This window comes from Spea bombifrons, chromosome 7, assembly GCF_027358695.1.
Source record: "Spea bombifrons isolate aSpeBom1 chromosome 7, aSpeBom1.2.pri, whole genome shotgun sequence".
In the NCBI taxonomy this organism is placed as follows: Eukaryota; Metazoa; Chordata; class Amphibia; order Anura; family Pelobatidae; genus Spea; species Spea bombifrons.
Window position 1 is genome coordinate 44997975 of NC_071093.1, and position 72089 is coordinate 45070063.

Consider the following 72089-nt stretch of genomic DNA (forward strand, 5'->3'; position numbering starts at 1 on the left):
AGCAGCCCCCTGGCTCCGAGACGATGTGCCGGTCGGCTACTTGGTGGCTTTTAATGCGAGTGAACGGAATCCTGAGCTGTAATTACCGCCGCTCCGCGCTGCCCGTAAAACAGGAAAAAGCGCGTAATTACACGCGGCGAGCAACGATTAGTGGCGGGGACTCCGCGTTACACCCCCAAACTTTTATTCCTCGCATTGTAAACCGGAGCCGTTATTAACAATTACACGGAAAACCGATATATAATTCCCCAGCGTCCTCATTTTGCCTTAAAGTGGGTGGCTGCTGGGGAGGAAATAGAAGCGAGTCTGGCGCTATATTAAAATGTACTCCCTAAACATATGTAGGTGCTTCTTCATCACGATGGAATCAATCGATACCTCCCGGTATTTAAATGGCCAGGGAGGGGCACTTTTGTTTAGAGGGTGTGGTTGAGGGCAGAGCTTTGTGCCCTATTGCCGGGTATTTGTATAACTGAGCGGGGCATTTAGAAGAAGAATAATGGGGTTTATTTCCCCCGTTTAATTTATAAAGCCGTTTCCTGCTGTTTCTATACACATTATCGGGGCTTTTAGGGCTGTAGAACCCTGCGATCCCCTCATACCCAGCAAACATTCTGACCTCCTAGAAAAGAGGGGCATCAGGGGAGGAGAGAGGGGCAACAGTGGAAGAAAGAGGGGCATCAGGGGAGGAAAAAGGGACAGCTTTGATATTTTCCAAACTAACATTAGAAATATATGTGTAGCTCGACAATAAATCTGTCATAATGAGATCTGGCCAATAGGTGTCAGTACTGATCAGTGTAATAATAAAGGCGTTAATTGTTCAAATCTATGCATTAAATAAACATTAAGATTTTTTTATTTCTACCTAAAACAAAGCTACATTTTTATGATTTTGATACGCCATGCAGTTTTTGATATTCACTAAAGCCACTCTCAAATATCTGACTACTACCTGTCCTGGACTTGGAGTTTAACAGAGTTACAAACAAACAAAATATTATAACATTCTTAGCAGATCATCATCATAATCATCACCATCACTAATATTAATACCAATAATAGTCAATTAAGTGTCAAATATATGTTTTTGTTATGGTTAAAGTTGTGATTTCTATCAATTACATGATCCTCATGGGTGGGGAATCATGAAAGCTCCACGTAAGCCCTGCCCACTTTGATCAAACCCCTCCCCTCCCAAAATTTTACTCGAACTGCATCTCATTCAAATGTGTCTTAAACAAAGTCATATGTGCATGTGATATTTATTTAACCCCTGCCTTGCTTACGATGTCATCATTGAAGGGTGAAGAGGGTGTTTAGACAGCCTGTCTGTAGGGGGTTATTTTTTTTGTTACTAATATTGAAATATCAGTTTTGTCCTGGATTAAGCCGCTTGTTTTCATTAAGGTTTTATTCATCGGAAAATGTTATTTTTGTTGCATTGCTCTGGTTTTAATTTTCAGAGACGACGTTTGCATTTGTTCCTAATATTATTAACTTTTGGAAAATACTTTATATGGGTTCAGAATATTAACCTCTATGATAATCGTCTTCCTACTTCGGAACTCTCCGTCTCTTACAGATATCGGACCCTTGGGTTGAATAAAAGGTGCAGAAATGACCCCATTATAGGCTGGTGCTGGGTACGGTCACATTTTTGGTGTTTTTGTGCATGCGTGTTATTGATTTTTGATTAGTATAACAGTTTTGTTTTTAATAGAAATGCTGCAGTTGAGCTGGGTAACCGAAGACTCAAATTATACGGGGTGGCCGTGGCTTTTGCTCCTGGTGGACTTCCGACTGATGATGAGTTACATTTTCTGGATTCTGTAGAAGGAAGAAAATATAGAAATATCCAAATGTACAGCATAAGATACATTCAAAATTCAATAATTTGCTTTCCATTAAAAAAAAAGCATTTGCCTGTCTAAGATACACTTTGTGACCAAGGTCATTCTAAAATTATATAATTTATTGATTAAAAAAATACATTTTGTCTGCTCCATCCCTGGCCAGTTTTTATTTCATGTTGCAGTTACACAGGTTTGCCACTAGGAGGCAGCACGGATTTAAACGGTGCAGACAGAAAGCTCGGCATCATTAGTCCTCAGGAACTCAGAGAGCCCCAGCTGCAGAGAGCTGCCTCCCCTCCACACTCACAATGACCATCAGCAGCCTCCAGCAGGGCAACAACTGCAAAGTCCAGATGTCCTGCCTGCTCAAGGTGAGTCTGTCTGCCCCTCTCCCCACCTGCAACATATGAACAGCCCCAGACAGCCACAACTTGCACAGAGAATGCCAGTTATGGGTGTCTGGGGCTGATAATATATTGCACACTAGGGGAGATATACAGGGAACTGTCCAGCATTAGGCTGGGGTTTAACCCCTTCAATGGCATGCACTTATATTTTTCAAATATATTTATTATTATTCTAATTATTATTAATATTATTATTATTATCATATTCCTATATATATATATATATATATATATATATATGTGTGTGTGTGTGTGTGTGTGTGTGTGTTGTATACACACATACACACCTGTATGTATGTATGTATATGTATATATATATATTTTGAAACTTACCCAGTTAGTGTTACATCAGGACACTGGTCTGGTTTAAATATTTTTCCCAGAGAAATCCCCAAATAAATCACAAAATATTTACAGGAAATAGAATCCAGGAATGAAGGAGAGAGGAGACTAGGAGGGGGAAATGCATGTCTTTAAATTCCATTTAACCTCTTAATGTACTTTGAAAAAAAAACCTGAAATTTAATGATGTTAAATCATTCCGGGACTGGAAATGTTAAATGTAATTTAACAAACTCATCTTTCTCTGGGTATTTTGGAAATGATCCATGAATGCAAAGTGTTAATGGAGAATAGCAGGTTCATTTAATTTTTTTTTATTTAAAAAAGCCCAAAACAAAACAGTCTAGGGCTTAAAGGGTTAATTGATTCAATCTGTTCTTCCTTCCTATAAGTGTATCGATCCCGAAGAATGTATTTCCTGCCTTTTTTTATTACAAAAACAAAGCATAAAGAATGTCAGTTTAACCTGTAACAATGTAACACACACACACACACACACATATACACACATATACACATATACACACACATACACACATATACACACACACACATACAAACATATACACACACACATCTACACACACACATACACACATATACACACATATACACATACACACACATATACACACATATACACATACACACACATACACACATATACACACACACATATACACACACACACACACACATATACACACATATACACATACACACACATACACACATATACACACACACACATACACACATATACACATACACACATATGCACACACACATACACACACATATACACACACATACACATACACACACACACACATACAACCACAATCAGAAGTGCATGGAAGGCAGGGGTGATGAGGTCATTGCAAATACATTTTTGAAAACCTGTGGTTGATGCCCTTTAACCAACAGGAGTGTAAGGTACAGGTGACATCATCGAGTGCTGGCACGCAATGGGTTAAAGTTGCTATTGAAACATATTTTTTTTTATCTATTTGCTCGTCGTGTTTTTTATAACCTTTCCCTCTAAAGCCTTTCCCCGGGTTCCTTATTCCTGGTTACTTTCCATTCTATATAACGGGAAGGTCCGGCATGCGCTCCTCCGAGACCCGGGGGAAGCTGTCGGCGGCAGTGTATTGGCTCTATCGGTGCCTGGGTCCTCATCCGGTTGGCCTGCCAAGCTAGATCCAATATTGTCATATAAACTGGGGGCATTCCTCATATTCCCATCAGTGCCAGAGTGCCGATGATGAGGCGGCACTGGCACTTTAAAGCCGTCGGCCGCCTGTGGCTGAATATGTGTGGCCGCATGCTGCCCTTTTATGCAGCAGATGGGGTGAGTATGGGTCGCTGGCGGCCACCGTCCCACCGGGCATTTGCCAGGCGCGCCTGATGGCCGGTCTAGGTCTGATGCCCATTAGCCGTGACATCTGCGGGCGATTGGATCCTCCGCTCAGATCTCAGGTCATTGTAGCCCTTCCATGAGGGTTACTATTAAAACACAGCAGTTTCCTTGTCTAGAATGTCTGTAAAACGCGTTGGGTAAACGGTCACAAAAAGTCACAAAAGATTTCTTTGCCGAGTCCCTATCGGCCCGAAGATCCGATCGATTCCGTTATAATTTATTACGCGCGGAACCCTCGCTCTTAGAACATTCCATTTTTTGTTAATAATAATAATTCCTCGTTTGGCTTTTATGTCTTCATTTCCTTTTTATCTCGATTTCTTCGTTTTCTTCTGAATTATTATCGTTTGTATGTCGAGTGAAATCTGACACCGCAGAACGACTCGTAAAATCCTCCGTCTGTCTTAAGATCTGAATGCCGTCAGTATAAAAAAAAACCCACAAAAAATCTGTTGAATATTCTGAGAGCTCTGTTCTATGGAGCTGACGCTCTAACGCATATAAACATAAGCCGATTCGTTGTCTCTGATGTGTTTCTCCTGCTGTAACGACTCAAACCTTAATCAGTCGTTGGTCTCGTCTTAGATTCAGGAGCCGTATGTCTATCCCATGCATGTTTAAAACCCTCACTGTATTACCCTCTACCACCTCTGCTGGGAGGCTGTTCCACGTATCTACTGCCCTCTCTTTGGAGTGGCTGATGGTTCAGGTGGTCACCCCTACTTGAGCTTAAAGGCTTAACAAGAACTGCAGTAACAGATATTTGATGATACGGCTTCTTTGCCCTCCACTCGGGAGACTCCTTTCCAGTAAATGGAGAAGCCCATTAGAGCGATGGCTTCCCGGCCGGCAGAGACGCAGCTCATGTTTCAGATTGAAGCGCGAGGTCTGTGGTTAGGTTGATCCGTCCCTCAGAGCCATCCAACGATACAAGATACCACGAAAGCCTCCAATTGCACATCTCAGTTGTATTTACAGGCCTGCGTCCCAGGCGGGGGATGCCCTGCAATACGGGGGGGGGGGTTATTTCAACGATAGAACCAACCTCTATGTGAGCAAAACGCATTGCCCTTCCAGTCTGAATAATGATGGCGCCCCGCTGTAAAGACTCAAAGCTTAATCAGTCGTTGGTCTCGTCTTAGATTCAGGAGCCGTATGTCTATCCCATGCATGTTTAATACCCTCAGTGTATTACCCTCTACCACCTCTGCTGGGAGGCTGTTCCACTTATCTACCATCCTCTCTGTTCTTGTTTCTCACACAGATGGAGCGTCTGATCGTCGCCATGCAGGATCCTGACGTCGGCATCAAAATGAGAAACCAGAGGCTCCTGATTACTGTTATTCCCCACGCGATGACCGGTAAGTCGCACCCTAACCGGCATTTCCCGCGTTCATTACTGACGCCGGCCGGGAAATAGGAAGACCAAGGCCCCATGGAGACCCGGTCTGTAATGGCCCAGGGGTTTGAACTCATGGGTTGTAAACCTTGTTGGTGCCGACTGTGGCGTATTCTGGACTAGGGTAACTAGGGGGGCAGAAACCCCTCGGCCGCATGACGGAGAACCTGGTCGCCCCATTGGGCCACCAGCCAATGGAGATCACAGATCTTCCAAAGAACCCAAACTGATTTGTCTAATTTTTGAGAAGGCAACAACCTCCTCGCTCAGAGCGGCCGGCAGCGCCTGCCCCGGCGATGTCCTCTCCGACAGTCACTCGCTGCTGCAGTGAGTGAGGTCATTTTCACCTATAAGGGGATCGAGTGGAGTGTCAAATCGAGGGCGCTTCAGCCCCTGGTCTCACCTGATTGGCCGAGAAGCGGACTGACATCATCAGCGAGGGTCTGCAGTCCAGTTGTCGGTCGGACAGCTAGAGTAGAGACATGGAGCTGCGTCTCAGTTGAAATAACCTCGATCTCTGACGATTCCAACCGGAAACCTAAAAGAACTTTCAGAGAAGCCGAAGCTCTAAATGTTTACCGGCAGGAAACGTTTCTCCGTTTAGAATGAACTTAACGTCTTGGAGACCCAGGGGCGTCCAACCTGCGGCCCTCCAGCTGCTGCAGGACTACATCTCCCATCCTCCTCGGCCAGCCCCTTCGCTGAAAGAGCATCATGGGAGATGTAGTCCTGCAGCAGCTGGAGGGCCGCAGGTTGGACACCCCCGCCATATGTACTAAGTGACTTAACTGAAAAAAAATGGCGGGCGCTCATAGAAACACTTATTGGCCGCCGTCTCTTTAAGTAATAATTTCTATTTTATTGGTTAAAAAAAATACATTTTTACTTTAGATTTTTTTGGTTCTTCAAGAAAATAAATGAATGAATTAATAATATTTTTTATTTTTTTTAAAACACTGTATTTTTAATACACAAATGAATCTGTGGTTTATAAAATATTTATTCTTACTGCGTAACCGATGACAAAATAACCAAGAAATAAAAGTAATTGTTACAATAAAAAAACCTTGATTTTTTTTTTTTTTCCCGCAGATTTATTTTTATGCGGAATTTTTGGGAGTTCACGCCGGCTTTACCTGTCTGGTGGGAAAGTTTTTTTTTTCCCCTAAAAAAAAATAAAATAACTGAAACTTTATAAAAGTATATTTAAGATTTTTTTCCGTAAATGAGTATAAATTTTTTTAGAAAAAAAATTAGAATTTAAAAATAAACACCGAAATGGGAAGTTTCTGAGCAATGCCAACGATTTTTTTTTAGCTTTATGATCCGAATAACGAAAACACGAGTGTCTAATTTTAGAAGGCGCTTTTTTTTTGTAGTTTTTATTTTTTTAATTATTTCTGCAGATTCTTTGTCGGGAATCTAAACTCTTTTCATGCAAGTAAACAAAGTAAATAATTCATGGACTTTAATTTTCAGGATTCAAAGCGGTTTAATCCGTGCGCTGCCAGCGGCGCCTAACCGTGCGATAAATAGCGGTTGCCTTTAGCAACAGATGCTTGCCTGTCCTAATTCTACTTTCTGCGAATGTTTGAGCGCTGGTTTAGAATGTTCTTAATAACAATGCATTCTGCTACATTTTTGGGGCTAAACGGCCTCGTTTCACCGCTTTTGTTCTGAGATCAGTCTTTGGGTTGTGAAGATATTAGGTCATCATCACAATAATATCTAGATTTAGGGTTTTCCATCTTCTGACTCGGTCAGTCACCATCCTATAAAGCAGACCACCAGAAATCTAGAGCTTCGGACCCCTATTCTTTATGTGGGATAAATGGGGTGCAGGAGACAGAGAGGAGGCTGGGCCTTCAGGAAGAAGCTGCAGCTGTGATGCTTGGTTCTTGATTGGGCACTAGGGTATGATGTCATTAGTCTTATTGGGCTTCCTTTTCACCCCAGTTCTGTTTATAAAGTTTTCAGGCAGCTGCATATCAGCCGTTTGTATGATTCTCGCTCTGTTATCTGATCCCCGATCTACTAAACCCCCCGACTCCTTATCATACTGCCTGTGGGAAACAATAGAATGCCTCCGTCTTAATCACCCAATCAGACTCTCTGACTGATGAAAGTCTATGGCGGAACGGACTTCATTAGCATCGCCATAAAGCATCAGCTCAGTGTGGTGTTTGAGCCGGGAAACTGCAGCCATCCGGACCCAGGTCAGATTATTCACTAACACTCTGCACACAGCTGAGTGCCGGCGCTCGCTCCCTGCCGGGTTCCCAGCTGAAGGTGGAAATAAATCCTAAGCGTAACGTTTCATCGTTTTCTTTTCCATTATGCCTGCAGTAATCTCCTTCATTAAGATAATTAAGCCCCTGGGTCCTGGGAGGCTCGTGGGACCCTGTAATGTGTGTTTCAGATCCTCTTAAAGCCTGTTGTTGCCCTGCTGACGAAACCTTTAATTAATCCCGAGCAGGGGACTACAATTCCCAGCATCCTGACTGAGACGCAGCCATGCGCTGTACATCTAAAAGGGGGCGCGTATATGGGGACCCCGCGACCTGACTGCGTTAATACCCCAATCATTTTATAAAGTGGAGTGTGAAAATGCAGCTAGATCATATGGAGAACCTTGCTCCAAGAGCTTACAATCTATTGTTATTTCAGCCTGTTTACGCCCTGCGTTTGTCTTCTTTTTGGTCCAGGGAACGATGTGGTGGAATGGTTGATCCAGAAGCTCTCCATCAGTGAAGAAGGTGAGATGATCCAGTCCTTATTCCACCCCAAGGGTCTGTGTAATGGCGGCTCTGAGCAGCTGGTGGGGGGGATAGGGCTTTATTTACTAAACTGTGAGTTGGGTGAAGAAGACATAGCCATCTCTAATGCCATGGGCCGATGTGGCTCTGTGTGGGGCAAATGGCACTCCTGAACTCCCCCTGTATGAATTATACATTGTGCAGGGCCAGCTCAGCCCTTTTTAGTACCAGGATCCGCTCTGCCTGATGTATAACGGAGTCCGTGAGATGTTTTATCTCACGCAATCCACAATCTAGCGAGTAGCCCCCTACACGTTTTTATAAGCGGGGAAGACTAATGTTTCCGGAGATCCTCACAATCTCCATCATACCTTCCGTAAGGCTGCCGTCTAAACCGCTTTATTTTTTTTTACAAGCACAATAGAGATTTTTTCCCCAAAAAAAATCTTTTTAGAATGTATCAGTCTCATCGACACAATCTGCCAGCTGTTTCTGCTCTAGTGAAGTTTCCTCTCTGTATTTTTTTCCCTAAACTCGGGACAGTTGGTATGTATAGCATATATGTTTTCGTACAGGAATCTATTTTTTTTTTTTGAGGGATCGATTATTCAGGAGGTTCGAATGAATCCTTTAGGATTTTGAGATGAAACCGCATCAAAGTCTCGCCGATTGCGGCCCATTAGGGTCTCCCGAGTCAGACCCCATCAGATCAGAGCCGGATCTTCGAGACTCCGCTACCAGCTCAATCATCGTGAATCCGTCCTCCGAATGCCAAAGAAACTCACATAACCTCTCGTTATTCCGATGAATTTCCGTGGAGTAATCTTTGCATTTTCTATCTTTTAAAAAAAAAAAAAAAAAATTAACCCATGACATTCCGCTTGAAAAAAAAATGTATCTATTTTTTTTTTTTTTTTTTATCACTGCTGGCCCTAAAAACCTTAAATCTTACCAGGAATGATGATTCTTGTGGGGGTGCTTTTTTTAAAAAAATGTTTTTAAATATTTTTATGAAAATCATTCATTTCTGTTGTTTTTTTGGTTTTTTTTACTTAATATTCAGAAATGAAATAGCTTTTTTTGATAGCGTGGCGGGGTTTGTGTCGCGTTATTACCCACGATGCGAGTTCAGGTGTTTCGATAATAAGGGCATCGCTGCTGTGCAGGAAAATTGGATTCCCCCGTGGGGATCTTTATAGAAACTTCTTCTTCTCTTCTGTTTCGCGTCCCTCTCCGCTCCCCCCCATCCATTACATTAATCGCTTAGCTCTTTTTTTTTCTCTGGTTAGCGAATCCCTTTAGGGACGCGATTCATTTGCTAATTCACAGCAGGTGCAAACTCATTTGGAAAATGTTTGCCTTTTATCTTATATGAAGGCGTATATTTTGAAAGCATTCCATAGTGATACTGTGTATCCAAGATAGGGGTTGGAAGAATATTGGGCATGGAATGGATACGGGGACAGATATATGTCGTGGTAACCGGCTGCACCCGTCTCACTTGCTCACCTTATAGAAGCGGCCGTCTGCAGGTCAGTGTTCTACATTTTCAAGCGGATCTCCCACCATTTTTTTTAATTCATAGAATGGCTCAGTCTTAATCACCCAGCCAGACACTCTGATTAATGAAAGTCTATGGAGGAACGGACTTCATTAGCATCGCCATAAAGCATCAGATCAGTGCGGTGTTTGAGCTGGGAAAGTCACCCAAAATATCACATGACTGACAGCAACGGCGGCTCCAGGTCTGCAGATAAAGGGAGTTTATTGGAGAAAAATCTGATAAAAACATTACTGTATACATTATCTGGGGGGGGGTTATATTACTGTATACAGTGCTGGGGGTTATATTACTGTATACAGCGCTGGGGGATTATATTACTGTATACAGCGCTGGGGGTTATATTACTCTATACAGTGCTGGGGGTTATATTACTGTATACAGCGCTGGGGGGTTATATTACTGTATACAGCGCTGGGGGTTATATTACTGTATACAGCGCTGGGGGTTATATTATTGTATACAGCGCTGGGGGGTTATATTACTGTATACAGCGCTGGGGGTTATATTACTGTATACAGCGCTGGGGGGTTATATTACTGTATACAGCGCTGGGGGTTATATTACTGTATACAGCGCTGGGGGTTATATTATTGTATACAGCGCTGGGGGGTTATATTACTGTATACAGCGCTGGGGGTTATATTACTGTATACAGCGCTGGGGGGTTATATTACTGTATACAGCGCTGGGGGTTATATTACTGTATACAGCGCTGGGGGTTATATTACTGTATACAGTGCTGGGGGGTTATATTACTGTATACAGTGCTGGGGGTTATATTACTGTATACAGCGCTGGGGGTTATATTACTGTATACAGCGCTGGGGGTTATATTACTGTATACAGCGCTGGGGGTTATATTACTGTATACAGCGCTGGGGGTTATATTACTGTATACAGCGCTGGGGGTTATATTACTGTATACATTATCAGGGGGGGTTATTACTGTATACATTATCAGGGGGGGTTATTACTGTATACATTATCGGGGGGGTATATTACTGTATACATTATCGGGGGGGTATATTACTGTATACATTATCGGGGGGGTATATTACTATATACATTATCAGGGGGGGGGTATATTTCTGTATACATATACATCTCAGTCTGACACAGTTCCCGTGCACTCTATCAAACCAAGCGGAAAGGTTATTTCTTGATATATTTTTTCTGTAATTTAACGAGTTCCGATACATTTATTTCCTGCTGTATCGGATGACAGATCTTTCTTTACAGGCATGAATTAGGATGTTCTAATATGATGTCATTTCTCTGCATAGTAATCGCTCAGTAGGAGCCTTGTCTGTGGGCCTCTTCTTCCCGTTGACATCATTGTTAGTGAGATAACCTATAACAGAAAGGGTTATTGGTTCGTGTCTCGGTTGGGGCGGCCCCGCCCCTATATGAAGTCACTTCCCCCGAAGGGGCCGCTTCCCCCGGGAGGTTCTCAGGTAACGCTTCATTCCACAATCTTTGCGCTATGACATCATTGGTACCAATGGTTTCTCAATGAGACTCATTTATTAACCCTTTAATAGCCAATCGTGAAGCTTCTATGAAGCGACTCGCCAAAATGTGTTACCCAAATGTCTCAAGTACAAAAAATCATGGGGTCTTTATACCAAGAAATCACTGAGCCGCTCATCACCGTGACGAGGATCCGTCCCCTCCTCAACGTCTTCTAAATCAGCCTGAATCATGTAAAATTCCGATGCCTCAATCAGCGTGAATACTGAAGAGCGCTGTGACAGAAAAAATGAATTTATACATTAGGATAAAAAAAAAAAAAGATTTGTTTTTGGAAGCTGAAATGCTTCCCTCGGCAAAAAGTGCGTCTAATGGAGCGCTACGGCAGATTAGGGATCGTTACTTCATCAGCGGCCTTTAATTATGCATGAAACGAGCGGGAATCGACTTCTGTTTTACGGAAGCGAGAAAGTAAAATACAGAAGTCAAATAATGACATAAAAGAGTTTAAAAAAAATATAAAAAAAATTACTTGAAATAACTCGTAATCACTAAAAAAGGGAGAGAATGGGGGTTTTATACGATTTAGAAAATATGCTATAAGAATATAGTCTGGATGGGGAGAGAGGGGAGAGGGGATGAGATGGAAACATTTAAAACCATCAAGTTCCACGTTCTTTTATGCTGTTACAATGTTTAGCTAATAATCCATAGAAATGCCCTTTAATAACGCATTATAATCATCATAATTTTAATTATTATATATAAGCGTCGAACCTTTTAAATAAATGTTGACGTCACGTATAGAATTTTTTGATGGTTGAATATTTTGTGAGGCTGGTATCCCAGTCTGTTGTTTTATGTCGTTCTCAGCTTTCGTCTATTTTCGTATATTTATAGTTAATTCTGTTTCCTCTCCTAGAGTCCCTGCACCTCGGGAATTTGCTTGTTAAGTACGGTTATATCTACCCCCTGAAGGATCCACGGAATCTCGTTCTTAAAGCGGATGATTCCCCTTACAGATTTCAGGTAATGCCGGGCCCTGGGGAGTATGGAGTTAGATTCACTTGGGAAACGTCTACCTGAGAGAGGGGGAGAGAGTGGGAGAGAGGGAGAGAGGGAGGGAGAGAGAGAGAGAGAGAGAGAGAGAGAGAGGGAGAGAGAGGGGGAGAGAGTAGGAGAGAGGGAGGGAGAGAGAGAGAGGGAGAGAGAGAGAGGGAGAGAGGCAAAGAGTGAAAAAAATATTCTTAGAGAACCAATTTTCTGATGACCGAATCATACACACAGAATCACCCCAGCTGTGGCAGCATATTTTAAGGACCTGTTGTCGCCTATTCTTTTCAAAATAAATTATTAAAGAAGAGGAGCCCCTACTGGGGCTCCAAGGTTCTGCAGGCGCCAGACATATTTTGTGGCAATAGCTGAAGGAAGCCGAAGGCTTTTGCTTCACTAGGTGCTCCAGCCATATGTTTTCACTCTATGTGGGGTAACACATTCATGATCCAACTCTTGACCAAGCCAAGACATAGCTGATGGAACGTTGGAGACTCGTGACCCAACTCCTAACCAAGACACAGCTAGACGGAACATTGAGACTTGTGACCCAACTCTTGGCCAAGACACAGCTAGGCAGAAGGTTGAAGACTCGTGACCCAACTCTTGGCCAAGCCAAGACACAGCTAAACGGAATGTTGGAGAAATGTTGACGTGGTGGGCAAATTCATGGACCATCTTCCATGAGATTGTGCTGCCCCACCACATAATGTCACTGTGTCTACAACCTGTCTAGCTTTGTCTTGGTTTTCCTGATGCCGCATCTGGCTCTGTCCACATCAACAGCCCACTTTGCGTTCATGTAGCTGGACGGGGGGATTTTAAGGGCAACAACGCTTAGATGGACCTCTCAGATCTCAATAGTTCGTTTCATTCTTAAGCTATCACAAATCCAAAAAGACTTCTTCATGACAATATTTGTGATCTCTGCCCGAGACCTCCGAATAAAGAAACAATCCTAAAGAACTATTGTTTATTTTAATGGATTGAGACAGTATGGGGGCATTCGTGTCCGAGTATTAATACCTCCAGACAGGTGTAATGCTTCCGGATAGATCTGAAATGTCACTCCTTCTGTCTCTCTCTCTCACTCTGTTCTTTTATTACCTTTTAAGGAATTAATTTGCATTTCGGGGCAGTGTGAACCGGAATGCAAATATTTTAGTGAAAATATTTTTGGTTGTAAACAGACTTTTTTTTTTTTATTAAAAAATATGTTTAAAAATTAAAAATATATTAAAAATATGTTTTTTTTAGAAGCAATATGGCTATAAATAGCTCTATCTTATCTAATTACTGTAATCTGTCAAGGATTCTATAAACTCGCCGAGCCGATGGCTGCTTCTCTTGGGGCATAAACAGCAAGAGCAAGGTACCTCATCCAGACATTGATTTAAAGAGTTCGGAATACACAGTCTGCCCAATTTGTGTCACATAATATCCTTGTTATAAAAAATTTACCTCAACGCCCCCCCTCCCCTCCCCTCCCCCGCTCTGCTTCCCCGACGCATTACGATCCAAGAAAGATTCTCGTAAAGAAGCATTGTGGAGGAATCTCTAGAGGTTCGTGATCTGTGATAAAGAGCATTGGAACGGGATTAAGAATGATAAGGATTGGAAGTGGAATTTTGTGTATAATCCACATGCAGGTAGAGGATTTACAGATACCCCCTAGTTGGGGGTAATTATTTAGACTCCTTTGCTAACATGTCTTCCATATTTGAGTGCCTACAGCTGGCTCAGGCTCCTCGTCCGTCTTTATGCCCTGTTCTTAGATTATGGTTACTGTATCTGCTAGACCCGGAGGTCTCCATTGTTGGTGATCATGTGATATTTGGGAACCGCCCACTGCTTCTAAATCTTACGGCGCAGACTGCTTTACGGCAGTGTTGTTAGAAATGCTTCACGGTAACCACAGGGACTTCCTTATCATGGAGAGCAAAGGCGAACCACCGAGAGATCCTCCTTTTGAGGGACTCAACAAAAATGGTGGATTTAGGAGGCTACAGTTAGCAAAAAAATGTCTGGTACAGCAGGGCCCTCCATTTAGACACCGCAGGTCACATGACGTATAATTTCGACCTTGGAAAAGGGTTTTGGAACCGATTAAATGGATTTTGTAACATAGAAAAAGCTAACCTGATACCGGCAAGGTCTGGAAATGTCTTTGGCCGGTTTTGTCCCTGGAAATAGGATCTCCGTCGATGCAATCTTTTTTCCGATTTCCCGTCTCATGTGAGTTTTAATCTGGCTAATTTCTCGTAAATTAAAATATATTATTTTTTTTCTCCCCCTAGACTCCATATTTTTGGACGACGAATAAATGGCCGGCCACGGAACTCGATTATGGTGAGCGCGAGGACTTTGATCTCTTACTGTCTGCGAATGGCTGGGATTACAGGATAATCTCTGCCACGATATGACCCGTTACGGGCGACCTTGGAGAAATCGAAACGAGACAGGCAACAAAATGGATTATTTGGAATTTTTTTTAAATTTTTGTTAATTCATTTTTTTTAATTATTAATTCATTTTTCATACAATAACATATATTATTACTAACCCCCCCCCGCAGGATTATTTGGTATTTCACATTAAAAACAGAAACCTAGAATTAGGGGGGGTTTTTTACAAAAAAACAACAAAAAAAACTGGCCTGGATTAGGGACGCTTGAGAGAAGGGCTAAGAACATTTTGAGTACCTGCCAAAAAAACTGTACTTTTTAGATGGCCCCTTTAAATTCAGATAAATTAGATAAATTTGCTGAAAATTCTGTTTTATATAGTAAGGGTAGGTATAATGAAGGTCGGACTTTCGCACTTTAAGGTCAATTATTTTTTTTTTTTTAGCAAAATCAATCATATACAGCTCCAAAAATTATTTTTGTTAGTTTCCCTTTTAGAATCAGGATTTGTTTTGTGGGGGGGGGGTATTTTATTCACATTTCCTATGTTTTTTTCTTTTTTATCTTTTATTTTGCTTTTACCGATTATATAGTTAGTTTTTCCGTGATTATGCAAATACTAAAACATTCTAATTACATCTTCTGTGATCGCAGCAACATCCGATATCCCACCGCTTAACGCCTCCGTGAAAATATTTATTCATATATTTGTATTATATTATCACCGTCTAACCACGTAGTAATTGCATTTTTTTTTTAGCAATTTATCTTGCAAAGAAAAATATCCGAAAACAAGGAGATCTGGTGGAGCATGAAAAGGTAATGTCATGTGATAAAAGGAAGTTTTACTTGACTGAGAGGGGGTGGATGAATGGAACCGCCTCCCAGCAGTGGTGGTAGAGGGTAATACAGTGAGGGTATTAAACATGCATGGGATAGACATACGGCTCCCGAATCTAAGACGAGACCAACAACTGTTTAAGGTTTGAGTCGTTACAGCAGGAGAAACGGGCGACTAGACGGGGGCCGAATGGGGCCGATCTGCCGGCAGGTTCTATGTTTCTATGAATAATCATGCATTTATTTCTGAAGTGCACAATAGTATTGGGTCCTTAGCCACGATGGCTCCCACTGGCCAGCGCCCCTAGAATCTGATTGGATAATGGGGGACCCCGATATGTAAACTGCTCTTACCCCTATCTGTAGTAAATTTGAGGCATTTGCAAAAAAAAAAACCCACAATTTGTTACATCAATGGCTATTTGCTGCTAGTGATGAGTTATGATGTCATCACCCAATGTCATAGCTGCATCCGTTCTGATTGGATGCCGACATTGACCCCTTTCCCGTTATAACTATTACCCAATAACCTTGTAACCAAAACACTGCAATAAAACCATAAAAAAAAATATATTTTTTAAAAAAAATAGCAGAAAATAAAAAAAAATCCTCTTTTTCACCTCATTTCCCTTTTAAAGTAGGTTATAAAACGGGCTTCCTGCAGACGCAAGGGAAAGCTGTCTCCAAAGTTTGTTTTCCTCCGCAGCCAGATGTTCCCGAGCCCAACAAAGACATGTAAATGTGTCGCTCTAAAAACAGTCTGGCTCTTCAAAACAGAGATAAAGAGCCCAAAAAAACGGGAAAGGAAAGCCTCCCAGCGCGTCGGCTCCGTAGAACGTTCCCATGGCCGGGTTTCATAACCACCACGTGGCTCGTTTGTTAAAATATTTCTTCTAGACATAACTACGTAGGGGGCCTGGATCTTAGCCACCCACCAGACTCATTGTAAGGTCTGCTTATTAGCTGTATTCTGGTTAGGTCCGGTAAAGAAGGTTATCCCTTTTTTCCTCCCCTGATCCCCTCTCTCCTGCCCTGATTCCCCTCTTTATAGCGCCATCGCATTCCATAGCCCTGTACAATGGGGATCAAAACCGCAGCGGCACACCAAGGGGCCTGATCGCCTAGGAGGGCCTAAGATATGTCACTTATGGCACTTTTGGGTAAAGCCATCCCCGGTCCGACCCTGGACCGCACCGGTCACGTAACGCCGGAGTCTTGTTACATTGTATATGACGGATACGCTCGCACGCGCTATTAAAGGGTCATGTGAGCCACGTCTTGTTCTAGGTCACATGCTAACATTACGCAAGACACCACCATATATTGTTATTCTACATGGGTATTGTACAGATAAATCACTTTGGCCCCCGGGCCAAACCCTGTGAAACCATCTGAAACAATGAGACGCATGGATTTCTCAGGCATTGGGGTCATTAGAAAAAATGTCAGAGAATGTTATCGAGAATGTCCGTGAATGTTTGAGAATGTTACCGAGAATGTCCGAGAATGTTTGAGAAGGTTACTGAGAATGTTACCGAAAATGTCCTAGAATGTTTGAGAATGTCCGAGAATGTTACCGAGAATGTTTGAGAATGTCCGAGAATGTTACCGAGAATGTCCGTGAATGTTACAGAGAATGTCCGAGAATGTTATCGAGAATGTCCGTGAATGTCCGGGAATGTTACAGAGAATGTCCGTGAATGTTCGGGAATGTCTGAGAATGTTACAGAGAATGTCCGTGAATGTTCGGGAATGTCTGAGAATGTTACTGAGAGAACGAAGCTGCTCTGCAAGGAATTTATCCCTTTTCTATTTTTTAATTTTCCAGGATAATTATAACCAGTTACATAAAAGAATAAACCACACGTGGGACTTCGTGGTCATGCAGGCGCGAGAGCAGCTCCGGTGAGGCTTTATTGTAATTTATCGCGTTCTCTAAGCAGAGTGTGAGCCCCGTCGTTAATCTTTCTATAAGCAATCCGTGCCGTGCGTCTCCAGGGAATCCCAGCGCTGATGTTGTTTTCTTCCTTTAATTATCTGCTATTTTAATCGATTTCCTTAATTGTGGAAGAGAATCCGTTTAGGTGACAGAAGAATCGTTTGTTTGCGTTGGGGTATAAATAAAGTTTTTCTTGAGTAAAAAAAATTGTTATTTGCCATTAAAAACGATTCTGACAAATTTTTGGGGGGGTTTTATGGTCCATGATAAAATTCAGAGAGCTATTTATATTGGGAAACGAAATTTGTTGTCACTCACAGTCTCTAGTGCTCTCTCACTCACACTCTCTAGTGCTCTCTCACTCATTCTCTCTCACTCTCTCTCTCAATGTCTCCCTTCCTTTTCCACCGACTGCTTCTGTCTCCTTGCCTCCTTTCTTGCTTCGTCTTGTTCTCCTGTCTTCTTTCTTCTTCCGCTTCTCCTCGCTCTCCGCTCCGTTAACCAGGCCTCCCGGAGCTCTTCTGCAGAAGGGGCGACTCTGGGGAGTGTCTGTCTCTTTTGCTCCTTCCTTTTGCGGAAATACTCGGGGAGGCCAGAATAACGAAGAGCGATTCGTGGAGAGGGAAGCGTTTCTCCTCCTCTCTTCCTCGGCGGATCCGTCTGCATTATTACAGTTCATTTGTGCTGCCTAGGGGTATACCCGAAATTCAGGCTTTAAGTATATTACACCCCCCCAAGGGTCCTGTCCCCTTTCCTGAGACGCCCGCCGGGGTCCCGGCTGCTTTGGTCCCGGGGGTATCACAGAAAGTTTCTCAAAGACTTTGCTGAGTTGCTGAATGTTTCCCGGGGAATTTGATACTCGGCGGAGTCAGGAAGCTGCCACTTCAGCGCTTCTCTTACAAGTCAAATAGCTGATTAAAAAAATGGATAAAAATATCGGATTTAAAATATTAAATAGGCAAGAATTACTGACACCGGACTGTATTAATAATATATACAGGAAACTATGTGTGTGTGTGTGTATATGTGTGGATGTGTGATTGTGTATGTGTGATTGTGTATGTATGTGTGTGTGCGTGTGTTTGTGTGATTGTGTATGTATATGTATGTGTGTGTATGTGTTGATGTGTGATTGTATGTGTGTGTATGTATGTGTGTGTGCGTGTGTTTATGTGTGATTGTGTATGTGTGTGTGCGTGTGTTTATGTGTGATTGTGTATGTATGTGTGTGTTTATGTGTGATTGTGTGTGTGTACGTGTTTATGTGTGATTGTGTATGTATGTGTGTGTGCGTGTGTTTATGTGTGATTGTGTATGTATGTGTGTGTGTATGTGTTTATGTGTGATTGTGTGTGTGTGTGTATGTGTGTGTGTGTGTATGTATGTGTATGTATATGTATGTGTATGTATATGTATGTGTGTGCGTGTGTTTATGTGTGATTGTGTATGTGTGTGTGTGTGCGTGTGTTTATGTGTGATTGTGTGTGTGTGTGTGTATACGTGTTTATGTGTGATTGTGTGTGTGTGTGTACGTGTTTATGTGTGATTGTGTATGTGTGTGTGTGTGTGTGTATACGTGTTTATGTGTGATTGTGTATGTATGTGTGTGTGTGTGTGTATGTGTTTATGTGTGATTGTGTATGTGTGTGTGTGTGTGTGTATACGTGTTTATGTGTGATTGTGTATGTATGTGTGTGTGTGTGTGTATGTGTTTATGTGTGATTGTATATGTGTGTGTGTGTATGTGTGTGTGTACGTGTTTATGTGTGATTGTCCGTGTGTGTGTGTGTTGATGTGTGTATATATATATATATATATGTGTATGTGTGTGTGTGCGCGTGTGTGTATGTGTGTGCGTGTGTGTATGTGTGTGTGCTTGTGTTTATGTGTGATTGTGTATGTATGTGTGTGTGTGTGTGTGTGTATGTGTGTGTGTGTGATTGTGTATGTATGTGTGTGTGTGCGTGTGTTTATGTGTGATTGTGTATGTGTGTGTTTATGTGTGATTGTGTATGTATGTGTGTGTGTGCGTGTGTTTATGTGTGATTGTGTATGTGTGTGTTTATGTGTGATTGTGTATGTATGTGTGTGCGTGTGTGTTAGGGTGATCTGGATATAAAAATAATATATATATTTTTACAATCTTTTTTATCAAATCAAAAATATGTTTTTATAAATATCAATAATATAAAGTTTTCAGGCAGCTGCATATCAGCCGTTTGTATGATTCTCGCTCTGTTATCTGATCCCCGATCTACTACCCCCCCGACTCCTTATCATACTGCCTGTGGGGGACAATAGAATGGCTCGGTCTTAATCACCCAATCGGACTCTCTGACTAAGGAAAGTTTACTATTTTCTATCATTTCTTAATATTATTATTGGGGGGGGGTAATACCAGTACGTTGTTTCTTCCGGTTGGTGGAACAGAAACCGGTATTCTGTATAACCGGTTATTATGTAATAGTCTAGAATTTTATGTTAATTATCCAAAATGCTCACTAAGTAAAAAAAATACATATCCCGTATTCACGTTAGAAGCTTCTAGGTCCTAACCTAAATTTTTTAAAAATATTTGACATTTCTATAAATAAATAAAGCGCTCACCCACTTCGCTTAATCCAGAAAGCACACATTAAATATTTATCTGCATGCGTCATAAAAAATTCAAAGATATCCTAAAATATTCCCATGGATTTTACCGAGCGCGAGCAGAACGACGCTGTATAAAATGATTAAAATCCTCAGAGCTGGAAGCACTAAATCTTCGCATTCCTTTAAAAATGGAAAATAATTATTTACAAAAATGTTAATTAAAAAATTTTTTTTTTTTAAAAAATAGAGTTTTTAATAATGCATTGTGAGGTGTTGTGTCCGTTAGCTTAAAGGTGTTTTAAAGTTTAAAATATGTGTTTCATTAAAAAAAATTGACGTCCTTTGACTTAGAGGGTGGTAGACACGTGGAACAGCCTCCCAGCAGAAGTGGTAGAGGCTAATATACAGAGGGAATGAAATCCTCTAAAATTGTAGGTTTTCAGGATTTCCTTTAAGAGTTGCAATTTTTTGTATTTATTTATTTTTTTCTCGGATTTTGTCTTCTCGACAGGGCAGCCAAGCAACGACGGAAAGGCGACCGCATCGTGATCGAATGCCAGGAGCAGGCGTATTGGCTCGTCAGCAGGCCGTCGGTGAGTTGGGAACAGCACTGAAATCCTCGCGTTCTCATAATTCCACTTTAGAACTTTGTTTTGTTCTTTTATATCTACTTATCGGATTTACATATCGGCGTTCCGAACTAGAGCAGCCAATGAGAGTCAAGCATGGGCAGGATTCCATCTCCCATTGGCTGCACAAAGTTTGACAGCTGTGACTCGAATCATTTTGGCCCATTCACATACGTCTAATGTGAACTACAGTGCTGCCCCCTAGTGTTAAAAGTGTGTCTGACACTTAGCCTTTTATATATATATATATTTATTATTTATATATATTATTTTTATTATTTATTTATTTTTATTTTTTATTAATCCCCCAAAAATAAATGTAATTTACACATTGCATATGTTACAAAGTGCCAAGGGTAATTTCTTTTTAACCCTTACTGCTATTCATATAAAGCATACTGTCAATGGTTGCATCACACGCACACATACACGCACACGCACACATACACGCACACACTGTCTCTCCCCAGGGAGCATCAGCCCTTGTTTCTCCCACGCTTGCCTTTCATGCAGGGAATGTCTTTCTAAGCTACATTTATGATCCCAGCAGCAGGGAAGGGTCACTGGGAAATCAAGGGCAGCCGACGACCTTTCCGTCGCTTTTAACTCCCGATTCATGCTCCTTTCAAGCATCTTTAGATTTTTTTTTATTTTTTTTATATCATGGAAGAGACTTTCGCCGAGCGCTCGATGCTCGGAGAGAAATTTGTTGAAGCCGTTGACGAGTTCTCGCAAGAAATGTATAATTAGAAAGCGTGCTGGTGGGATCTATTCTTTATCGGACTAAATTTAGCCGACTTTGCTTGGAAAACATCCAAAAGAAAATGCATTTTAACCGCCGACTTAATAAGAAAGGATTTGGGAGACGCGGAAGAAACGCGTCTGATCCGGGTCGTCTTCAGAATAAGAGATCACGGCCAAAAAAACCCAATTTTTTTACATATTAAAAAAAAAAATCTCATTTATCGTCATGGGACATGAGAATCATGATGAGAATAATAATAATAATTATTATTATTATTAGTTTTTATTTGGCGCCATCAGATTCCATGGCGCTGTTATTATTTTTTTTATATGTATTTATCTTATATCTATATATAGCTGGAATAACATTGTATCCGCTACACCCTAAAAGATACAAAGAATCAAAAGATTCCAACTATTCACAATCCTGAGTCTTCTAAAAGATTCTCAGCTCCAGACCCCTACTTTACAGAAGGGGGGTTCCATGGAAAAAAAAAATAACCCCAATGCACTGGTGGGTAAAATTGCCCCGGGGCTACCAACTTCACCAAAGAACATGACCCACGGTGCCACTTTTGCCCCCAAGAAGCTCATCGCTGCCTAATCCCCAAACACTCTGCCTGTGCCATCTTTGCCCGCTAATAACTTGTCTGAGCCATCATTACCCCCAAACAGCTTGTCTGAGCCATCATTACCCCCAAACAGCTTGTCTGAGCCATCATTACCCCCAAACAACTTTTCTGAGCCATCATTACCCCCAAACAGCTTGTCTGTGCCATCATTACCCCCAAACAACTTTTCTGAGCCATCATTACCCCCAAACAACTTTTCTGAGCCATCATTACCCCCAAACAACTTTTCTGTGCCATCATTACCCCCAAACAACTTTTCTGAGCCATCATTACCCCCAAACAGCTTGTCTGAGCCATCATTACCCCAAACAACTTTTCTGTGCCATCATTACCCCCAAACAACTTTTCTGAGCCATCATTACCCCCAAACAACTTTTCTGAGCCATCATTACCCCCAAACAACTTTTCTGAGCCATCATTACCTTTTTGCTTGCTTTTTGAAACATTTCTGCAGCCTGGATGTTTAAACGTGATGGACCGGGGGCCGGACCGAGGGAGCTGTTACGCGGGTCAGATGCAGCTTGTAAGTACTACTGTTACATTATTCTATTACATTATGGGAAACAATAACTAAGCTGGGAGTTATGAATGATAATTTAGATAACCTTTTGGTCCCCCCTATCTTCAAATCGAGAGAAACAAGAGTTTTAAGCCAAATCCAGTGGCCGCACCTGGCCGTTGTACATAATATTCCAAATTCTAGACCCAGAATCCGCAGAATTGGGACATTTATCTGTTCTGCTCACGGAAAACCTTTTTCATTTATTTTTGTAGGGAAAGAATGCGGATTATTACAGAAAGGAGGTAAGGATGTCATTGTCAAATAATTTGCGGATTATAAGACGGCACCTGAAATCTCTCAATAAATACGTTAAAAATATATATTTTTTTCATAATAATCAATTATTTAGCTGTAAAGATATGAAGGCGGAATCATCTGCGGTATAAATTAAAGCATAAAATGTGCAAAATGTACAGTTAATATTACAGTATAATTACTGGATTTTCGTCTTTTTTGGCCAAGGCGGAATATTTAAAGAAAGCCATGACGAGGACGCGGGTAAAATCCTCCATCTGCCTGGAGGGGTGAGTGATTGGCAGCCGTATACTATAGATATAAAATATATATATCCTATTATCAGGATACAGTATCACGTCTCAGCGGAATTTAAACGGCATCACCTAGGAGCTGTTCATCCCGATCTCATACACGTCTTAAATAAACCTGCCGGCAGATCGGCCCCCATCCGGCCCCCGTCTAGTCGCCCGTTTCTCCTGCTGTAAAGACTGAAACCTTAATCAGTCGTTGGTCCCGTCTTAGATTCAGGAGCCGTATGTCTATCCCATGCATGTTTAATCCCCTCACTGTATTACCCTCTACCACTTCTGCCTGGAGGCTGTTCCACTTATCTCCCACCCTCTAAGTAATTGATTAAATTATTTACCATTTGTTTACCTCTCCGTGGGGGGAATGTTTTCGTGAAGCGCAGAATTTCCAGTAGTATTCGTCGATCTTTCTATGGAGTTCTTTGTGTCATGGTGAGATAGTGTGATCAGAATTCAGTTATCTGTTGCCACTTTGGGGGGGGTTACATTGTCTTGGGGTATTTGGCATTAGTTAACCCCAGGCTTGGCAGCTGCCCCTCTGCGTCTGGTCTAATCATTAACTCATTGCAGGTTCCTGAAATTTAGCGAGCAGTACCTACCCCATGACCCCATCATGTCCGGCTGTCTCCCCAGTAACCCCTGGATCACGGATGATGTCATGTACTGGTCTATGACTGCATCCATGTGAGTAGCGTTAGAACTGATCCTACACACAGGGAATGTTATAGTTTTTGTGTTTGGATACAGGATCGGGGGTTTTCCTTTACAAAATGTCTGTTGCCATCTTGATTGGTTGGCCAATCATCTTACAGTTTGTATCGACGCACATGAAGTGCTATTAAAAGTTGGCTTCTATTGGTCCAAATATTTAAAAATAATGAAACATTTCGGATTCGGGATTTCGGGTTGAAACTCCAGCCCGGCAAAACTATCCAATTTTAGGACGTTCGTGGTTAGAACGTTGGCTTGGTTGGAGAAAGCCGAGCTTCCCATCGTTCCGAGACCGCAAGCGGAGCTCAATAATATATAATATATATAATGCCCCTTCCCATAATCCCCAGGGTACCCATGCCAACCAAACTCCGGGTAGACCGCTGGACCTTCAATTTCATGGAGTTACTCAACGACCCCCGCGGACGGAAGGAGTTCCTGCAGTTCCTGGAGAAGGAGTTTAGTGGTGGGTTTTCATAATAACGTTCGGAGAGCTTCCTCCGGAGGGTGGAACTCACTTCTGCCCCTTATTTCTTCACCTCGTTTCTCTCCGTTCCAGCCGAGAATCTTCTCTTTTGGGAAGCCTGCGAAGAATTGCGTTATGGAGAACTTTCCAAGGTGGCCTCCACGGTTCAGTCCGTTTACGAGTGAGTGATTCTTTATTTTTTTTTTTATATAATTAAATTTTTATGTTTGGGTCAAAAAAAAACATAAATAACGCAGCGAGAGATAGAATCCGGCTACGGAGATTTAACCCGCGAGTTAACGTCTGCTACGGAGAAGATTGGGAGCGAGAACATTTGGGCGTAAAAACAGACGGCCGGTGGGAATGATTGATCGGCGGCGTCAAAAACCTCCATATGCCATTCCTTCCACTTTGCGTGTATTTTTAGGCTAAAATTCTCAGGGATTTCATGTATAATCTTTGTGATCGCGATGGCTGTGGGGGGTTTAATCAACGACTGATTAAGGTTTGAGTCGTTACAGCCGGAGAAACGGGCGACTAGACAGGGGGCCGAATAGGGCCGATCTGCCGGCAGGTATTATGTTTCACCTTTTTTTTTTGGGGGCCATTACCGTAAAAACAGGCAGTTTTTGGCTCCGGGGGCCGTCCGCTGGGTAAACATCGACAGCAAGACCATGGAAAAGACCTTAGAGAACATTAAAGCCCCCCATCGCTTCGTGTTAGAAGACGCCCAGATGCACATCTACATGCTGATGAAGAAGGTCAGTCGGTGAAGAAGGAATGGGGGCGTGGTTAAATGACTGTGGGCGGGGCATGAAACAGAATTTGGGGTGAAATACCAAGGGATCTTTAACTCTTTGATGATATTTTTTTAAATGTTTTTATGTTCCAGGATTCGTATCCGAGATACTTGAAGTCCGACATGTACAAGAGCCTCGTGGGCCAAGCCTTCATCCCCCCGGAGACCAAGAAAGGGTTTGTAACGCGCTGCTCGAAATCTTTCAATCGATGGAAGGAAATTCGAGTTGACGTCAGCATGAAACAAATTATCCTGCGGATTTTTTAATCCATTTAAGGGCATTTCTTGGTCTTCGCGAAACGGCGCGTGGCTCTCGATGGCTGGAGATATGAGGATACATTGTTGCTTTTCCAAGGGGGTTTAGTTTCATTAAATGAAATCGCAGACATATTTTGGCATCACGGTCAGTTTGCCATCCCCTTCTCTTCGAGTCGTCGGGAGTGACCTTGGAATAATTAAAGTTCTAGCCTCCCGGGAGGATTCCGAAGGCTCTTTAGTTGGGTGGGATCGGCGTGGACCTTCTAGCCCCCTGACCTCCTTGAGAATGTTGCTTAATGTTAGGATTCTAGAACGTTCTCCTCTCTTCCGTAGGAATCAGTAGAGCTCAGAGCGTTTATTATTTCGTTGTTACGCAGACGTCTCTGATGTGTCTTCGTTTTGTTGCCCGTAACAGGGTCTTCCCGTTCATGAGACGGCAGAGGCACTCGAGTCCCAGCCCGGCTTTTCTTCTGCCCGCCGGAGAACAAGAAACCAAGGCGGACGGAGACCACCGATCCGCGTCGCCTGCGCTTGCTTCCCAGGTAGCTCCCGCTGCGATGCCGCCTTCCGCTCTTTGGATTTACCGATTCTGGAATGGAGTGCGGCTTCGCGTTCCTTTATCGAGTGTGATCTCGCTGAGTGATTTTAGCTTCCTTTTTAGGGGTTTATATTTTTTTTATGCGGTCCCGCTGTGTAATATCGTTTCTCCGACCCCCTTTTCTCGTCTCTTCTGACCTCATTCTTTCTGTTTTCTTCAAAACTAACTTCGTCCTTATTATTGCACCCTGCCCTGACACCTGTGTGTGTGTGCATGTGCGTGTGTGTGTGCGTGTGTGCGTGTGTGTGTGCGAGTAAGTTTGTGTCAGGGCGTCTATGCCATTTGGGGCTGGCGTTCAGTTACTTCCAGGGCAGTCCTGCCGCATCCTCCCTCCTGTCCCATTCTGTCGAATGCAGCTTACCTGTGATTGGCTGGTTACTTTTTGTGGGTGGGGTTTAATGGTACTGAGGTTATATACATATAATCCATAAATTCTATATTTATATAAAGAACCATAGAACCCGCCAGCAGATCGGCCCCATCCGGCCCCCGTCTAGTCTGCCCATCAGTAAAGACTCAAACCTTAATCAGTCGTTGGTCTCGTCTTAGATTCAGGAGCTGTATGTCTATCCCGCGCATGTATTACCCTCTACCACCTCTGCTGGGAGGCTGTTTCGCTTATCTACCACCCTCTCAGTAAAGTATAAATTAATTTCCCTAATTCTCTTTTTCATACATATAAAAATACATAAAGGCCACGGGTCTATTTCTGGGTTTCCCAATCTCATAAAGCTGAGAGTGATGAGAGTTGTGTTCAGCTAGGATAGGCACCAATGTGTTTTTTTTACTCGTTTGATAACATCCAGCGCCGTCTGTTTAGACGATGAATGTTGGGAGCCACAAATTATCTTTAATAGCAGAATTTGTTCCAAATATCTGGAAATCTGCGGATTATTTACAAGAATAAATGATTTGTTTGTCGATTGGAAACAGAAATCCTTCTCCGCGTCTCCAAATGAAACCGTTCCCAGACTGCTCGATTTCCAGGTTTTTTATTTAGATTATCATCTAATTAACTCTCCAGAGAATGTATTTTTGGCAGAAAAGCCGCGTCCGCGATCCCAACAAATGTTTTTCCTCCCCAGTATTTTGGAAAATGACGCGTAAACCGACTGCGTCAGTCCGTTAATTGGCTGACTTCTTATCTGTGCCCAGATAAAACTGAATGTTTCTCAAGGTCGTTAAGGAACTAAATATCTGTTTTATAGAAGCGCTAATCCCTAAAAAAAGGGGAAAAAAGGACGAGTTGGCATTTAATTAAAAAATATTAATTATAAAAAAAAATGTTTTTTTTATTTTAAAGGCACGAGATTTAAATATTTTGAAAAAGATGATTTAAAAAATGTCAGCTCATCCAACTCTTTCATGAGAGGCCAAGAGGGGGCGCTGTTGAGAGCAGGTCCCAAATTACAACGGGTCCAGCAGACCTGTATCTACTACTGCGTCACGTTCACGGCTGTAGAGAAGGATCTGCAGGATGACGCGGGAGACCAGTAGCTCCATAGAAGACTGTTATGGTAGGAAGTAGGTAGATCAGCCTCCCAGCAGAGGTGGTAGAGGGTAATACAGTGAGGGTATTAAACATGCACGGGATAGACATACGGCTCCTGAATCTAAGACGAGACCAACGACTGATTAAGCCAATTAAAGAGCTTTGTTAATATTCAGAATCTATGAGAAATGTTAATGTTTTATTCAGTTTTTTTCTTGCAGCAATAAATTATTTTTTTAAATGAATTTCCCCCCCGATGCTCCTAATCTTTTGCCCCTTGTGTGTGTTTTGTTTGCACAGCTTTGCCTCTCAAACAATCCTTTGGTCATGTTGCCTGAAGAACGCCAGTCCTGTTCCCTGCCTGGCCCCTCCTTCTTTTGCCTGGATGCCCCTCCCACCTCAGCCTTCCCGCATTCCGACACACGCGGCTCCGAGAGGTTTATTCATTCATGTTTTGTTCGTTTGTTCTTCGGTATAAATGTTCCCGGTCATTAATTTATGAAAGTTACAGAAACGCAGCTTTAGTTTCCCCTTCTCAGGGGGGGGGAGCCTAATTATTTAATGCATTTTTCTAAAAATCTAAAAAAAAAAATTATAATTTTGCAAAATAATCATTCTGTGATTTTAAGGCCTGAATGCTTTATTTATTTTTTACCAAATGCACAAAAAGTATATTTTAATTTATATTTTTTGTCTGAGAATTTTTTTGAAATTAAAATATTCCCCACAAAATATCTGGGATTTACTGGAAATTACTGGACAGTTCCTGTCCTATGACTCTCAGCCAGCCAGATTGGGTAGTCCAACAAGGGCTGGGTAGCCCAGTGCCGGCCGCCATGTTTTTTTAAAACATTTTTTTATCATAGTTATAATCTCAGAATCTACAACAATTAACCGAATATTTAAAATGAGCTGCAACTCCTAAAACTCTCAGACGCCAGATCCTGGCCCCCAAAAAAAGAATTTTAATCACTTTTTTTGCTTTTTTGGGAAGAAAAACCGTATTTCTGGGTAAATATTGTCAATCTTTTGCACGGATTCTGGATTTGGTCCATTAACCCTTTGAGTCCTGCGGAGGGGGAATCTCCAGACCGCTCTTCTCCACATCTCGTTATATAAAAAAATGTCTTCCACCAAAGAGCTCTTTGGCGCCCGCAATAAATCCCGGGGCGGCTTTAGATTATTTAAACGACCATCTGTGATCCTTCTTAAAAATGACATCATTTGTGCTCGGCACGGAGGGAGACGTCGCCCCCCCCCCCTATCAACAAGAGCGATGAGAGGAAAAAAAGGAGCTAAATCTGAAGTTATCACCATAGCAACCGGCATTAACTTTTTATTTAGAATTTTGCCGTAGTTAATGCAGAAGCTACATTTCTCCTGAAATAGACCCGAAAAAAAATAATACTTTTATAACTTGCTGAAATGTAGCAGGATTGGGGTTTGTAAAATGGGTTCATTTAGCCAGATTTCTGGTAGCTTTTGCAAAACAGCGGTTTTGGGGGGTATAAGTGGAGTGGGCGTGGCTAAAAACTAGCTCCGCCCCATTACATCCCCGAGTATTTATTGAAGAAGGCAGAGGCTGGAGGGGTAACTTTATTTGCCCCATAAGAAATTGGGGGATTAAACCAGAGGAGAAATTAGAAGGGAAATAAACGGCTGAAACGGCAGCGAAATCAGAGGAAAAAAACTTTTGGATTTTTTTGGGGTGGTTTTTTTTTTTGGATTTTGTTTCTCAATCCAGAAAAAAAAACATATTTTTTTTTTCCCATAAAATAAAAAGTATAACTTTGGGTGACTTCCTTTTTTTTCTCTGCCGCAGGAATGATTTGCCGTTTGGTTGCCAAATATACGCGGCGGAGCCGTCCTCCGCGCCGCAGCAAGACCCCCGGAAAAAATCATCAGAACAGGACGCGGAAAGCGTGGAAGCTTCCACGGCACTCTGAGAAAAATCCGGAAGCCTCATCAATCTCTGAAAATTATCGGATTATACGAAGGTGCCTTCATGGACAAACAAAACATGTCACGGGACGCCCCGAACATACGTGTCACAGAACCCCGCGAACATACGTGTCACGGGACCCCCTTAATATACATGTCACGGAACCCCATGAACATACGTGTCACGGAACCCTGCGAACATACGTGTCACGGGACCCCCTTAATATACATGTCACGGAACCCCACGAACATACATGTCACGGAACCACCCGAACATAGTGTCAAGGGACCACCCGGACATACGTGTCACAGAACCCCGCGAACATACGTGTCACGAGATGCCCCGAACATACATGTCACGGAACCCCGCGAACATACGTGTCACGGAACCCCGCGAACATACGTGTCACAGGACGCCCCAAACATACGTGTCACGGAACCCCGAGAACATACGTGTCACGGGACCCCCTTAATATACATGTCACGGAACCCCATGAACATACGTGTCACGGGACCACCCGAACACACGTGTCACGGGACCACCCGAACACACGTGTCACGGGACCACCCAAACATACATGTCACGGGACTCCCCAAACATACGTGTCACGGGACCTGCCAAAGATACGCGTCACGGTACCCCCACGAACATTCGTGTCACGGGACCACCGCGAACATACGTGTCACTGCTATTCCTGAGATTAAACAGTTCATACATTAAAGCTGCTGTTCCACCTACTCTGCTGAATTTAATGATTATAGAACTGCATTCACCGAAATAATTCTCTAATCGATCCAAATTGTGTCCCATTCATAATTTTGCCGGGAACACTTAATTATCATGTGGACTCAAAAGCAGGCACTGATTGGCTGATGCCATAAAAACAGCAAAAAAAAAAATCTATTGTTTTTCTCTTATTTAATCTCCGAGGGAAAGAATGCAGGGACAGATCTGCTAAGTCATGTATGTTGATTAGCATAAAATTAATTAAATTGAATTAATAAAAGTAATGTTTTATCTAAGCGGGCCTTTAAATGTTATAGAAATTATCTGTTTTACCCTTTGTGACCGCGCATGCACATTTATACCTACTAGACATTAATAGCAATATATATTATTATAGCATTAAAGAATAGCGATTTATTAACATATTAATTTATTGCGGGACAATTTTTAAAAAAAATATTTGTATACTTCCTGTCCTTACTTCTGAAGACGATGCTGTTTGCATGCCTCTGCCCCCTCCCCATTGACTGTTTTATTTAACAATTTTAATTTTTTTTAAAAACATAATCTTTATAACTTTTTTTTATTTTGGAAAAGAAAATAATAAAAACAAAAAGTTTTCAGGGAGAGCCCACCGTGCCCAACGGGGAATGGAACTTTCGATATCTTGAAAACGAGCGAATGGTTATTTCCTTAATTTTCCATTTTTCGGGTGAAATTGTCTCTCTCGTTGTTCTTGTGACTTTCCGTAGGAACGTTTTGAGGTGAAAGTTTGTTGTTTGGTTGCGCATGCCTCGAAAGCACAATGAGTTGTCTCATTTTCAATGTTTATCTGAGTATCGCTGCTGTAAATGACGGAATTTATTAAATTATAATAAAAAAGTAACACGGGAATTGGGCAATGAGCTTCTAATTAACCAATAGAATTTCAGGGGGGATTGAAATGTATTTTGGGTCAAAATAGGGATTTTCAGGCAGCTGCATATCAGCCGTTTGTATGATTCTCGCTCTGTTATCTGATCCCCGATCTACTAAACCCCCCCCGACTCCTTATCATACTGCCTGTGGGGAACAAAAGAATGGCTCGGTCTTAATCACCCAGATGGACTCTCTGTCTAATGGAAGTCTATGGAGGAACGGACTTCATTAGCATCGCCATAAAGCATCAGCTCAGTGTGGGGTTTGAGCCGGGAAAGTCACCCAAAATATCACATGACTGACAGCAACGGCGGCTCCAGGTCTGCAGATAAAGGGGGGTTATTAATAATAAAAATAATAATAATAATAATAATCTGGGCTATACATTTATTTTAATATTCAAAAATTCAAGACGGGTTTATCCATAAACTGAAGAGACAGCGCTTGGATAAATGTAAAAACAATATGTTTAATACAAAGACAAAGAAATATACAATACATCAAATAAAAAATACAAAGACAAAAAAATAAAAAAGATTTAGCGCTTAAAATATATAAAGTCCGCCGCGGCTTTGTGTCAGACCTGGGCCGCAGATGGTTACATTTCCTGGCACGAGTCCTTCAAATCCTCGCAGCTGAATTATCAACTAAAATCTGCTGTGCGTCACAACCCCGGCACGGATCCTGGCGGAGAAGACGGAATCAGAACATATTATCCCTACTAAACGGAAATGTGCCCTTTCCTCACGCCTGCAGCACTCGAGGAGTTAAATTAACCTCGATGCCAATGAATAAAAGAAATCAAAATGCCCTTTTTTGTAGGATAATAATAATTTATTATTATTATTATTATTATTATGTTTTAAATGAAACAATAATAATAATAATAATAATTACAATAATAATAATAATATAAGATATAAATTAGATTTGATATCTTAGGAAAAGAGGGCTCGGTTCATAAGCTTACAATCTAGGTTCAGTAATGTGTTACATTGTAAAATATATACCGCACTGGCTCGGATATAGGCCGCCCCCTAAAAGTTTGGTGCTTTTTTAAAGAAAAAGTTTTTTTCTTTAAAAAAGCACCAAAAAAACATGCTGCCACTCTGTCCCCCCCCCCGAGATATGCTGCCACTGTCCCCCCCGAGATATGCTGCCACTCTGTCCTCCTCTACCCCCCCCCGGACCGGAGCAGACTCCCGGGTGTCTTGCGTGGCCGGCGGGGGACGTCTACGCAATACAACCTCCTGTGCCGGCACCGGAAGTTGTATACGCGTATTGCGTAGATGTCCCCCACCGGCCCCGCAAGACACCCGGGAGTCTGCTCCGGTAAGTCCGGGGGGGAGCGGTCCGCACGATGCGCTTAGACAACCTCCCGTGCCGGCACCTCCTACCGTGGGAAGTGCTGGCAGGAGAGGCTGTCTGGGCGTATCGGGGAGTAGGATGCAGGTCCCCTGCACCGCTGCGGGGGATCTGTATCCTAACCCCGCTGCCTGCCCGGTCGGGCGCTAGACCCCGAATATAGGCCGCACCCCCACTTTAAAGATTTCAATTGGGGGAAAAAGTGCGGCCTATATTCGAGCCAATACGGTATATATTTCTCTGTCGGCGGCTGTCGCCTGCGTCGGTGTCACCTGTTCTCTGAGGAATTAGCGATTTGCTTACTCAGATGTACGTCCGAGACAATCGCCTAATCTCGGTGCTTACGGCGTTAATCCCGCTGGGTGGCTGCGCAGCGTCTCTTGTATGATATCAGGGGCCGTAGGACGTAACATTCCGATCGTCTTATTCTACTTCGATCCACGGCGCCCCCTTTTCCGCTAGCATTCTGTTCCCTGGAGGGGGTGCAGGACCCTCGCTCCCGGTGTCTGGCGGAGAACCGAGCAGAGGGGCGGCCAAATCCAAAAAGATTCAACCGGAAAAAACAGCCACGCGCCCCTCACGCTGCTTACATCATACCGTCAAATTTACAGGGGTTTGCACTATGGTGCTGAAGGGGTTAAATATACACGCAGACGTTTTGCACTCCAGCACTGAAGAGGTTAACCACACACACGCATGGTATTATGGGTGAGCGTTCAGTTCCTGAGGGTCAGTTCCTTTTTGGTAACATTGTATCAGATCCCAGAGCTTTGTGACTGAGCTTTGTCTGCCACAGTGAGAGCAGTGAGGGATGACATCATAATTATGTCATTAGGGACCACCTGAGAGCTGTATATGTGGAAACAAACGCCCCATTAGTGGTCTTCAGCCACAAGACCATTGCTCGTTAGACTTGTCCATTTGTATTTGTACGAATGTCTGAAAAGGAGGAGGGACCCCGACTCTTCTTGTTCTTCTGTCTTCTTTCTTCGTTTCTTTAGCCGAGTACCTGGCCTCCAGGTGAACTTCCCCAAAAGAGTGGAGCTTCCTGACACCCCCCCCACCATTTTGTTTCTTTGGGGGTTGGGGGGGGCTTTAGGGTAAGACTGATAAACGAGAGAGACGTCGGCTCCTCTACCACAGCTCAGAATTGTTTTATATAGCGCCATCGTATTCCATAGCGCTGTACAATGGGTAAACAGGACACGACAAGTGATTTATAACATAAGAATTCGACTTACAAATACAACGTGTAAGGAGGATCCAAAAGAGCTTACAATCTAGAGCTGAGTGGGTCCGGGCCGGGTGCTTCTGACATTAGAAATCACAGACGTTCTCATCACTCTTCTTCCTCCCCGGACGGAGACGCTGTAAATGTCATTTTCACCTGAAATATCACTTTTTTAACGCACTTATCGCTAAGTGTTCCCTCCGCTCGGAGCAGAACAACCTGGTAGAGAGATGACCTCGGAACTCACAAGGCGGTGGAGGCGGCAAAAATACTTTGGATGAAGTTTCACCAAAAAGAGGGTTTTTTTTATCAACAAGTAATTTGTATCTGATGAATAAAACACTTTTATTAAATGTATCGAAAGAACAAATACTCCTTTAATCGATGAAAAGTTTGTCCCGTTTATAATTGGTCCCAGGAACACGTAATTGTCACAAAATAAAAGCCGGCAATGATGTTCTTGTAAAACTTTATATGGAACGGCCTCCCAGCAGAGGTGGTAGAGGGTAATACAGTGAGGGGATTAAACATGCATGGGATAGACATACGGCTCCTGAATCTAAGACGAGACCAACGACTGATTAAGGGGAAACGGGGAGACTAGACGGGGGCCGAATGGGGCCGGCAGGTTCTGGGTTTCTGCATTTATTATGCGCAGAGAGGGCTGGCGGTGCCGGTGTTCTGATGGTCAGCCTCGGCTCGTCTCATCTGGTCAGTTGCTGCTAATCTTCCGCGCGTGTGACCTGCAGCCTTAGCCGTTATTACTTGATGATGTCATCAGCCGTGTGAGACGCTATTAATATGTTCTTCCACCCCGCAGACGGATTAATAAGTGTCGGATGTAACGCAGAACAAAGATCTCTCTCCTCCGGGCTGCAACTTCTACCAAAGTAAGTAACATCTCTGCTACATTTATATATTTTACAGGTCATCATGATCGTTGTTGCTGTTTCCATGGCAATACTTAAAACATTGGTTTAAAAAAAACTGCTTTCTTTACTGTGTTGGATGCCCAGAGCAAAAGTGTGTCTAGAAACCCAGAACCTGCCGGCAGATCGGCCCCATCCGGCCCCCGTCTAGTCACCGTTTCTCCTGCTGTAAAGACTCAAACCTTAATCAGTCGTTGGTCTCGTCTTAGATTCAGGAGCCGTATGTCTATCCCATGCATGTTTAATCCCCTCACTGTATTACCCTCTACCACCTCTGCTGGGGGGCTGTTCCACTTATCTTTCACACTCTAAGTATTACGTACCACCCCTATAATAGTCTCTTTTTAACCAGCTGAATGCTGGAAGGCTAATAATGCCCTGGAACAGTGAGCTCCCGTTTTATCCGGAAACATAGACGTTCCGGCCAGCGGAGGAGATGATTACGGCGAAAGGTTTCTGAATAAATGGGTTAAACGTAAGAGACCTTTGTGAATTACCGAGCGGGGATCTGTATAAATCATTTATCGCCCGTGGTCTGAGCTCTTTGATTGGCCGCTCTGCACATGTTCCTGACGAAGGCTTTGTGGTGGGAACATCCATGATATCCAAGGAAACGAGGCCTATTTCAGCGTGAAACATGGCGTCCCTTATTCCTGCCGCTCGTCCCTAAAACATTAATCCTGCAGATCATTCTCTTTGTATCCAATCGTTGAAAGCCAATCGTCTTTGGTGGGAAATCAGGTGAACCACTTGAAGGGTCCTTCCCGCCTGAGAAGCGACCGCATTATCCATATGCAAAGTCATCTAACTTTATTGATCTAGAGATGAAAACGAGGTGACGCACGCTGCAGACGGTGGGGGCGCCAATTATATGTCACCCCTTATCCCTTTAAACATCCGATTGGCGGATTGGGGAAAGGACGTCACCGGAAGCACCGCCATTTTGGCAGAAGTTCCCGCCGGGTCGCGTCCGCAGAACTGTGGATGAAGACAGAAGACTGAAGAGAAGAGAGAAGAGAAGATAGAGATGAAGAAGAGGAGGGAGAAGAGAGAAGATAGAGATGAAGAAGAGGAGGACGTCGAAGTGGTCAGCAGAGAACATAGGGAAAAACTGAAAGAGTGAAGGAGAATGAAAGCCTGAGTGAGGGTGTGAAAGAGTGTGAGTGAATGTGGGCCCACGGGGTCTGGCCTCATTTCCGTGGCTTCGTACGAAACGCCAAATTAACCGGAATTTGTAGGAATTTGTAGGAATCTGAATGCACAAATCTGTCCTAGACCATAAAATACGAATCCACGGATATTTCTTTCGGTTGACCGTTCTTTCTCTTCCATTGCAGATGAACATCGATTTAGATTCAGACAGCCCGGCCGCTGAAAAGCGATTCAAGAAACGGGAGCCGTATAAGAGAAAACATCGATAAGTATCCTCCAACTCGTCCTTTTACCACACAAATCATTTTTTTAAATTATTGTCCAAATAATGGCAATCTTTGGGCCAAGTAGGGCATGATGAGGGCTCCAAGCCTTCCCTGTCCTGCATCGCGTGGGATGGAAGCCACCTCAGATATGGTATTTATGGCGGTTTTTCCTTCCCTTTACAGGATTAAAACATCCACGTCTACAGAAAACACAGAACCGGTCGCACCCACAGTCCCAACGACCATAACGGTGACCGACACAGATGCCGAGATACCCCAAGAGAGAGCGGTGGAGGAGGAGGAGGCGGTGGTGGTGGAAGCCAAGAAGGAAGACAACGTAGAGGAAGGAGGAGAAGCACAAAAAGAAAAGGAAGATGAAGCTCAGAAGGTTGATACGGAAATCAGTGACGTAAAAGACACAAAGGAAGAGAACGTTCTAGAGGAAAACAACGAAGGGATCCCGCTGCCGCCTGCCAAGCCCGAAGCTACCCCAAAGAAAGCCCCCAAATTCAAACAGAGACAATCAAAACAATTCAAAAGCAAACCACCCAAGAGAGGAGTATTAGGGTAAGTAGATGAGCTTCCCGTCTTCATGACATAAAGAGGAGGCTCCTATAGAACATAAAATGATCTTTGATGGCAACAATGTTGCCACACCAGGCAGGGTCCACCTGGGCCACTTTACTAGAGGGACCATAGCCATGTTGGACCATAGGCCTCCTTGATGCCCCACAGCTCTCAATGGGCCAGTCGAGGAAACCAGAGCTCTCCCTCAACACTGGCCCCGTTATACTGTGGAGCTCGGGGCAAAACCATTTCTGCAAAACCAATGAGGAGCTCTGTGATATGACATCATACCTCCACGGTCCACGCAAAGAAAACAGTCAGATGACACAAGAGACCCCTCTGTATGACATTAACAGGGGGTGAGGGTGCTGCTCTTGGTCACGTGACCCCTATAAATACATCAATGGCATCAGCTATTAGTTATAATGTTATATGATTTCTGCTCCACACACGTTTCTACTCTTCTCTCCTAATGTCATGGTTACCATCCTCCACCTTACGTCATCATCCCTTTTTACTGTGCCTGCTCAAGTTTTGATCACATGCCTTCTAACAAACACACAGCGCAGGAGTACGGTAATAATATGTATCATTTGTGTATTTTTTGCCATTTCTCTCAGGTTTGGAGATGATATTCCTGGGATGGAAGGACTCGGCACCGGTGAGCGATCTCTTTATTTGTTTGGATTGATTTTTTTCTAGAATGATGGAAATAAATAATAATAAATCCAACGAAATATAAATTCTAACGTAACTTCATAATATAGGGTTTGTGTGGGGTAAACAATTATAAAAGATGGACGGCAGGACAGATAACGTTTAGATTTCATGCTTCTCAACCCCAGCGCTGTATACAGTAATATAACCCCCCAGCGCTGTATACAGTAATATAACCCCCAGCGCTGTATACAGTAATATAACCCCCAGCACTGTATACAGTAATATAACCCCCCAGCGCTGTATACAGTAATATAACCCCCAGCGCTGTATACAGTAATATAACCCCCAGCGCTGTATACAGTAATATAACCCCCCAGTGCTGTATACAGTAATATAACCCCCAGCGCTGTATACAGTAATATAACCCCCAGCGCTGTATACAGTAATATAACCCCCAGCGCTGTATACAGTAATATAACCCCCAGCGCTGTATACAGTAATATAACCCCCCCGCGCTGTATACAGTAATATAACCCCCAGCGCTGTATACAGTAATATAACCCCCAGCGCTGTATACAGTAATATAAACCCCAGTGCTGTATACAGTAATATAACCCCCAGCGCTGTATACAGTAATATAACCCCCAGCGCTGTATACAGTAATATAACCCCCAGCGCTGTATACAGTAATATAACCCCCAGCACTGTATACAATAATAGCCCCCAGCGCTGTATACAGTAATATAACCCCCCAGTGCTGTATACAGTAATATAACCCCCAGTGCTGTATACAGTAATATAACCCCCAGCGCTGTATACAGTAATATACCCCCCAGCGCTGTATACAGTAATATAACCCCCAGCGCTGTATACAGTAATAACCCCCCCAGCGCTGTATACAGTAATATAACCCCCAGCGCTGTATACAGTAATAACCCCCCCAGCGCTGTATACAGTAATATAACCCCCAGCGCTGTATACAGTAATATAACCCCCAGCGCTGTATACAGTAATATAACCCCCAGCGCTGTATACAGTAATATAACCCCCAGTGCTGTATACAGTAATATAACCCCCCAGCGCTGTATACAGTAATATAACCCCCAGCGCTGTATACAGTAATATAACCCCCAGCGCTGTATACAGTAATATAACCCCCAGCGCTGTATACAGTAATATAACCCCCAGTGCTGTATACAGTAATATAACCCCCCAGCGCTGTATACAGTAATATAACCCCCAGCGCTGTATACAGTAATATAACCCCCAGTGCTATACACAGTAGTGACAAAAATCTGGTTTCATCTAATTTTTCCCAATAAACCCCCTTTATCTGCAGCCCTGGAGGCGCCGTTGCTGTCAGTCATGTGATATTTTGGCAGAATTTCCCGGCTCTGTCACTGCACTGATGCTTTATGGCGATGCTAATGAAGTCCGTTCCTCCATAGACTTCCATTAGTCAGAGTGTCCAGCTGGGTGATTAAGACCGAGCCATTCTATTGTCCCCCACAGGCAGTATGATAAGGAGTCGGGGGGTTTAGTAGACGGGGATCAGATAACAGAGCGAGAATCATAGAAATGGCTATTTTACAGCTGCCTAAAATTGTATTATGGGGCAAAAACTAGAAATATTGAAAAGTTTCAAAAAACGTATTTTTTGACTAGTAAAGAGTTCCTCCAAAACACGAAGAGTTGGTGCTAAAATAAATTGTGCTCATGCATTATTTATCGGATTGGATCCAAACACTGGGAACAAAACCAGATGATTTCATTCCACGGAACGCCTCAAACTTTGGGAATACGTAACAAATTCGCGCAATGAGACATTTATTATTATTATTATTATTAATATATTTTCAATTCCAGTATAATATATTTATCCACTGAGCCCCAAAGCTTTGAGTCGTAAGAGTTTGAGCTTCTCTTATTTATTATAGATTGATTTCCTAATTTCAGAGCAATTGGTGTATTTATTGATAATTTGGCAGCATGCGTAGCCTTTCTTCCCTTATTTCTTCTGCGTTAAGGACCCGCAGAGCCGGGGGGATCGGGGTCCGGAGGTCCGGAAAGCAGTCACACAAGCAGATTTACGGCCGCCGTCGCGAATGTTCCGCGTTTCCACGCCGACAAAACGCACAAAACATAAGCGGATTTATTTTAGTTTTTTTTTTTTAATAATCTTTTTATCCCTTCTATAGGCCGCGTGTTGACAGGGAAGCGAGGATTAGGGACATCAGAACACAACGGCGAGGAAAATATAATCCCGATTTACTTCACTAATAAAACGAAAAGCGTATTAACCCCGCCCGGCCCAGAGCACAGACTCGCCTCCGGTCCACCATCAGTTAAGGTCACGCGGAGGCGTCTTTTTTAAGGTTTTTAGGGAAGACCAAAGGAGGGTCGGCCCGTCTCGTCTGCCCTGTTCTCCAGCTGTAGATGATTAAAAAAAAATAAATAAATAAATAAATAAAAAAAATAGATTTTTCCGATGTTATTTTCACAGTATCGGGGGGAAAAAAAAAAAAAAAAAAAAAAAAAAAAAAGATGAGATTCTCTGAGAAATCCATGGCCGCCTCATCCGAAGCGTTTCTACCGCTGGGTCATTTCCACCGTGTAGGTCGTGCATCCCGAGGAACGCGATCTTCTGCTGCCACCCAGCGTGGACTCGATACAGACCACAATCTCCTTTAACGAGCGGCTTTTAACTTTTTTTCCTTTTTTTTCCACCCAGATATAACCGTGATTTGTCCTTGGGAGGCATTCAGTCACTTGGAGCTGCACGAATTAGCTCAGTTTGGAATCATCTGAAGACACAGAAGGCCCTCGTATAAAATCACAGCGACATCTTCTGTAGGTTCTATATTCTAAAGCGGTAACAATAACCCCGATTAACCCTGAAGAACAGAGCTAGACATTGTATACGGTACCACGGGGCTGTTCTAGTTAACCTGAAGACCATTTAGTCATTCGTTCCAGATCAGCGCGGACCACCGGTCCACCTCGGCCAAGAATCTACACCCCGAGCGGCGACTTGCTTTATTCTACTTTACATTTAGCTTTTACGTTAAAATTCTTATCCGTTCCTCGCAATAATTAACTGGAATACGTGATATACGGATATGTTTCGGAAACGTGGGGTCTCTCGCGATGAAGCTCCCACGTACTGAATTTGTCTGGTTTTTTTTTTCTTTATACAGTAAAATGACCTCTTGTAATAGCCTCGTAGAAATTCCCGGGGGAAAAAATGTGTAAAATACATTGTAACAGATAATGTATTAATAAACGTTTATTCTTTGATACACACAGGATGCTTTATCATTTTACTAATAATTAGACTATTAGTTCAAATGTCCCAACAGGGGAACTTTTGCTTTATGGGGGGTGACGAGAGGCTTAGCTGGGTTTTACCTGGAGTTTTTATTCAACTTTTGGGTCTATTCACTAAGAAGCCGAACCCTTAACCTGTTGACAAAACTCAACTCGCCAGATTGGCTAATATGAGAGTTGTTTGCGAGGGCATGCAAGTTAAGAGACGTTGTGAGTTACAGGAGAGGACATGCAAGTTCAATGTCTCCGTCTGTGACCTACAAAATATCCCCTGCTACATTAAAACAATAAAATATAAAAGCCATAAAATGGGGGACCCCAGGACCCCCTTCTTATCAGTGGAGGCTGAAGATTACATAGTACCCGTGAGCGAGTTCTAACCCCGATTTAGTTTATTTTTAAAAAAAACAAACCAAAAAAAACGACCCAGAGTCTAGCACAATTAAACCAAATTGCAAACTTTATTAATGAACTAATCCCACACAGATTTTATTAACTCAAAGTCCCCGTTTCATCGCAAACATACCCTTAAAAACTACGGTTTCATTCAAAAACAAACAAAGTAAAGAAATATATATTTGTTTTCTCTTTCATGAACACAACTCTACAGCAGATAGATTTTTAAAACATTTTTTGGACGTAATCAAGTCACTCGCGAGGTTTGGTTTCAGCTGATTTAGAGGTTTTTAAATCAATTTGCACTTAAAAAATAATCTCAGAATCCACAGCAGGTTGTGCTGAAACGACACGCGTGGGACGTCCCCTCCGCACGGCGATCATATAATAAAACGCAATCAATTATTAGATATTCTAATAAGAACCTGAGCCAAAGTATAGAAAAAGCCGAGATCGAGCCCAGACTCCGCAGCCGACTAAGTGCGCAGGCGGGTATCAAAAAAAAAAAGGGGAAAATACCCCCAGATGTCTTATGAGAAATGTCGATCCCTGCTGACTGGCTGAGTGGATCCCATGAGATCAGACAAGTTTAACCCTTGGATATTTTGTTGGGCTCTATGGTCCTTTTTCCAAACGGCCAGTACAGTACTTGGTGGAAAGTGCCGGAGGATCCCACTAACCCTTAGAGAGTAATACCCCATGGCATAGAGTGTTAAAATTACCCCACATCATGAATATTCCATGATATATCCACGACAGAACCAGAGAAAAGTCGCCTTAATTAAGAAATGTAATTTCCAAAAATGTCAACCTATAAAAAACAAAAAAAAAAAAAAAAAAAAAAGACTGCTCAGCCCCTGAGGAAATCTCAAACAATGCATAGATTCAACATAAGCCCCTCGTATCCAAAGTAAAGCTGAAAAGAAGTCAGGCGAGGTTTTGTTACATTGTTTCAATTTATGCACCATACGTGTACAGTACTCAGTAGAACCTGGAACCTGCCAAAGTTCCGCGTGGGAGGGACGGAGGAAAGCGAGTTGGGGGGGATGTTCCTTTTGCAGCCTGTGATTGGCTCACAAACCCAGGAAGAGCTCTATGAGACAACTACCTGCAGCTACACACGCTTTTGGCATGAAGCCTGCGGAACAAATACGAGCAGATACACATGTAACACTTCCTACTGCCAGCATCTTTGGTAACATTTAATTCTGGGGGAAAAAAAACTTTGGACGTGAACAAAAAAAAAAAAAAAAAAAAAAATTTAAAGAAAGTGAGAAGTCTTTGCGGTCTGAACGGGAAACCCACAAGTTCTTTTGGAGGTTTTGATCCCAAACTTCATATTTTTGGGTTCCCAAAAGCCACAAGAAAAATATGCGGACAAAAGTTATCCGACGGAGAGTATAAAAAGCAGACAAATGTTAGGATTAAAACAATCTAGTGGGATTCGACTGTTGGCGAGAGGTCGGAACCCTGGAATCTGCATATTTATAAATTGCATTTTCATTTCGGCTGCTGAACGTTATCGGCACATAACTTGGCAAAGTGATGGAAAGTGCACTGTGCGTAGAACACAAACAGGACCCGGGGGCCCGATGATCTTTTTTTAAAAATACACAAATTGGCGAGCCAGCCCCGCAGGCACTGCAAATAAATACACGAATTTAAAAAAAAAAAGCCGCTCCTCGCTTTAGCACCCGGCTCATAAAAAATTTGAAGGAATGTGTTAATTGCCTAAAAACAAGCTCGGTGTAAGAGGTAAACGCTTAGAACCGATGACATCTTTGATATAACAAGACTTCTGAGGCTTTCAAAAATTTGATTATTGCTATTAAGTATCATTCATAAAAAAGGACTAAATATGAATAGAACTCTAGTTTTTTCATTTTTCAACCGATTTAAAAAAAAAAAAAAAAAAAAAATCCTAAAAATGCAAATTAATGATCAGGAGATGATAGAATCTGAAAGACAGAAATACGTTTAATGCGATTAAAGATTTTATAGGACTAAATATTATAGTTATTAGGAATAACGCCTAGGAATCCTTTGAAGACATTATGACATGCGCGTAGACCCTCATTACCGGGGGGGGGTCTCATACTAAGGGCTTGGCGTGAGTGCAGCAACCTCAAAAACAAAAATCTCTCGTTCCACCATTATGGCCAGAAAAAAAACAGGATCTTATTAACCCCTTAATGACAAAGCCCGTAAAATACATTGTTTTCAATGGGTTTTGGAACCGGCCATTGTCCTTAAGGGGTTAATATTAAAGTTTCTATGTATCTAACCTGAAAACCTCTTCGCTTCATCCTAAAAGCCCTACCATTCAATTCAACTTTTATTTATTTATTTTTTTTTTTTTTAAGGCTTTTACCCCAGAAAACGAGCACCAATGTGCAGCCTGCCTTGGAAACCCAATTCGGACAGAAATCACGTGTTTTTCATACAACGCCTTATTGCTACATTGGTGGTAATTCGCCGTCCGCTCAACAGGAGAGCGTCGCGGACGTTCACGTCGAGCTTCTTTCCACTTATCCACCTCTTAAGGCCCGGATCCCTGCAGCGTCTTTAAAATAATCGGGAATTTATGGTTCTGGAAACAGTTTTGCCACAGTTTGCGTCACGGAAAAGCCGCCAGAGCACCGGTTGAGTTTGCGGCTTCTTATCCCTCACGGAGGTCACCAAAAAAAAAAAAATAATAATTCCGATCCTGGATTCGGGATCTGAATATTCAGCTTGCTGCAGTTCCTCGGCACCAGAATCTATCGATTTACTCGGAGAGATAGTGATTATAGCCCATAAACTCCACGGATTCCATCAGCAGCCGTGACCGGTAAGTCGGGGGTCATGTGACCGCGTACAATTCCTCCCGGTCGTCCTTGCACATCTTATATCCGCAGTCCAACATGCTTCTCCAGTCCCAGGATTTTTGTTTTTTCTCCCGGGGGGGAAGCAGAAAGGCCACGCTCCCCGCTACCAAGATATGCCAGAGGCTGTGCGTGTAGTAGTAGTTACTCTGCGTCTCAGCAAAGACGTAGATGGCGATGGCGATCACGGCCAGGGACACGCCGGGGACGAGGAAGAAAACCCAGCGTCGCCAGCTTGGCGGGTAGCAGTGACGGCGACGCACCCCGCGGTAAGTCTGAAAAAGAATGTCGCAATTAATACAACTTGCAAAAAAATAAATAAATAAATTATAAAACAGATAGAAATGTCAATCATGCATTATAACTCAAAAAATTTAAAAAAATAAAAGAAATTCTAAAAAACACCCCAAAAATATAGCATGTATGCTACATAATTAAAAAAAAAAATAGAAAAAATATTTAGAAAAAAAAAAAAAAAATCAGCATACATTTCAATAAAATAGTTATTTTACTTAAATAAAAAAGACAAATGCGGTGGAGAAGAAAAATAAGATATGTTTCTTATTAATGACTAGACCAAGGGTGTCCAACCTGCGGCCCTCCAGGTGCTGCAGGACTACATCTCCCATCCTCCTCTGCCAGCCCCTTATCTGGAAGAGCATTATGGGAGATGTAGTCCTGCAGCAGCTGGAGGGCCGCAGGCTGGACGCCCTTGCATTAGACTGCTATATACGTGAATAGAGCGGACAGTGGTCACTATCGTGCACAGACAGAGGGTTCTTCTTACCCAGGCGATCACCAGGACAATTATTGCGAACAGACAGGGTCCCATCATATTCCACATGCCTCTTCGGTCCAGCTGCATGGACATTGCGATAAACAGCGTCCCCGACATAAACAGGACCTGAAACGCACGCGGGGGGGAGGGGGTTTAACGTAAATACTTAACCTGCGCTTGCTGTCAAATCCAAATCTTAACGTACGTAGCTTAAAAAAATGGTTTACGGGCGATTAGAATTCTACGTTATCCATGTTCCCTTTAGACGGGGCGCTGTCATTCGCACAGATACGGAATATAGGCTGATTTCTCAAATAAATGAATACATTAAACCTAGCCCGATACCGCAGACGATCTCGCCCAGCGCTAGATCGAGCCGAACCCCGCCTGATTGGATACTCACGTATTTCGGAACGGTTTTTAACCTGGCCATGCACAGAATGGTCACCCAAATGGCGACGACGGAGCCGAAGAAGTCGCAGTACTGGAGCGTGTCGTATTCCATGATGCACATGACGGCCACGCCAGGCTGATCGCAGGCATGATAGAACTGGGGGGGAAAAAGAGAGAGAAATGGTTATCACAGCCGTTCAGCACCTAAAAAGCTACCACTTAATAAATATGGTGGCTGCAGCAGGACCTGCCACGGGGGGGGGGGAATCTCTCAAATTTAAGATATAATTAAAATATATTTTTTTTTATTATTTTACAGATACTCCGCTCTTTTTTTGGGGGGGGGATAACAGAACGGGTTTACGTACGGTGGAGAAAAACATGGTGTAAACATACACCGCCGCCTCCACGAAAAACGAATGCGAGAGCGCGACGGCGATGGTCGGGACAAACATCAGGTTACTGAGGGTGAGCAGGAGGGTGGCCAGCAGCTGCTGCCCGCTGGAGATCGCGTTCCGATCGTCCGTGCAGCTCCATCCGGCCCAACCTGCGGGGAGAACAGGGGAGAGGTCAGTCTCTACAATACACACTATGCTTAAAATTCATCTCACCCCCCCAAAAAAAAAAAATTTACATAAGCAAATTATATATATTTTTTATATTTATATTTTATATATATAATTTTTTTAATATTAATATTTTGTATTTAAATATATTTTATACTTGTTATAATTATATTTTTGATAAATATATTTTACAGATTTATTTTAATATAAATATATATTTTATAGAATTTTTTTTATATCTATATACTTTTTTTTTTCTTCTGTCTTCTATCTCCAGTTCACAGCAAGTATTGCCCCTCAGCTCTTACCCCATCGGGAAATAGAATGTTACAATGACACTAAAAGCAGGGAATTTAAATATCAGGTTTTCTGCGATGAAGAGGAGTCTGGCTGCTTTCCGCTGGGCAGATCGTATTCACCAAGATAAAAATCTGTCTAACGGCGTCTTATCCTTGGAGCGCCCGAGCAATGAATTAAACTCCATTTCTAAATGCAAATCGGTAACTAAATATCCGTCCGAAGCCCGCATGACGCAGATCGCACCGTGGGTCTCACCGGCTTTGCAGCTGCAGGCCGTGTACAGGTAGCCGTTTCTCCGCAGTAACCGGCACTCCCCGTAGGTCCCGCAGTCGTCCAGACAGGGGCTCAGGTAGGCCGAAACCATCACTCTGGCGGTCAGCTGCTGGCACTCACTACCGCGGGAAACGGAGCCGGTTAGCAACACGACACGGAACGCCATTATTTCCAACACCCCAAGACCGGTCACAGCCTGGGGAAACTAACCGGCCCGGCCCTTCCCTCCCAGGCACCTCGCCCCGACCGAAACCCACTAAGGCTTGATTTTGGTTACTCTGAAAGGCTCAGTTTTACCCCCCCCAAGGAACGAGACCCTGCGACACAATCACAGCGGCCCTACCTGTCGCCCCGCGGACACAGGAGCTGCAGGGACAGATACCACTTGTCGGCCTCGGGGTACGGGACGTAACGCGTGCCGCTGGTTAGGCTGCCGTTCATTTTGAAAGCGTAGCCATCGAAAAAAGCTGCATGGAAAGAAACACAAAATCAGCTTAAAAACCATTATACGCCCCGCAGCGCAAAAAGCGTATTTTCCCGATATATAATAAATTATTGATCGATCGATTCATTGATTAATTAATCGAACCAGGAAAAGAGAACGGGAAACAATCTAGAGCCGCTCTATAAAATCACGGAGCTTTAATACCTATCCAATCATTTTAAAGTGACATGTAGTGTTATCGGATAAGCATATCGACGCAGCGCTGAAGGGGTAAATCTGTACGAGACTAATTAAAGTGGCAGTCCCTATCAGGGGGGGGGACCAAGATATCAATTAGGGTGGGGGGAGTTTTTAAAAGGATTCCAAGTTTATTAATAGAGGAGGAAAAGAAGTGAAAAGAATCCGGTTACACAACCCACTTCTTCATGCCCATGAACACGCAGCGTCACTTGCTTTGGGTTGCCCCGGGCTTGGAGTGATGTGAGTTACATCAGATAGCCCCCAGCGACGACGATCGGCTCCCCGGGCGTGAAATACCTGTTGCGCAATTCTGCGAGGAGTTCAACGTCAGCACGGGAGCGGCCGCGCTCAGACACGCCATGACCGCCGCGGTTTCATTGTTCAGCGTCGTCTGAATGAGAGAGAGGAGAAAAAATAAATAAAAAAGAAACGTTTTACCGAGCGAGCGAGCGTTCTATACACCGTAACATAGTGACCGCCGTCTGTACCTTATTCAGCCGCAGGTTCACCACCAGGGTCCCCCCGCTGTCCATGTCGGAATCCAGACTCAGCAGCATCACGGTGGGCGAAGGCGCCACCACCGGCACAAACGGGCCGTTGACGGACTGAAAGCGCACAGAGACCAGGTCCAGCTCCTCCCGGATGACGGGGTAACTGCGGAGGCAGGAGCCGCTGCTCAGGTTGGCCGAGCGCGCTCCCCATGCAGAGGAAACGTTCCCGGCGGCGAGCGGGCCGTTCCTGGACAGGGTGGAGTTGCCCGTTATGTTCAGCGCGTTCAGGAACGTGAAGATGGACCTGGACGCGATCGTTCCCGGGGTACAGACTGCAAAACACGCCGACGCTGCTTAGAAAAGCAAGGAAAGGAGGCAGCCCGTGGCAGGGCCAGCATTATCTACTTCCCTTTACCCCAAACCTCACAAAAGGGCTCCCTGAACCAATCAGAAACGTGACAGAGAGATGCGTTAACGGGGTTAACCTGGGACGCTGTAGCTGAGCTGGAAAGACACGCTGGAGTTCAGCCACGGCGGGGATTCCACCAGGACGCTCAGCCACCTCTCCCACGGCGGGGAGCTCAGCGAGAGGCTGCAGTTTGTGCTTCCAGAGCAGTTCGCTGTCCGCGGGAACGACTGCGGGTGCTCGGCCGAGCCCACGGCGACCTTCAGGGGACACAAGGTCGGGGACTCGTCCGAGGTACACGTCTCCAGGCGGAGCACCAGCTCCTGGGTATACTCGGGGATGAAGATCCTAAAACGGGGCGGAAAAACAAGAAGGAAACGATGAAAGAAAAAGATCAAAGCGTTAAGGAGTTAAAAAGCATCCTCAGCAAACAGCATGCGGACCGATCGTCACTGCGAAAAAGCCAGATCGACTCCTACTCCTATCAATGCAAGCCAGCAGATACAGAGCTGCCTGGTGGGCATCTTCGTAATCTATATTTATGCATTTTTAGGTTTTCTTCAACGGACTTTTTCTTATCGTGAATAATATCCGGATGGATTTAAGCCAAGAATTATTTACACCAAATGTTTTGGAGATATAGATATATATAAATATATATATAAATATAGGGTTTTTTTTAAATTTTTAAAAGAAGCGCACAGACGGAATTACTTGAATCGCGCGAGGCTCCTCGGGGGTGTTAGCGAGTACCGCAGGGGCGAGTCCATCTGTAAGATCGGTATATTGACCTCTCGAAGTACGAACAGCTCCGGTTGGAATATATAGGCACACGATTTGGTGAAACCCTACATTAAAGAGGACACAAAAATGTTAAGCATTCATGATTATTAACAAATAAAATAATATAAATAATAATAATAACAATAATAATAAATACTAATAATAAAAATAATACTTAGAATACAAATAATATGAATACTAATATTATAAAAAAAAAACAAAAAAAAAAAAACCAACAATAATAATACTGCCAAAAATATGAATAATAATACTTAGAATAAAAATAATATGAATACTAATATTATAAAAAAAATAATAAAAATAATAATAACAATAATAAATACTAATAATAAAAATAATACTTAGAATACAAATAATATGAATACTAATATTATAAAAAAATAATAAATAATAATAATAACAATAATAATACTGCCAAAAATATGAATAATAATACTTACAATAAAAATATGAATACTAATATTATAAAAATAATAATAATAAATACTAATAATAAAAATATTGATAAAAATAATAATAATAATACTTAGAATAAAAATAATAATAATAAATTAGTATTTTTATTAATAATGTACCGGTTTGGGTAAGACTCTGAAAGCTTGACAAATGCCTATTTCATTTAATACCTGGATTTCGATCTTTTCCGGGTCCTTGGGCAGGTGGGCCGCGATAAACCAATCCCCCGGAGCAGGATTAGAAATATTCAGGAAAGTGTTGTTTTGCAAGGATTTTGTAAAAACCATCGTCCTATTAAAGGAATAGGGGACACTTGTATTTGGGGCAAAGTTGTACCCCAAAGGGTTAATCACCGGCGGTGCCCCATAGCGAAAGTGCCTGAAAAACGACAAAAAAAATTAAATTAAAATGTGTCGTTTGTTCCCCTTCCCTGATACATTTTTACCAAATGAGAATCTTAAATGTATAAAGAAATAGGGCGACCAGAAGCGGTTATTAAAAAGCTAGCTTGGGGTTTTGGGTCAAAATGTGCATTTAATACATTCTGTTTCCATGGCGACTGCTCCCTTTAACTTTAGCGGACTGTCTGATCCGCGCAGGTTCCCGCCCCGGGTGGCTCGGCTTACACGGTGATCTCGGCATGCTGGCACTCGGGCCGATTCTCCCGGGACGCCTGCAGGATCCAGCGGAGGAGGACGGCGTCCGACGGGACTCGGAAGCGGAACAAGCGGGCGTTCCCGTACCAGTTATAGAAAGAAAGACGCTGCGGTATCTGCGAGTAAAACTCCGACACAGTCACCGGATCTGTAAAAGAGGAAAACGCCAAATATTACTCATTTGTGGAAAAAACAAGACAAAAAAACCTTAAAGGGGATCTGACACGTCCTCAAAGCAAAGGATCTACAGGATTATTCCTCCCCATTAAATTACCTCTCGCCTGTTATGTTACTGGCCCTTTTTTGGTAGAAACAGATGGTTCTGGTTGCTTCAGTTACTTGGGGATCAAAGCTATTGGTTATACCAGCCTGGCTTGGCCTGGAGTATAACTATTGTTCATAGAACCTGCTGGCAGATCAGCCCCATCCGGCCCCCGTCTAGTTGCCCGTCTCTCCTGCTGTAACGACTCAAACCTTAAATCAGTCGTTGGTCTCGTCTTAGATTCAGGAGCCGTATGTCTATCCCATGCATGTTTAATACCCTCACTGTGTTACCCTCTACCACCTCTGCTGGGAGGCTGTTCCCCTTATCTACCACCCTCTCAGTAAAGTAAAACTTCCTTGTATTCCATCTAAAGCTCTGACCCTCTAGTTCTAGATAAATGATGGTTGTGCCGGAGAAGATTCCATCCGTTTCCTGAAACCAGCTGAGCGGTTATTGCCGTATAATTGCAGATGATGTCAGAGACGGTAATTAATATAAATACAGTTTTGTCATCACACTTGCCGGTATTTTATAGCCACGGGCGCCGCGCTACAGATCACAACACAAAAACTACGTGCCGCCGGCTCGCTTCGCCAAACGGTGACAACGACAGCTCCCTGAGCAACAGAAGCAATCACTCCTGTGCTCCAATGGCCCTTTATCACTCCCATCACTCCTGTGCTCCAATGGCCCTTTATCACTCCCATCACTCCTGTGCTCCAATGGCCCTTTATCACTCCCATCACTCCTGTGCTCCAATGGCCCTTTATCACTCCCATCACTCCTGTGCTCCAATTGCCCTTTATCACTCCCATCACTCCTGTGCTCCAATGGCCCTTTATCACTCCCATCACTCCTGTGCTCCAATGGCCCTTTATCACTCCCATCACTCCTGTGCTCCAATTGCCCTTTATCACTCCCATCACTCCTGTGCTCCAATGGCCCTTTATCACTCCCATCACTCCTGTGCTCCAATGGCCCTTTATCACTCCCATCACTCCTGTGCTCCAATGGCCCTTTATCACTCCCATCACTCCTGTGCTCCAATGGCCCTTTATCACTCCCATCACTCCTGTGCTCCAATTGCCCTTTATCACTCCCATCACTCCTGTGCTCCAATGGCCCTTTATCACTCCCATCACTCCTGTGTTCCAGTGGCCCTTTATCACTCCCATCACTCCTGTGTTCCAGTGGCCCTTTATCACTCCTGTGTTCCAATGGCCCTTTATCACTCCCATCACTCCTGTGTTCCAATGGCCCTTTATCACTCCCATCACTCCTGTGATTGAAATGTCGGACAGCGGAGGAGGCTGTGCACTGCAGCTCTGGAGCTGCAGCTTCTCCCAAAGGTAGGTCATTGCAGTTACCATAACAGGCATTGTTTGTCGACGATCTTCCCTGGGACAGCAGAAAGCCCCAGTAATTATTCTTGCAGTGAAGGTATATATATATATATTATTACATGCGTGTAGATCCTGTGATTTGCTGAAAGGCACGTCAAAAGCCTGAGGCTCGCTGCCAAACCCACCTGGCTTCACATTCTTACCTGCATTGTTTCAGGTTGACAGGTTGGCCACCCAAAGGCTGTAATCCTGTATTAAGACGAGCGTCATGCGATGCGCTGCCGCTGGCTACCCTTCACCTATACCCTGTATAAAGAAGCTTCAATAACAACCTTCATGGAATGTGCCAGCACGGAAAAACACCTGTATTCAAGGAGCGATCTCCTGGCACCATTAAGGGCCCTTCCGCTTTCACCCTCTGGTTTAGCAGATCTGTCACTTAATTCTTTTTTTTTCGGAATGTAACGGCATAGAAACAAACTTTAAAAGAATTATCTTTAGAAGGAAACAACCAATCGCTGCTTGCTTTGGCATCACATGACAGTTAAGGGCCATTGGAACCCAGGAGTGATGGGAGTGATAGAGGGCCATTGGAACACAGGAGTGATGGGAGTGATAAAGGGCCATTGGAACACAGGAGTGATGGGAGTGATAAAGGGCCATTGGAACACAGGAGTGATGGGAGTGATAAAGGGCCATTGGAACCCAGGAGTGATGGGAGTGATAAATGGCCATTGGAACACAGGAGTGATGGGAGTGATAAAGGGCCATTGGAACCCAGGAGTGATGGGAGTGATAAAGGGCCATTGGGACACAGGAGTGATGGGAGTGATAAAGGGCCATTGGGACACAGGAGTGATGGGAGTGATAAAGGGCCATTGGGACACAGGAGTGATGGGAGTGATAAAGGGCCATTGGGACACAGGAGTGATGGGAGTGATAAAGGGCCATTGGAACACAGGAGTGATGGGAGTGATAAAGGGCCATTGGAACACAGGAGTGATGGGAGTGATAAAGGGCCATTGGAACACAGGAGTGATGGGAGTGATAAAGGGCCATTGGAACACAGGAGTGATGGGAGTGATAAAGGGCCTCTGTACGCCTATGAAGAGATTCCAGCTACAATAGTCATTTACAGCATTAACCCCGTCTGCGCTGGATTTCTGATCCATTTCATGTAATTTTAAAGGACAAAATGTGCTTTTCTTTCAAAACCAAAGACATCACTCAGTACACGATGGTAACGGAGGGGTTGTGTAACTGTATCGGAGTAAACTATTTATTTGTGATGCAAATCATTAACAAACGCGGCATCCTCATCCAGCCAGAATGTGACCACGGGGAGGGGGGCAATACAAACCAAATAAAGGGTTAAAAGGACATCATCAGAAACAATTACCCCCTTGGAATTCACCCTCCCCCTACTGTTTTTTTTATTATTTGCGCGGGGGTGGGGGGGGTGATATATATTTTTTTAATATGTATCACATTCAGCAGATTCTTAGCAAACAAACTTCTGGAATGCTGATCCCCTCAGATCTCGCTTCTTATCACCCTGTTTACTTATAAACAACCGAGCTCCTGCGTTTAACTGTTTCATCGCCAGAGAGGTAAAACAGCGATGTGGTTGGTCAGCAACATTCTAATCTATAAATTCTAATCATTATTTCTGCGAACGCGGAAGTTACATAAAAATATGTAAAAACCGAGCCGGTCACAGAAATCCCCCCAAAGCCAGAATATCAACATGTTAAATGGAGCCCTATTTTGGGGGCTTTAAATACATTATTACCCAGGCAGCCAGTGTGGGAATGGTTTAACCCCTTGCTTCCCCCGTGTGCTTACCCTTTGAGGAGCCGGCAGCCGGCGGGGGGGCCCAAAGGAGTCCCAGGAAGACGAGCAGGACAGCCGGGTGATCCATGTCGCGTAGACCTGAGGAGGGGGTCAGGAAAAGCTGGGGCTGGGGTCACACTTCAGGGCCACACCTGGCATGTCACGGGCCGCCTGGCACAGAACAGAACACAGCATGCGCCGTCACTGGGCAGGTAAAGAGTGACACACCTGGGCACACAACACCTGTCCGTACACGGTGACACCTACACCGTCACAACACTCCACCCAGGGGCACGGCAACAGACAGACAGACAGACAAAAGGGACAATAATTCCCAGCAGCACAGTGACAGACAGACAGCAGAGACAACAATCCCCAGCAGCACCGTGACAGACAGTCAGCAAAGACAACAATCCCCAGCAGCACCGCGACAGACAGAGACAACAATCCCCAGCAGCACCGTGACAGACAGTCAGCAAAGACAACAATCCCCAGCAGCACCGTGACAGACAGTCAGCAAAGACAACAATCCCCAGCAGCACCGTGACAGACAGACAACAATCCCCAGCAGCACCGCGACAGACAGAGACAACAATCCCCAGCAGCACCGTGACAGACAGTCAGCAAAGACAACAATCCCCAGCAGCACCGTGACAGACAGTCAGCAAAGACAACAATCCCCAGCAGCACCGCGACAGACAGAGACAACAATCCCCAGCAGCAGCAGAGACAGACAGACAATAGTCACAGTAACCCCCAATGCATAAGCACACAGACCTCTTGCCCTTAGAGCGGTCACATGACTCACCAGCTGTGTCACTCCACTAGTGCAGTTATAGAGCCACAAAGCGCACACTCTGTCACACGGCCCATGCCGCTGTCCCCCGCCTGGCTCTGGCCTCTGTCAGGGGCAGCTGGAGACCTCCTCTCTCCGGTCGGCCCGGGCAAGAAACCGGGAAACGGACTCAAAACACAGGCCGCAACCAGCATCCCGGTCCCGCCCACCATCAGCCTGAGCCCCACGCAGGTAGACTGCCCCGCCCCCAAGCTTTAACACTCCTCACAGAAACACATTCTGCCCCCTCTCTCACTCACAGACCCCCCCAACAAAAACACATTCTGCCCCTCTCACTCACTTCCCTTAATCGGACCCACCGCACACCCACCCTGAGTGGGCTCTGGCCCCCAAAGTCTGCCAGGGCTGTGACCCCCCCTCCTCCTCACGCGCTCGCCCTGCTTTATTACCCACGGGCCTGCAGGCCGCCTGTTGGGACATGATGGGGCAGCCTTTCCTGAAAAGCAGGAACTTTACAACAGGCGATTACTACAAACGAGACTTTACTGAGTGATAATCCTGCCTGCTAATTACCTGCAATTAATTATGGGCCGAATTAAAGATTATCATACACTTGGACAGTCTCTGTTTGGGGCCAAACTTGGAATGTCTGCTGGGTATGAGGGTCTCACAGAAGGGGGGGTGATCCTAAAAACCGGGGTCCCGTCTCTCTCTGGAGTGTGGACCGCAATGTACTTGATCCCAGACCACAGAATCGCAGACAGCCCGGCCCTCCTCTAGATTGTAAGCTTGTGAGCCAAGCCCTCTTTCCCTAACATATTGGATCTTGGGCTATAGAGAGACGTGACCCGCTAAATTAGGGCTCGGCGCCGCCTTCAATCACGGGAAGAGGGGTTACTGTGTATGTTCATGGATCGGGTACCGCCGGAGAAGTTCTGTTCCCGCGTTAACCTGATGTGACGCCGGTGCCCGGCTTCTGCGCAGACCGCTGGCTGGTGAGAGCGCTTGTCCAGGCACGTCAGGACTTCAGCTGAGATTCGGGGTCAATGGCAGGAAGTATGAGAAGCAGCGCTTCACCCCGAGACTGCGGGTCGATCTCGAGGAAATTTCCAGGCCGCTATTATTTAGGACTTATTGGTTTATATAGCGCCTTCATATTCCGCAGCGCTGTACAACGGGAACGCCGAACAAATAGCGCAAAAACAGAACAATTTGGTCTAAAAAAAATCTGAAATCTTTTACTATCGGCTCCTCTGATGCTAGGAAGTAACGCTCGGCTCATTGCTGCTATTTACGTCTATTTTTAATTAAAGACAATCTTTCTTTTTCTTTAGAGTCTGTCTGAAAAAGAAGCCCCGAGGGCCAGAATGCTTGTGTAACTTTACATCTTCTACATAGAGCCAAAACGCGGTATCAGCGGGTCAGAAATACAGCCGGAACGGGAAATAAATGTTTATCGCGGGAGCATCGAGGCTTCGCCAGTTAATCGAGGTGCCGTTCCTTTGGATGTGCAGAAATAACAGTTTTTCCTAGAGAATAGATAATGCAGCGATGACTCTTTATGTATAAAAAAACACCCAAAATGAAGCTGTGGTTCTTTTCTACGGGAGAATCTCCTAGGGAGGAAAAAGCCTCAACTGGGAGCGCGGCGTGAAGACCCGACCTTGCCGCTGGTTTTAGATTAAGGTGTGTTGTGTAATTAGGATATTCTATGATCCTTTTTTGGTGTTTGTGTTGCGGGACGTTGTTAGTATAAGGCGTCTGTTGCCGATTTATTACGTTGTTGTTGCGATTCTGTAGCTACGTCTTTGTATCTTGCAGTAAGAGATTGTTTTTTGTGACTTTTTGTTACTTTTATACAGATTTACAGCCGTGTCTGGTTTTCTTGTCACCCTCTTTCCCTAAAAGAACAAACCTTGTAAGAGGGTCACCGATTCTCACAAACATCGACAGAAATATCTATTTTCTTATTATAACACGAATAAAAAGGAGAAATGGGTTCATAACCGGTGAAAATAAAGCGGGGCGCGTTAAAGGTCTTGGTGAAGCCCGGAGGTAACCGATCTTCTAAATGTTTTAAATCATATAAAAGAAGGCTAAGAGCCTTCACCGTCTCCCGGAGCCTTCCAGGCTGGATATCTCGGCCTCCACTCGAGTGTCCATCGCAGGGAGAGGCGAGGATCGTCGGGATCTCCTGCCGAGGGGCAGAGAGAGCTCTCTGTGCTTACGGACAGCATTAAAGATGTTCTAAAATACTCAAACCGTAGCATTCCACACCGGCCTCCATTATCATCCTTCGTTATTTATGTTAAAATACGGCTTCAGGAACTTACCCTTTTTATATTTATTGTTAAAGGGTATTTGAATAACACCATTTTTATTGCCAATACTCAGCGATTTGGTTTAAACTTACGCCTGACTTTGTTTAATATTCTATATTTTCTAATTAAAAGGCGTAGGGGGAGGGGGGTTGGCTGTCACTTGCCATGGTAATAGTGCCCCCTGGTGGCAGAATCCCATAATCTTGTCACAGGAGATACATTTTCAGGAAGATTGTTACCGCAGGGCCCCCCTCGCCCGTTTCTTAGTCATATCGTTATGTTATATGTTACATGTTATGTCCCGTTTACTCGTTGTACAGCGCTGTGGAATATGATGGTGCTATTAAAACAAATAGTATTATCTACTGGGATGAAGATACCCTAGCGATGGGCAGAACATTTCAAACATGCCCTTATGTGAAGTTTCCATATATTTTTATACTCTTTATATCTTTATTTTTTGCATTATTTTCTATTATCCTTCAAAGAGAGAATAACTTATTATAAACAGAAAAAATAAAGATTATGACTAAATGCCTTAGAAGAGGAATAACGACGCGGCTCCCGGGAACGTGGAGATGTCTGCTTCTATGGCATTCACATAAAGTGGGATTTTTTAACCTGTATATTCCTTTTATAATCTGTAAACATTACAAAAATGACTGCGTGTTACTCTTAGTATTACAGAAGCGGAACAAATCTGCTTCTCTACTGAGAGTGTGGCGGGCAAGCGTAATGGCCTCCCAGCAGAGGTGGTAGAGGGTAATACAGTGAGGGTATTAAACATGCATGGGATAGACATACGGCTCCTGAATCTAAGACGAGACCAACGACTGATTAAGGTTTGAGTCTTTACAGCAGGACAGACTTGGGGCTGATCTGGTGCCAAATTCTGTCATTTTTTTTTCTTTAAAAAGCTTGTGGACGTTTCAGTAATGCCAGAAACAAAAATATAAATCGAGCGCGCGATATCGCAGAAGGCCGAGCTGAGATTCCGAGACAAACACTGCATGGGATTTAAATTATATTTATTCTTTCATTTTATACAAAACTTCAGTGCAACAAGATGCACAAAAGTTACGTTATAAACCAGGCAGCACATGTTCTAAAAAGACAAAAACACAACAAATAAAAGCGAAGGCGTTCTGCTGGAACCTGAGGTTTACGGACGATGAGATTCACAGTTTGTTTTCTGTGGGATACGGGGGTCACGTTGCTTACCCCGTTACCCCAGGCACAATCGATCAAGCTTTCTAGTGGCCCGATCGTAAGCTGCCTGACTTCATAAAAATCCCTGAGTGATGCAGCAGCAGCCAACGCGCTTCTTAATGCTGAATATATAAAGCTTTATTCGCTCTTGCAGTAGTTTGCGTTACAGTTTATGCCCCCCCCGCCAGCTAGTGCATGAAACGCTTTGGGGGAGCACTTCTCCCGGCGGGGGATCTATTCAGACAGCCAATCCCAATGATTTAGATTGGAGGGCTTTCTCACCACTGATTGGCTGCTTCGAGGATCTGGCCCACAGAGGGGGAGAGCAGAGCAGCTGGGCCTCCGTCTCCACATCACATCTAAGGGGTTAACCGTTCTAATGCCAAAACCACTGCAATCGCCTCACCGTCATGCTTGGCATGACACATGTATGCACATTAGGTCAGAAACATGAGCGCTAGGAACGTGTGCTTTTAATCATGTGGGGTCTTTCTGGAATGCTACGTTACAACAATATTCTCAAGGAACATAACCTACGGTGCATACAGGTCCCATCTACCTTACAAAGTGCTGTAGTTCATTTTGCATAAGAAAGAGACATAACTTAGAATAAATATAATTATTTACATAGTAAATAAGGTTGCAAAAAGACCCAAGTCCACCAAGTTCAACCCTGCTACCCAACCTTCCTCCTCTTGATCCAAAAGGCGGCAAAAAACCCTAATTAAAGTGCTTCGAATGCTGCCATCACGGAAAAAATTCCCTCCGTCAAACTCAACCCTTTTTACCAATCCTTATTTACTTGTTGATCTAAAAAAACCCTTGTCAGCAATTTCCAATTTTGCTTTCAATGGGGGGTCTTTACGGGCCCCGTACGTATTGGAAGTCTAAATACCTTCGTCTCTGAATACGACGGTCTGGGTTTGAGACGAAGGACGCATATATTGGATTGGTTTTTTTTCTATTTTTTTCCCATTCCATGGTCGTAAGAGGGAATACGTAACCGACAAAAGATGTTAGGAAACGGTATCATTTTAGTTAAGTGTTACCAAAAAAGTAGTTGGGGGTTATAGAAAAGTGGACCCATATTCAAGGGGGGGGTTCCCTTGGGACAAAAATTAAATAATACAAAAGGGGGGTGGCTGGGGGTAATGTGTGTTGGTGTGGCAGAGTGTGTGTTATAAAAGTTGATCAAAAAAACTTTTCCACTGCTTTTTTTCATTATCTCCAAATTAACCCTGTATTACTATGTAATATAAAGGTAAAAGGCCCACGCACACATACATGTCTGATGAAGTTGCCCACTGCAGAAAGAACTTGGACACCCCTGTCTTAGCACCTTCATGACGTTCCGTGGCTTCGTAAAAAGGTGAACACCTATCATGGTGGCATAGAACGTCATGACTTTGGTCGGGGTGCGCTGCCCTACCCCTGGTTCCCGCTGCAGGTCCTCGGGAACCATCACAGACGCTCCCTGTGTTGGAAGTCTTGCAATGGCATGTAAATGCAAGCATTCCTAAAAGGTATCCATGCGCAGAGAGCGCTTCTGATTGGTCACAAACCGTTTGGTTAACTCAGAAATGACTAAGGCACAACATCTCTTAAATAATTCCATTTCTCAGCATTTGTAAAGATTCTTAGTGCGTTGCAGAGAAACCCCTGTCCTTAAATTAAATCACTGGAGTGGCATCTGAAATGAAGTCTTCATTTCTAAATCCAGCACAGCGTCCTTCCTATCCATTTTCAGAGACCCAATCCCTCTAAGAAGGTCGGGATGTCTCCACTCCTGCCGACCCCGCTGTGCGGTTTCTCCAATATTCACCAGGGAGATTAAAATCCCCCATAATGATAACCACAATAAAAACCATTGATACTACATTAACCCCTTAAGGACAATGGGCGGCCCCTAAACCCATTGAAAACAATGCATTTTGAGCCCGTACATGTACGGGCTTTGTCATTAAGGGGTTAATAACGGCACCAAGTAGACTACGGGAGCTTTTATGGGCCTTTGGGTTGTGTGCTGGTCAGCTCTACCCTAATCTCTCAGGAGCGGTAATTATTTGAAATGAGAAAGGCTGAAGCTCCCTGTGCTTTTCTCTTCACGCCAACTGCAAGGTACCAATCCCAGTTGGCAGAACCAATATCTATGGGGGAAATAAAACGGAAAGGGAAATGCGCTCGGAGATCACAGAAATGTCAATTTACCCTAAACGGGTTCAGGGCGGTTTCGGATCTTTCCAAACGTCTCCATCCGACTAGATGTCTTCACATATAAAACTGAAAAAGTCGTCTCCAGGACATTCATGCCGTTCATCTGAAACGGAAGCCGCTCCGGATCCGATGGGGGTCTGCACTTGCTGCACGTGAGGCTTCCGGGTTCTGCATCGACACAGCACTGGGTTTGAGAGTCTTGGACTGGGGTGCTCAGGGTGCCTGTAATCAAATAGTAATCGATATTTCATTATTTGTCTCCATTGGATGTCTTATACTGGGGATCTGCACTGGGCGGCTGCAAACAGGGACCTAAGCCCAGTTTTAGAAGAAGCAGAAGCTTAGTCCAAAAAAGTGCGGCCTGACAATCCCACTTAATAAGAATGCACATTAAGTAGATTATATGCCTTTCAGCATAATATTCCCTTTAATTAATGCATTTAAGAGCATGAACTCAGTTGAACATTTTAATTATGATAAGAGATGTACTTACTGTTACGCATTAACCAGCATGACACGAAATCTACAGAGAGAGATAAAGCATAATGAGTTAGAAAGTCATACGCGAAGGGGGTTACCTGAGCTTCTGAATAACTCCAGTTATAATTCAGAGACTATTTCAGAATTACTCTTCTAACGAAAGTCTCATTTATACGCATCGCATCACTGCTCTTATTGTAAAATATGGCCTTAAAAGGCACAACGGTCTTGACGAAACAAAGCAGTAAAAAAGTTTCTTTACAGTAAGAGAAGTAAAGAGATCATTATCCTTCTGGGGGTCTCCAGATCCGTCCCCAATACTCTGACCAGAGATCTGTAAAGCGGCAGAACCCCCTCCCTCTTCTTTCTACTAACCCAGCGTCCTGGGATGCTTTATTGCCCCGTCTGCCTACCTTTATGTCATCAGAAATAATGACTCCTAGGCCCCTCTCTCCGGTGTCACAGACAGAACAGCCCCCAATGCTATATTCTGGCTGGGGATTTTTACGTCCCAAGTGCGTTATTTTACTTTTATAAATACTAAACTGCAGCTGCGACACTCTCACCCATTCTTCTAGTTTCCTTAAGTCATTCACCATTGGAGTTGTTGCACCCAGAAAGTCTACGCTGTTGCAGATCTTTGTATCATCTGCAGAAAGACGCACCTTGCCACCTTTTGTAATATCACTAATAAAAATATTAAAGAGTACCGATCCCTGAGGTACCCCACTAGTGCGTCCTCTGAATATACCCCGATAACTTCAACCTTCTGCCTCCTATCACCCAACCATTGCCTTACACGCGTGTCCAAAAGTTATATATATATATATATTAAACACATTTTACCAGCATGTCCGGCGTGTTGGTGTTGGCTTCAGAATATTACTTTCTCATTTCCATGCTGAGGGGTATTGAATATTCACATCGCCAGAACCTCCAGTGGGCCAAACGCCGTTTATAGATTGGGGTGCGGGAGGCATATGCTCAGTAGACCTGGCCATACCCCAACTATATATATATATATATATACACATATACACATATACATATATATATATATATATATATATATATATATATATATACATATATACATATATATATATATATACATATATATATATATATACATATATATATATATATACATATATATACACACACACACACACACACACACACACACACACACACACACACACACACATACATACATACACACTGTATAGCGATCGCACGAGCAACACAGATTAAAATAAATTTCTTTATATAAAACAAGAGATGTACAACAAAGTACCTCTGATCGCAGCAATTAATCGCAGCAGCCTCCTGCCCATACTGTCCGGATTTTCCGTTCTGACCTGCAGTAGCAGAAGAAAAGGCTTAGATGTGGCGGTTTGTTTATAATATATATTATCAAAGCAGCTTATCCTAACATATTGGAAAATTAAAGTATTTTCACTTTTATTTCAGGAACAGTAAACGGGGGCGGGTGGGTTATACTTTCTAAATGTAGAGCCAGGGCAATGGAAGTTTTTTTTATTTTATTTGGATCTTTGTTGACTTTATTACATTATAACGTATACATGTATGTAAATGCTTAAGGAGATCTCTCTGTTGTGGGTCGGGTTTCAGCTCCACATTTCTGAGTGCTGGGTTCCTGTGCGTGGTGCGAACGTCTGAGTTGAGTGCCGGTGTGATTTTGTTCCTGTATTTATGCCCTGCTAGGAGTTGTGTTCTTGTGTGTTTTTATTTGTGTCTCTCTGATTTTTGTGAGAGCAGCGGGAGTTGTTTGCGTGCGGAGCCACGATTCTGGCGGGGTATGTAAGGCCTTATGTATATAGAAGACATCCAATACTACGTAAATATGTCCAGACCGACATACACACCTCAGGAACCCCATAGTCCTTTATTTCAGACCGTGATATAAACTCATGTATGGCAAACAGCACCAAAAGGAGACTTTGTTAAAAATAGATATTTTAATAAAACACACCAGAGATTCACCACAATCAATATACAATTGTTACATTATCAAATAATTATTCTCTGTCATGTCTCCATCAGTTACAACGATCCAAGCGATCCTGCCACACAATACTAGAGCGACTTTTACTTTACCCTTGGTAATCTACAACGTATAATGAAAAGCCCCTTATTGCATTTTATATATATATTGAACTGATATGTATAAAAAGAGTTAACAGTATTCACAATATATACAACTAGACATCAATTTAAAATATTTAGGAATAAAAGGAAACCTTAATACGCTGCCGAGGAACCCTGAGGGAAGTGCAGTTTAATAAGCACCTCAGTCATAGATTCTCTCCTCCTCAGGCCTCTCTCTTTTCTAACTTCCTGTCTCCTTATTTAACCATCACCTCCCCATATCAGTTTATACGCGGGAAGAACTTTGGGTAAAGTCTGGTTTTTCATTGGTTATAGGTGTGTTCTACTTAACAATAATTAACTTGGCCCCCGGGGGCCCTAATCAGTAGGTGGTACTCTTTCCCCAGGTATGAAGACCTTACCTGTCATATATTGATCCAGTGAATAAAATAATTGACATTAGATTAAAACATATTAGTGACCAATACAGGATTCAAATATTTTCATTGGTGATGTTTTTTTCTTTTACATCAAATAATATTTCAGATTTAACTTTGGCGTCTTTGTTTTTATTAATTATGTTTTATTAGCGATGATGCAGAAAATAAGTTTGGTGCCGGCCAAGAAAGGCCCTTTTTGTATTATTGCTCCAGGGCCCAAAGCTTTGTAAGCCAGCCCGCGCTTGATAGTTGTGGGGGCGCCATTAACCCTACGCTTGCCGATGCTCTCATAAGGTGGGCCTGTGGGCGGATCATAATGTGATGGGTGGAGCAGTGAGATGGACATGGGGCGAGCTGATGGGGGGGATGGGGCCCAGCCTTTAGCTCGGTACCCGGGCCCCAAGAGTTTTGATGGCGGCCCTGCCTGCAATTTCAAAGCTCGAGGAATTGTTACAATGTTATAAGACGCAAGGAACACTCGCGGCCCCGACTGATCGCCCGCATGCCGGCCAATCGCTGTATTTAGTGAATGTTGATTCGTACGCGATGAAAATGATTCACTTGTTTATCCTCTTTAGCAGGACCCGTATTATACGGTATTTGCAAAACATGTATCCATCCCTCTTTAACAAGAGAACACCCTCTCTCTCAATGGCCACCGACGGACAAGGAAACGGACAAAAGCGAAACGTGAATCGAGCTGTAAATCCCATTTACCGTACCTCGGGTGATTCTGTTACTCCAGAGTCATCCGCAATAAACACTCGAAGCATATTCCTCAATAGAGATCCTAGATCCTTAATGCAGATTGTGTGGCGGGCTCCAAGCGTCTCACCTACCGCTCCACCTCAAAGTGCGTCACAACTTCTGTGTCACATGATGCACCTTGGGTTCCTCCAACGCCACGTTCTACGATTAACACAGAACGTCTTCATAAAGCTGACGGCATCGGCCTCTCAAATTTTATTTCAAAGTACCAAGACGCCATCGGAATTTCACAGGCATTTATAAGTAATTTCTAAATTAAAGCGTTTATCCCTATAAGACGTCGTGTGTGTGCCCCCCCACCCCAAAACCACCCCACCCCACCTTGTCAGCTCGTTATGTTCTATTAATTAAGAAATTCACACTTTTTTGGCCTTTAATGAAATGAATTCCCTCGTAACTTGATTGTTTTTGTAAGTACTCGGGATATTACTTTGTGAAATGTTCTAAAGGCAATCTACGGAGAGCTTACCAGATCATTACGAGTGTAAAAAAAACAGAAACGGATCGCTTCTAGTGAAACTTTGTAACAACGACGCTTATCTTACTGCTACGCGAGGGGAAAGAGTTAAAATGTGCCCCTTCTCCCCAAAACAGATAATAAAAGAGACCAACAACGCAATGACTTTATTGATGGACCGGCAGTCAAATTATCAGACACCAGAAATTACTATTGGAAGAAACGCGTATTCCAGATCTCTGCTCATTGATGGTGCAGCTCGGGTCATTTTTAACTCAGAAGGTTCGTTCATCTTATATTCCCATTCATCGTCCAGCGTAAAACCGGGATAATATAATAACGTCCTTAATCGCCGTGTCTGATAAAGCAAAGTGATTTACGTTCACAGTGATTTTTGAGCGAGACTAAGTAAGTTCTCCGATCAGCGGTAAAACAAGTCGGCCTTAAATTCAACATGACGCAGGACGAAATATAACAAACAGTTAAAACATTTCCCCCGCGTGATGTGACAAAGAACAGAACTAAAAAAGTTTACTTATCAGTAACAAATTTAAAGCAAAGATAGTGGAGAGGTTAGAAGTTTCTCTTTGTAACTTAAACTATGTAACAGTTTCTGCAAACTATAAGCGATTACTCCTGCGGTACGACTGTAAAAACGAACCTGAGTATTCACCATGTAGCCTCGCGCTCGGATTATTATACATTAAATAAGAAACGATCAGCCAGCCGATTCACGAGCGATGGTTTGACTCACAAGCCACTTTCTAAAAGCAGATCCTGACGGAGAAATTCTAATTCATCGGCCTGTCCTATAAAACAGCGATCGATATTCCCTCGAACGCAATAATAGTTTAGAAAGTAAAACCTCCTTCCATTCCATCTACGCCTCTGATCCTCTAGTGTTAGATTACAGTTTCTTACGCTGACATTTTCCTCCTTTCAGGAATTATTCGCTCTAAAAAAAAAAATACATTTTGAACATTTCAATTTCATTCAGCTTTTAAGTATATGGGATTTGATTCCAATGAAACGCACTGTGATACCTACTGCTCCCTGCGCCTCAACTCATTTCTTCTTCCTCCACCCCAATCGTCTCCCCACTTTTGTTGATCAGCTACTTTTAAGTCTTTTTTAAGTCTACCTATATAAGGAAGGAAAGAAATCTTCTAGGTGGAACAAATCAGATCCTTTTATAATAAAATCGGTCCCATTTACCTTCCATATTAAGTCACCTTAACTAAGTCACCGGCAGGACCTCGCAAGTCTTCTCATACCAGCCCCAGTCCTCCTGGATATTTAACGCTGCCCCATCTTATCCATCAGTTACCCTACGCTGTCAGAAATTACAACGACAAAGGAATATAAATAAATTCTATCTCCAGGGACAGGTCTCCTCAGCGGCCGCTCCGTACGAGCACGAGTCTTCATAATTCAACGGATTCCAGAACACAGACTACCGAGATAGACCTGTCAGGCAAGCGAGCTTATAAATACCCTCTCTCTCTACACACCTGAATGCGGAATGCTCCTTTGTTATTAAAGCAAACATGCATTTCAACATTCCTGTTTTCATGAAAATATATTTGTTGTTTATATGTACGCTTCGGTAACCTTCTATAAAATACGTCCCAGCTATAGCGGGGGTTTCTGAACGATTCTCCGTGACCTCATCTACTTCTGCCCAGCCAGCGGCTGATAAAGCCTTGGAAAGTTGTTCTCCAACATGCGGAGATGAGGCTGGGGAGGTAGGCGGTGGGGTTGCTGCCCTAGAACTGGACCGGGCCAACGACCCCAGCAGCTTCTACCTCCCCGGCTACGGAACTCGCTGCCAACTGCTGGGAGATGATGTCATACTCCAGCGTCCCACCTCAAACGTACACGAGAAGCCGGTATGGCGCGTTACGGGCAATACGCCAACTAGTCACAATCCATCGCAAGGCAAATGGCCACTTGGGGAGATAAGAAACCCCCTTCTAATGGGACTGATGAGCGGCAGCTCAAAGCCCAACCATTAAGAAACCCATTGCACAATAAATGCCCCTCCCCCCACAACAAATGCCCACCCTCCCTTGTAGAACATGAAGTATCTGAGATATAAGCAAAGCACCTTAACAGGAAACACCTTTATTGTAGAAATGTCACTTTTTTCAGGGTATAATAAATATTCAGAGCGGGACCTGAAAGGCACCAATACCCACTGGATCTGCCCCCCCAAAAAGTCTCCATCTCTACTGCCCTCAAAGTAGAACGCGGGAGAATATTTCCTTTTGTGAAGCAACTCATCAACAAAGCATTTGAAAGCTTCTGAAGAAGGTGTGGAGGAACAACACCAAAAACTATTCACGTAGACGAGATATTTTTACACTCTCGGTATGTTTCACCCACTGACTCCTGGGAAAGGGCAAGATTTCCTCTGCAGCCAAAGTACAGGATTATCTGTTGTAAACGCCGCTTATATAATCGCTCCCTTTAAATCTAAATACTCAGTACTCTAAGCACTGATGCGCGATCTGAAGGAGAGACATCTGAGGTCCAAAAATGAAGGAGAGACATCTGAGGTCCAAAAAGCTTACGTAATTTTATTCTACGCCGGCTCAATAAATAAACATCGGGTAAACACTTCAGACTGAGCCAAGTAGAGCTATAACAGATTTCTCTACAACCTTGTGAAACGTGTTGCAACCATCACTAGTAGTTTTGTGAAAAGCCCGGAAGCCGATGATTTTGCCTGGAGCTGCAGATGATTGAGACGATAAAGCGATAATTAGCCAGAAACCACCTGTACTGGGGGCCGATACACCTGATCCCCATTACTCTTCTGGTACGAGGGATCCTGGGTTGCCTGGTGGATGTCAGCTAGTGTTTAGCAACGCCTCAGTTATATAATTGCATTTAATTTTTTTATATGTGCAGTAAATCCATTTACAGCTTGCTTTGCTGCCAGTAGCCCTGTTTTGCCAAGGATTTTTATGTGACTTCTGTATTGCCGGATATTTGTGTAACTGAATGAGGCATTTACAAGAATATTGGATAATATTTACCCCGTTTAATTTATAAAGTCATTTCTATACACATTATCGGGGCTTTTACGGCTGTAGAACCCTGCGATCCCCTCATACCCAGCAAACATTCTGACCTCCTAGAAAAGAGGGGCATCAGGGGAGGAAAGAGGGACATCGAGGACCAAAAAGGGCCAAACTATGCAGTGACACTTGGCACGTATTACTTCCTATCAGAGACTCCCTCAGTCCTGTGATTCTCTCTGAAGGATTATGTATATATCTTCAGACCCTTTAGAACCGGGGCACGGCAGCCCCTGTGTGTATTTTAGACCTAGCCTGCCAGTCCATGCTCCGTAATCAGTCATCTATGTATACCGAGGTCTCGGATGTCCTTAATATGATTTTGAAAGCATGAAATAAAAATGGTACGTGGAACATACACTACGCCCCAGGCGTCTTGGAGCAGAAAAAAATACAAGCAGGTGGAACGCTGACCGACGACTACCAAGGAGCGCGCGGAGGAATGCGGACGACGTCAATTCCAGTAACTCAGTGCAGTCATGCAACAGATAACCATTCGCCTATCTGACTCCCCCTAGAGGGTGCAGCAGGTAACTTCATGCGACAAGTAACGCAACAAGACAGTAATAATTTAAACAGATTAGGAAGCCTGATCAACCAATAAAATCTTGATTGAGTTTATTCAAGAACTGAGCAAACGTCATAAACAAGATTAATTGTGACGCAGAACACGTACATACAGCGATAATTGATGCCCGCGACAGTCTCAGAAAGTGACCTGTTCCCCAGCCAGGAAAAAGAAACTGCAGCTCCGCTCTGTGGCTTTCTAAAGTCCCCTCTCTCATAAATCTGCCCAGACAACCGCAAGACGATTACTGAGAGTTTTGACAGCGCAAGGATCCCCTCCCACAGAAGAAATAACCTTTCCTCAGCCACATCATTCCACATGCTGCATACTATGCTGGCCAAGAGAACTCTTACATTAACTTTGGGCTTCTTGGGCTCTTAAAAGGCCAGCGGGGGCCAAACGATGTGCATGCAGCTGTCAGCTGGATACGGTTTTTATAGCAGTGGCCCCACGCAGCAGGCCCAATCTCCTGCTGGGGCAACATTGGCTTCTTATATCTCGGGGGGCAAGTTCAGCCACGGCATATGTGAGAAAAGACGCTCAATGTGCGCCATCCAGTCCTAAACACACATTTACAGAACAGGGATGCATAGAAAGGCAATAAATGCTGCACAGAAAGGATCCAGTCAGGATCCTGCCCCAAGTCCTGGTTACACTGGCTGCTCCAATGGATGTGTCTGCAACTGAAAAAAATTTTAGTGTTTCAATTTTACAATTTCTTCGCTTTTTTAATTTTGCAAAACTCTTTACTAGAAATCAGTGGAACGCGAGAAGACCCCCAAAGATCTTTCTTAAAAAAAACAAAAAAAACAAAAAAAAAACGGACAATGCTTTAGACAACAGGTGTTTCTTAACCCTTTAAGGACCATGCTTTTTTGCGATAGAGATATAGATATATTATATATTCAATCCATATATATGTTTGAAAACTAGACACCCGAGGGTATTTTGAGGGGTGGTCATTTTAAACATTTTCCCTGCACTGATTCTACCTCCAGCCTTTGTCTTTTGTGGTAATAATTCAGTCACATTGAAGAAAAATATAATAAAATAAAAATAAAGTACCACAAATTTTGCTGGTGGTAGTATTATGGTATTTTATGTTTATCAGTGCCCCCCCCAAATTAAAATTACACAAATTCTTATTTATTCCTAAAAGCAGCACCCAAATTGTATTTTTTTGGTCTATTTTTTTAAATTTATTTTTCATTGCATTTATTTAACTTTTTCTTTTTACGCTGGGTGCTTGATGTTTTTACATCAGGGATCTATGAGCACAGATGAACTCACTGGTGACATCAACTGTTAGGGCTCCCCAGCACAGCGGTTACAGGATTTCCCTATAGGGTTCCCATATGCAGTAGAGGATTTCCCTATAGATGCTTCCCTCTACAGCAGTCAGGGGAATCCTACGGGGAGCCGTGTGCGGCCGTGTCACAGCTCTGCAGGATACCCGCACACCACTTACACGATCAGGCTCTCTATAGACAAGAGCGTCTCTGCCCCATCATGGAGACTCCCCGGCGACATCAGCGACAAAACAAAATGTATGAACAGAAGTTCGGACGTTTAAACCCCAAATCAATGTAACGGAGCTCTAGGCCGCTGCATTCTTTCTGACAGCTCAGGGCCTCAAATTTAGCTATCAGGGGGGAGGCCACGCTGTCAGATTTGACAGCCTGATCTCCGTTCACCAGCAGGGATTTAACCCTGCCAGTGCCAAAACCCCATGACATGGAGGCACACATCCTTGGTCCTCAAGGACCATTTTTTGCGACATATCTCCTACGTCACCAATCCTTAAGGGGTTAAATATGTATATATGTTTGCCTCTTAGTAAAAAGTTTCGATGATTTTGTCTTTTTACTAACTTTGGAGAGTTCAAGTTGAACGTCTTCCTCTGTAAAGCTGCACCTTCTCCGGCAGGCGGCTCGATCTTATTCATATAACGGTCTACTTAAACTGCCTTTAATCTATTCATTGTTTACAGAGCAAACGGAATCCCCGGCACAATAAAGATTATGAGAAGCTAAACGTGCTGTGGAAACAATTCTTCTCCTCAAGCATTTCCTCCAGCCCTCTATACAGTAATAATCACCCAAAATAACACATGACTGACATACAGAGCTGGGGGGGGTGTTAAGACTGAGCCATTCTATTGCTCCACACAGACAGTATGATAAAGAGTCGGGGGGCTTAGAACCACAACCGGTTTAAGAGAGAAACCGGTGCAATATTTTGACTTTTAAATCTGATACTCGGAATAAAATACATTGTGATCTATAAAACAATAAACAGAGGAGAAATGCATGGATACGCTATACACCCCAAAGCACACGGAGGGTTGTAGGTAGCACAGCGGCGGCAGGAGATATATTTATGATATATTTATTCAGTTATAATCGTAACATTACACTGGCGATCCGTGGAAGTAGCGATTATCAGATGAACGTTGATACAGTAACACACATTATACATGAATCTCCCAGACTGATGTATGATGGATAAGGTTTGGATTTGATAATTACGCATGTTTTTTGTTACGCTTGATTAGTTAATTTTAATGCATTCCCTTTAACATCAAGTTATTCACTAAGGGCCAAACTCTGCTCACCAAAAGCACCAGATCCCCCAGAGCCGCGCAGCTCCTAAACCGCAAAGCGATCCCGACCCAGGATTATTATTCTACGGAACGTTAACGGCCTCTAAACTTATACTGAATATGGGCAACCCGACCCGCGGAAGCTTTCTGGTTAAAGAGAGGATTAAAACTTTTATAGAAGCCGACCTTGGCTGACACAAGAAACTACGATCTGCTTCATCGCAACAAACGTGAAAGTTCCTGAAGTTCCGGGAAGTCACACAAGGTACGAGCAAACAAGACTATGAATTCTGATGATGGCCCATCGCGGGCCACTACTGCAGACTTCAACCACACCGGAAGTGGTGGAGCGAGACTGATGAGGGGGTTTTCCCCTAAAGTGGAAGTTGGCAGGAGAGCTGCAGTTTCAGCTTCTTCGCTTTATGAAGGTCAAACCCCAGTGAGCATCTGCTCCGAGATGGACTGAGCCGCCCCAGGATAATTACATTTATTTATATATATATATTTATTTATATATATATATATATATATATATATATATATATATATATATATATATATATTAAATACATATACACACACATATAATAAAATGTTATATATTATATATATATATATATATATATATATATACACAGATTCCGTATCGCTGTGACAAGGGGGTGATTAAAACTAGCAGTTCTTAACATGATACAATTTAACAATTTTACACTGGTGTATTAACTCCTTACACGCCAGGACCCTGCTTATATGTTATTTCTAGTAGTTTGGAGAACCTGCCCCCCGAGGGTGCAATTTTTTGATATATTAACCCTTCATGTGTCAGGGCCCCGTTTACAACATATGTCTCATCGCACTCCGAGGTTAACACCTTAACTGCCAACCGAATTCATAGAAACCCCCCACCCAAATGCCAACACTCTGGGTCACAACTCCTATCACGCCCAAGCAGTCTGATAAACGCTCCTGGCTCTGACGGGCCAATGTGTTACAATGTAAAAAGATGGTAAGCTCCTGTGCGCAGGGCCCTCCTCACCTGTTTCTGTCAAATTGTCATGCTATATACTACTTATGTTCTGTCTACTCATTGTACAGCGCTACGGAATATGACGGTGCTATATAAAACATTAATAAAACTTCCTCACCCCATCACACCGCTACAGCCTCACCCGGGGGGGGGTAGCAGTCAATCTATTGCCAACCAATGAGGTGGCATCTCCTTAAGATCCCACTTTGCGCCATCCGAGACCGGCGGCGCAATTACCCCGATACCCGGTCTGCCCCGTCCTCTCACCTCGCGGGGAGCGCTGTCTCCACCGGAATCCGCACGAGCTTGCGAGCTGTCACCCTACTACAGCCGGGTCACGTAAAGCGCTTTACGTTAGACGCCTACTCTACAGGACATCCGCCCCAGCCAGCACGCGCCACCGGTGTTAGTGAGGTAAATCAGAGCCAGACTCTACCCTCGGGATGAAGGCGGTAAACAAACACCCTGTCAGCTCCTTTAGTATACTAAACACTCCTCCCATCACACTCAGCCATTGAGAAACCATATAGGCAGACCCGCCCCCCGCCGCGACCAGTAATAATAGACAGCGACCACCATATACCCCACTCACCGCTGCCAGACCCCTGTCACCGCTCACCGCACAGACGCTCGATGACTCCAGAAGTTTCTGACGCACTGACCCTGCCCCCACATGTGGATTTGTTATAGTTTTTATATTTCGCGCGCTTTCACTTACTATTGGTCTGTGGGAGATTACAGAGCGCGTCACTTGGCGCCCTCTGTCAGGTAATTACATTTTCTCTCGCCCTGGCGGCTGCTTTCTATCCTCCGCTGTACTTTTTGTGGAGAAATGATGTAGCTCCCGAGCTTCGTATCACTGACGTCGTGTAATGCACTTTACTATATATCTATATAAATACACACATTCCTTATGTGTATACCAGGATTATTCCTCC

The 72089-nt window shown here is 43.5% G+C and overlaps 3 protein-coding genes across 5 annotated transcripts; 2 read left to right on the forward strand and 1 right to left on the reverse strand.

Moving 5' to 3' along the window:
* The first annotated feature begins 2129 nt into the window (after window positions 1-2129).
* Window positions 2130-29493, forward strand: RGS11 (regulator of G protein signaling 11). Its single transcript, XM_053471385.1, has 19 exons — window positions 2130-2227; window positions 5290-5386; window positions 8130-8180; window positions 12137-12243; window positions 14565-14616; window positions 15433-15491; window positions 17341-17417; window positions 20558-20639; window positions 22506-22574; window positions 22826-22855; window positions 23076-23137; window positions 23729-23842; window positions 24220-24335; window positions 24429-24516; window positions 24958-25096; window positions 25228-25310; window positions 25808-25934; window positions 27783-27919; window positions 29305-29493. Exons 1-19 carry the CDS (start codon window positions 2165-2167, stop codon window positions 29426-29428), a joined length of 1677 nt encoding a protein of 558 aa, XP_053327360.1. The 5' UTR covers window positions 2130-2164; the 3' UTR covers window positions 29429-29493.
* A 3644-nt stretch (window positions 29494-33137) lies between these two features.
* On the forward strand, window positions 33138-40046 carry LOC128502271 (uncharacterized). The gene is made up of 7 exons (XM_053472031.1): window positions 33138-33141; window positions 34485-34554; window positions 35416-35545; window positions 35931-35992; window positions 36195-36578; window positions 37199-37239; window positions 39970-40046. The coding sequence occupies exons 1-7, from the start codon at window positions 33138-33140 to the stop codon at window positions 40044-40046; spliced, it is 768 nt and encodes a 255-aa protein (XP_053328006.1).
* Window positions 40047-43225: 3179 nt separating this feature from the next.
* PGAP6 (post-GPI attachment to proteins 6) lies at window positions 43226-54070 on the reverse strand. Of its 3 annotated transcripts, none has more exons than XM_053471147.1 (14): window positions 53883-54070; window positions 53087-53173; window positions 49604-49781; window positions 49148-49355; window positions 48432-48565; window positions 47797-48065; window positions 47309-47643; window positions 47118-47211; window positions 46479-46602; window positions 46118-46254; window positions 45365-45543; window positions 45007-45153; window positions 44613-44729; window positions 43226-44100 (listed from the first exon to the last, which is right to left on the reverse strand). In XM_053471147.1, the coding sequence occupies exons 2-14, from the start codon at window positions 53160-53162 to the stop codon at window positions 43804-43806; spliced, it is 2295 nt and encodes a 764-aa protein (XP_053327122.1). In that variant the 5' UTR covers window positions 53163-53173; window positions 53883-54070; the 3' UTR covers window positions 43226-43803. The 3 variants fall into 3 exon arrangements, with proteins under 3 accessions (XP_053327122.1, XP_053327120.1, XP_053327121.1); XM_053471145.1 differs by having other exon boundaries at window positions 53087-53245; XM_053471146.1 differs by lacking the exon at window positions 53883-54070 and having other exon boundaries at window positions 53087-53355.
* Between the last annotated feature and the right edge of the window lie 18019 nt (window positions 54071-72089).

Excerpts from the sequence above, each read along its gene's own strand:
- RGS11 (XM_053471385.1), top strand. The coding sequence starts at position 2,165 with ATGACCATCAGCAGCCTCCAGCAGGGCAACAACTGCAAAGTCCAGATG. Across the intron at positions 15,492-17,340 it reads ATCTGGTGGAGCATGAAAAG|GATAATTATAACCAGTTACA; the intron begins GTAATGTCATGT and ends TTAATTTTCCAG. Across the intron at positions 22,575-22,825 it reads ACGCGGGTCAGATGCAGCTT|GGAAAGAATGCGGATTATTA; the intron begins GTAAGTACTACT and ends TTATTTTTGTAG.
- LOC128502271 (XM_053472031.1), top strand. Across the intron at positions 35,546-35,930 it reads GCACCGCCATTTTGGCAGAA|ATGAACATCGATTTAGATTC; the intron begins GTTCCCGCCGGG and ends CTTCCATTGCAG. Across the intron at positions 36,579-37,198 it reads CCCAAGAGAGGAGTATTAGG|GTTTGGAGATGATATTCCTG; the intron begins GTAAGTAGATGA and ends CATTTCTCTCAG.
- PGAP6 (XM_053471147.1), bottom strand. The coding sequence starts at position 53,162 with ATGGATCACCCGGCTGTCCTGCTCGTCTTCCTGGGACTCCTTTGGGCC. Across the intron at positions 49,356-49,603 it reads CAGCATGCCGAGATCACCGT|GCACTTTCGCTATGGGGCAC; the intron begins GTAAGCCGAGCC and ends GTCGTTTTTCAG. Across the intron at positions 45,544-46,117 it reads GGCCTGCAGCTGCAAAGCCG|GTTGGGCCGGATGGAGCTGC; the intron begins GTGAGACCCACG and ends TTCTCCCCGCAG.